The 71473-nt window shown below is 33.7% G+C and overlaps 7 protein-coding genes across 7 annotated transcripts; all 7 read right to left on the bottom strand.

Moving 5' to 3' along the window:
* Positions 1 to 7515: 7515 nt before the first annotated feature.
* On the bottom strand, positions 7516 to 9772 carry LOC21404536 (cytochrome P450 710A11). The gene has a single exon (XM_010112690.2). The coding sequence runs from the start codon at positions 9544 to 9546 to the stop codon at positions 7996 to 7998; it is 1551 nt and encodes a 516-aa protein (XP_010110992.1). The 5' UTR covers positions 9547 to 9772; the 3' UTR covers positions 7516 to 7995.
* A 7936-nt stretch (positions 9773 to 17708) lies between these two features.
* LOC112094408 lies at positions 17709 to 18634 on the bottom strand. The gene is made up of 2 exons (XM_024175175.1): positions 18189 to 18634; positions 17709 to 18099 (listed from the first exon to the last, which is right to left on the bottom strand). The coding sequence occupies exons 1-2, from the start codon at positions 18632 to 18634 to the stop codon at positions 17709 to 17711; spliced, it is 837 nt and encodes a 278-aa protein (XP_024030943.1).
* Positions 18635 to 22991: 4357 nt separating this feature from the next.
* LOC21404535 (40S ribosomal protein S14-3) lies at positions 22992 to 26701 on the bottom strand. Its single transcript, XM_024175181.1, has 6 exons — positions 26608 to 26701; positions 25019 to 25141; positions 24856 to 24901; positions 24467 to 24552; positions 24116 to 24245; positions 22992 to 23406 (listed from the first exon to the last, which is right to left on the bottom strand). Exons 1-6 carry the CDS (start codon positions 26608 to 26610, stop codon positions 23339 to 23341), a joined length of 456 nt encoding a protein of 151 aa, XP_024030949.1. The 5' UTR covers positions 26611 to 26701; the 3' UTR covers positions 22992 to 23338.
* A 2479-nt stretch (positions 26702 to 29180) lies between these two features.
* Positions 29181 to 32204, bottom strand: LOC21404533 (40S ribosomal protein S14-3). Its single transcript, XM_024175153.1, has 6 exons — positions 32048 to 32204; positions 30878 to 31000; positions 30711 to 30756; positions 30320 to 30405; positions 29988 to 30117; positions 29181 to 29570 (listed from the first exon to the last, which is right to left on the bottom strand). Exons 1-6 carry the CDS (start codon positions 32048 to 32050, stop codon positions 29503 to 29505), a joined length of 456 nt encoding a protein of 151 aa, XP_024030921.1. The 5' UTR covers positions 32051 to 32204; the 3' UTR covers positions 29181 to 29502.
* Positions 32205 to 34440: 2236 nt separating this feature from the next.
* LOC21404532 (phospho-N-acetylmuramoyl-pentapeptide-transferase homolog) lies at positions 34441 to 38318 on the bottom strand. The gene is made up of 8 exons (XM_024175166.1): positions 38058 to 38318; positions 37847 to 37921; positions 37440 to 37660; positions 36309 to 36759; positions 36144 to 36208; positions 35715 to 35908; positions 34909 to 35117; positions 34441 to 34739 (listed from the first exon to the last, which is right to left on the bottom strand). The coding sequence occupies exons 1-8, from the start codon at positions 38220 to 38222 to the stop codon at positions 34557 to 34559; spliced, it is 1563 nt and encodes a 520-aa protein (XP_024030934.1). The 5' UTR covers positions 38223 to 38318; the 3' UTR covers positions 34441 to 34556.
* Positions 38319 to 42124: 3806 nt separating this feature from the next.
* Positions 42125 to 47050, bottom strand: LOC21404531 (la-related protein 6A). Its single transcript, XM_024175160.1, has 11 exons — positions 46725 to 47050; positions 45667 to 45748; positions 43874 to 43968; positions 43705 to 43776; positions 43559 to 43638; positions 43383 to 43467; positions 43237 to 43284; positions 43078 to 43143; positions 42864 to 43001; positions 42663 to 42756; positions 42125 to 42566 (listed from the first exon to the last, which is right to left on the bottom strand). Exons 1-11 carry the CDS (start codon positions 46968 to 46970, stop codon positions 42439 to 42441), a joined length of 1134 nt encoding a protein of 377 aa, XP_024030928.1. The 5' UTR covers positions 46971 to 47050; the 3' UTR covers positions 42125 to 42438.
* An 8526-nt stretch (positions 47051 to 55576) lies between these two features.
* LOC21404529 lies at positions 55577 to 63150 on the bottom strand. Its single transcript, XM_024175165.1, has 3 exons — positions 62905 to 63150; positions 58363 to 58863; positions 55577 to 56364 (listed from the first exon to the last, which is right to left on the bottom strand). Exons 1-3 carry the CDS (start codon positions 62996 to 62998, stop codon positions 55769 to 55771), a joined length of 1191 nt encoding a protein of 396 aa, XP_024030933.1. The 5' UTR covers positions 62999 to 63150; the 3' UTR covers positions 55577 to 55768.
* Between the last annotated feature and the right edge of the window lie 8323 nt (positions 63151 to 71473).

Below are 71473 nucleotides of genomic sequence, written 5' to 3'. Positions count from 1 at the left end.
TTCCCTACATTAATTAAACTTGTTAACGTAATACAAGGATTAAGACCCCTATTGATCAGGAAATGGCAGCACATAAATTGTTCAGAAAAATTGGCACTCTGACTCTAATCGCGGGTTGCCGATAAAATCAACAGAGAGCGAATAGTGTTGGTTTGGTGACATGTCAGAACTGACACCGAAACAACTTTATCGGTCGATTAATTAAATAACCAATCAACGGTGTGATAGTTCGGGTGTTAATATAAGGTTCCTACCCTAATTTAGTGGGAATGGACCATTTGAATTTATATATGGTGTTGTCAATTTCTATTAGGAGTTGAATAACTTTATTTATATTTTATATTTATTGAAATGGTGACTGCAATAAAACGGCTAACACCAGCAGCTTGCATTGGGTGCGACGAGGCTTGGGGGCGACGCGGTACTTCTCTCTCTTCTCCTTCCATGTTTGTATGCTTTTTTTCTTCCTTTGGTCTGAGGTTGCCCTCACTCGAAAGATGGGGTATTTTAGTCTTTTGGTAGCATATTGAGCATTAGTCAGGATCACACTTGAAAAACTATCCAAAAATTTGATGTGAGTTAATAGTTTTCCTTCAATTGAAAACCCTTTCAATTAATAGTTTGAGGATACAATTTATAAAATTTAAAGAGTGAGGATCAAGTTACACCTAATTATGGTCACTAATTCTAAAGAATAAACAATCGGCGGCCAAGCGTGACAGCTAGTCGTAGAAGTGCATGTGGTACCAATTTCAAGAGGGTACGTATACCACAAAACAATCGGTTAGGTAATAAGTTATAAGTGACCATTCATTTCATATATTTAAGTTTAGAATTTGAATTTTGTTACAATAAAAAACTCTTAAAAACAGTCACATTTAACTTTTGTGATACAGTAAAAAGTTCTCATAAAAAGTTACATCTCAACTCGAATTAAAAATTTGAATCGGCAAACTAGACGGACCCAAAATAGTCTAATTCGTTTACCAAGAAAAAAAAGGGATATCGTCAAATCGAACACAAATTAATTTGATATATATGCTAATTACATCACAAGTGACACATGCACCCTTGGAATTTATAAAATAAATATGTTTTCTATCCTTTCATAAAAAGATTAATATTTCTTGAAAGATCTTCAATCATCAGCTTCGATAACGTTTTCAACTTTTTTGAAATTATTAGATGAAAATGAAAGACGTCTAGTCAAACATATACCGGCAAGCATTAATCGGTGACCGAGCTTGCCCCAGAATTGTTGAATATCCTAAAAATATTGAATAATTTGGGGTGTATTAATAGTGTCATTTACTATTCTTTTTACAGATGGACTTGTTTTATACACAAACTTCACCTTCAACAAATAAATTTATTTTAATAATCGTTTTCTTTTGATCCCGAATAACACAATAATAAGTGTCTTTCTACAAAGATGACTAAGAGTGGTAAAAATTATAAATAAACTAAATTACTAAATACTTTTAAAATTACTAATTACTAAATTAAATTTAAAATTTTAAAATAAATAAATTAAAAATATAAGAAAAATACTAACATCACTATTTTATAGATATATATATATATATCAACTTATATACACGAGACTCTACTATCTCATTTATAGTTTAACTAATAATATACATGCTAATAGAGAGTTTATGTGCTAAATAATGATATAAAAAATGATAAAAAATAATGATGTTAGTATTTCTCAAAATATAACAAATGACGTCGTACCATCTCTGGAAGAGGGCAGACAAGCATAAGTTAACTATTCTGAAATATTTAACTAACACCTTATCCATTCATTACTGGCCGGAGGCGGAAGCTGCTATATATCCCTAATGCCTTGCCCTCCTCAAAATTGTTGAATAACGGAATAGTTTGAGGTGTAACAGCGTCATTCAATCTTCTTTTTAATGAATACGACATAAGATCTATATTTTACTGCCAAAAAAAAAAAAACCATACTTTTTGATCCTTACTCTCTTAGCTAGTTATTCAATAGGATCAACGCATTGCCTTTGTTGAAGTTGAAACCAACTTTTCAAAATATGCTTTTCTGCTTTTAATTAGTTCAGATTAAGAGATAACTGCACGTAATTGAAATACGTTTTCCTAATTCACAAATTGTAATAATATATCTATTTTTCTTTTTTCTTTTTTTAAAAGTATTATCTTTCACGCAGATCCACAAGCACGATATATTTTGTTATCTTCTTCGCAACCTTTGCAATTGTTTGTTGCATTTGGATGGGAATAATATATTTTGTTTCACTCTCACGTTGTATTATCTGCCCGTCCTTTACTTTTTGCGAATTGAAAGAATGATATACTAAGCGAATCTATTATATAGTTCCTTTCCGACCTTTGGTTTCTTTTTCATATTCACACATATTGAAGGAGTAATTCCAAGTAAAACGACATAATCCAAATAGCAGCTTCACTATTAGATCAAAACGACTTGCCGTTTTGCAAGAGAAAGAGATATAGTGTACAGCCAATCACAGATGCACACGTGTATGGCTTGATGAGTCGGTGCATGCTATTTCTACTTCTGATATAAGGACATTTTGGCTTCTTCGAGACCATTCTATTCACTTCTAGAGAGAGAGAGACTTGAAAGTACCTTGTAGAGAGAGATAGAGAGGATTTGAGTGTTTTGGGTGCTGAGAGAAAATCGTAGAGTTTTCTAGGGTTTCTGGTTTCTTTCTTGTAAACGTTCTTGGGATTCTTTCTTGTAATCGGTTGTTTGTCTCTCTGAGATTGTGAGTTGTGAGGGTGTAATCTTTGATCTAATAGTGGAAGAGCTTCTTGTGAGAGAGCTCAACGGGGACGTAGGGTAAATCATTTTGTCCGAACCTCAGTAAAATTCTCTTGTGTTGATTGTTATCTTTTTTATTCCGATTCTAGAGTCTTGTGTTGGTTTCGACCCAACACATATCACATGCATAATTAACAAATAAATTTGAAGCTCGTTTTCAATGACGTCATATCCATAATGTTGGTTAAGACACATAATAATCAGGTATGTTTTGTTATTCATTTTTAATTAACACGAGTTTCATCTTAACCGGATAATAATCAGGTATGTTTTTCTAATTCATTTTTAATTAACACGAGTTTCAGATGTAAAGTTTGTGCATTAACTCTTTTATTGAAAAACATTTCAAGAAAAAAGAAAAAGAAGAAAGAAAAAAGAAAAACAAACCTTGATAGTAAGGGGTTCTACGCAAACATCTATTTATATATCCCCTAATGCCCATCTCACAATTAAAACAGTTTTTCTCATTATTATTATATTTATTGTTCTTTATAAATAATCCAAAACTCGTTCTAACTCACCTAGTTGTCCATATACATGAAGTTTAACAATGTTAATTTATTATTTACGTACATAGTTTCCAGAGGACTAATAATAATGAAAATAAAATAAAGAAGAGAAGACATGGATTTAACATGTTTCTACGTATTCCTATTTGAGTAACATGGCATTATTAGATGTTTATAATTCTAACGTATATAATATGGATGTAGGCTTATCTCCGACCTCGACATAAGGAACGAACGTACATGTGTAGTAAACGGCCCCCAGATACAAGATCCCTGAAAGTAAATCTAACTAGAATATGGAAAGAAAATTACTCTACACGTATGTTTATTTATCATACCATATGAATATTTGCTCATATTTAGGTATAACAATATATACCTCATGACCACGCATATATATATATATATATATATGGCTAGAGAGCTGCCTCAAAGCTTAAAAGTAGCTCATCACCAGTTCCATGAAAAGATCTAGTATTCTTTAAAAAAAAAAATGAAAAGAAACCTAATGTGAATGGACATCGCAACATGGTCAAAACCAAGAGGATATTTCAATCGAGATTTGGTGGTTGCGGCCGTTTTTATAGGTGTTGATTGAAAAGTTGCATCAAGTATTCAACAATAGATAATTGCTCAATTTGTCAAAATTCAAAATTTTAGATATTTTAATAATTACAACTTTAGACCCTTCAACTTTAAATATTATTCAATTTCAAACACAAGTTAGAAGCCAACACTACATAACTCTTAGAATAAAGTGAGCCAAATTATCGAATGTTGGATAATCGCTAGATCCAATCCAATCCACTATAGTTTGGATTGGATATTCAATTCTCGTAAACGATCGAAATTGACTAAAAATTTTGAAATTCAATTAGAATAGATGGGATTCTATTCAATTTTTTTATTATTAGAATCCAGTCCAACATATAAATTATAATTTATATAATATTATTGAGAAAAGTGCATGTGTGTTATCTCACATGGAAAGTAGATGATAATGTGAAGTGGTTTATATGCATCAAATTACCCAAGACTCAATAGGTTAACATTTTAGGTCAAGTTTAACTCTTAAAGTGTATTAGGCCAGTTTTACATATAGTATCTCATCAACAAATATATAAACACAATCTATTAATACGAATTATCACCTCTAATTCAAACACAAGTTAGAAGCCAACACTACATAACTCTTAGAAATAGAGTGAGCTAAATTGTCGAATGTAATTAAAAAATCGGTAGATCCAATCCAATCCACTGCAATTTGGATTGGATATTCAATTCTCATAAACAATCGAATTTGACAACCAATTTTTGAATTTCAATTAGATTAGATGGAACTCTATTCGGTTTTTTTTTTTTTTTATTGTCTGAATCCAGTCCAACATATAATTATAATTTACATGATCTATAAAAATTTGTAATTACATTCTTTTTTCTTTGTTAGTTTTAGTCAATGTGAATGATGAAAATATCAATATTGGTGAAAATATGGTAATCTAAATTTAAAAAAAAAAATCAAACAAAATATCGATATTTGTAAAATATTGAAAAAGTTATGGAAGCTAGAAATATTTGTTTTAACACTTAGTGTCTCTTTTTGATATCTTATAATATGATAAATATAAAAAAAATTATTTAATAAGTTTGTACAAAACATATACTAGGACCTTTACAATGTTGTATTTTTACCGATATATTTCGATATTTACATAAATTTTCTCTTAAGTTTGTGGAATTTATCCGATATTTACATCCCAAAATATCTTTTGAATGTAAAAAAAAAAATAATAATAAAAAAAATAAAAAATATCCCAAAAGTTTTGATAAATTTCGATAAAATCATAAATTCTTTTGCACCAAAAAATATTTCAGGACCTTAAATTTCTGAAATTTTTGGTGGATATTTTTAAAATATCAAAGAAATTCGTCCATAGCTATAGTTATCTTTAAAATCGTTAATATTAAATATCAGTCTAAAATAAAAAATAAAATAAAATGAACAAACCTCTAAATTCTCAATCATTTTTGAATCAAGTGCACAAGATTTATATGATATTTTATTTTTATTGTAACTATATGTCATTTAGTTAGGAAAAATCTAAGTCCCGCGACCATACGCTGTGATAAATATAGGCCTTGTTTGATTCGTCGCTCGAATTATGTGATTTGATTTGAATTATAGTAATTTGAACTGCGATTCAAATCAGTATTTGGATATGATTGAAATTTAAATTAGGAATAAAATTCTAACTGTATTTGGATAAATTATTGAAAATTGTCATTAGAGTTTGTAACAAATCTTAGAAAACCTCATTGTAAATGATATTAAGAAATATTCAATATGGATGCTGATTTGTTCCTTTCTTCCTTATGAACACATTGAAGAAATACTCGTTCGAAACTGAAACGAAAATGTTATGACATTTTTAAGCTTGAAGTTAAGGATAGAGGAAAAGAAAAATCTGATAGTCTATTTGGAAGGTTACTCAAACCATGATTCTTGATTCTAACATTTGAAATTTAATTTTTTTGGGGGAGAAAAACACTGTAGCCAAATAAATGATTTCAGTTTGAGTATATGAAATAAAAAGACCATGAATTATTTTCATTGTAAAAAAATAATTCAGATTGTGTGAATTTAAGGGAAGGTCAACTTTAAAATCAAGGGTTTGAACCATTGTGAATTGTTTCAATTATTCTCATTTAGTTCTCTACAAAATATCAATTTGAATCTTGAACTATGACTTGAATTTAATAATTAGGTTTAGATTGTTGAAACAAACAAGTGGATAGTATTTTTCTTAAAAAAATTGTAATCTTTTAGCATCACATGGTAATACTGAAATGGTAAACTATATATTATTGAATGTTACAATTAAAAAAACTGAGTTTTACATAAAAATATGAATAATCTAATGATGATCAAGTCCATTTGGTTCAGTGATTCATATTGCTGATTTGATTTGAGCTGTGGTGATTTAAATTGTGGTGAATTAAATTGTGATTCGAACCGGTATTTAGATACGCAAATAAATTGTATTTAAATTGAGAACTGTATTTAGATAAAGTGTTGAAAATTGCTATTAGAGTTTTGCAGCAAATCTTCTAAAAATCCCATTGTAAATGACATTAGAAAATATGCAATATGGATAGAGATTTGTTTCTCTCTTCATTATGAATACATTAAAAAAAATCATCCCAATCGAAATTAAAATAAAGAAGTTATGACATTTTTAAGTTTAAAGTTCAAGTGAAAAGAAAAAGTAGATTTTTTAGGGTGTGTTCGACAGCCTCAAAAATTCAAAAAAGGCAACTCGAGTTACAACTTTATTCAAGTTCATATTCTTTTAAGTTTGAACTTGAGTTTGGGACTAAAACTCGAATTCAAGTTTCCCCTTCAACTCGAGTTCAGAAACTCGAACTCAAATTAATAAATAGTATTTTTTCTATTCTTAAAAATGCTATAACTTTTTCGCTTTAATCCTGATTGAGATGATTTTTTTTCTATTCGTTGACAACGAAAAGACGAATAAAATCCCACCCATATACCTTATTAAAATTTTTCATCACTATTGAGTTTTTATTAAAATACTATCTAAATACAAATTCAAGTTTTGACTCACTCAAACACAAATTCAAAAAGATTCTTTTCTCAAACTATAACTCAAATGTATACAACCAAACACAAACTCAAGTTATAACTTCAACTCAAGTTATAATTCAAACTGAACTCAAGATCTTCACTCAAAAATGCCTAACTCAAAAGAACAACCTCTTAATATTTTGAGTTGTTTTTCCCTGTAGCTCTACTATTATGATTGTCGAAAGGGGGTTGTTAAATTGTGAATTGCGCCTTCTGAGTTGTGCTAGGTGGTTAGGATTACCCCTTTTAATTCCCCAATTAAATATGATTTTAGACCATTAGGCTTCATTTGAATTGAACTCTAAGGTTTGAGTTGCTCAAACAAATAGGGATGAAAATATTACATTTATAAAACTATTACGAGTTATGGTAGAAAATGGATTAATGTATAGTTTTTGCCCATCTGAACCTAAAAATTCAATTCGAATTTATGTTTATTAGAGAACTGAATGAGAAAATTTAAACCATAATGGACCCTAAATTCAAGAATCAAATTGTTATTCTCGTTTTTAATTGTGAATGAAACGGGACAAGTTTTGTAAGATTTCTGAATCTCCAATAATTGCACTTTGCCCTTTTTGTTGCTGCCACCTGTAACCGACAACGTATGCATATACAGCCCGTTAATTGACGCCACGAGGACGTCAACCGTAAAAAGCAAAATTCAAATAATATTTTTTTCAAAAGAAAAAAGTGACACCACAAAAAAAAAAAACCACACACACACACACATTACACAATTTTTTTTAATATATCCAATTTATTTGGTTCCACCACAGCACACCCATCATAAATCATCCGCCAAAACAATGAGCCAACACAAACTCCCCAAAGAATCCTAGCTGTGTATTATGCACACCTTTTGAATAAAAAACGCGAACAGAACGAAATGACCATTTTACCCTTCACAAGCTCGGGAAACTACAACCCCTACCCCTCCTCATTTTTCTTCTATGCACTTTTTTTTGCCGTCTTTACAGAGAGAGTGTGGTAAGAACGTTAACTTTCGACTCCGATCATGGCGAAGAGAGCTCCGGCCACCGGCTGCACCGCCGGCGGAGGAAAACCTTGCAATCGTCCTTTGGACAGATGGTGGGGACATAGACGATATCATCGCAGCCGTTCGTTCTGTGCCTCTCGAAATCCAGAAGCGTCGTGAACATCGCGATGAACAGTACGAGGTGGTTGAGAGCGTACCTCTGTCCGACGCACTGGTGAGCACCAGCGCCGAACGCCAGGTAATTCCTCTTGTAAACCCGGTCTTCCCGCCTCTCGTCCGAGAATCGGTCTGGATCGAACCGGTCCGGCTCACTGAACCCTTGCAGGCACGACTCGTAGGTCGAGGGGAACACAATGGCGCCCTTGGGAACCGTGTAAGATTCGGTGAGAGGAAAATCGACCGCCGCGATGTGTGGAACCAGAGTCGCCGGCGCGCGGTACCGGATCACCTCACGCGCTACCGCCTGCGTGTACTTCATGCTCGCCAGCATCTCCGCCGTGATCAGCGAATCCGATTCCGGCGACCAAACGGAGGCGACCTCTTCCCGAACTTTCCGGAGCACCTCGGGGTGCGAGTCGAGCAGAGCCACCGCCCACAGCAGAGACGAAGTGGAAGCGTCCTGAGCCGCGAAGAGGAAGTCGAAGAGGTACGAGCCGATGTGAAAGTCGGTCACGTTAGCGGGCTTCGGGAGTCCGGCTTCAGCAGCTGCCGATTCCTCCCTCACCGTCTCCTGCATCCAGAAGTCAACGAGGCATGTCGGCTCGTGGCCGCCGCCCTCCATTCGCTCCCGGCTCCGCTCGGCGCAGCAGGTTAGAGTTTCAATTAGCCGGCTAACGGCGAGCCGCGCGTTTCGGAAGGCAGTGCCGGGGAGATCAATCGGGAGCTTCATCAGCCCAACGTTGAAGAAGTTGTAGTCGGACTTGAACTTCTCGCGGGCCTCCTGGCCCAAGTACGGCCCAACAAATACCGTCTGCGAAGTCTCCAGATTCATATCGCGAACCAGCAAACGGAGAGAAATCGGAGAAGGAGAAGAAGACGACGAAGTTTCGGCCGACAGTCTCTCCCATTTCTTGAGGTGGTCAAGGATTATAATCTGCTGCAACGCGGTGTAGGTGGAGAGCGCTCTAGGAGTAAAGTTTGGGGCGATCCTACGGCGGAGATCCTTGTGTTCTTGTCCGGTCATGTAGATGAGATTGTGATCACCAAAAAGCTTCTTCCCGAAGGGATGTCCGATAAGGGCAAAAGCATCCGGTCGGACATTGGCGAAGATCTTGTGGCAGAGCTCGGTGTCTCTGATGAAGACGATGAACCTTCCGATAACATAGTCTGCGCAGAACCCGAGGCCGGATGACTTGGCGGCCGCTGATTGGCGGTCCCAGAAGGCTGTGGGGTCACGAACCAATGCGACGGCGTTTCCGATGAAAGGAAGTACCAAAGTGGGACCGGGAATGAGACGTTTTTTCTTCAGGTAAGAGATCTGCTCCAGGAATAGAAAGAAAATAACAAAAGTGACAAAGTAAGGGAAAAGTGGGGAGAGATGGGAAAGGAGGGAATTGTTGGTAGTCATTATCGTTAGGGGGTGTTTGGATTGGAGAGATGAATGGGGAGGATTGGGTGTATTTATAGGAGGATTTTGGGGGAGAAGTCAGAATATTGGATTTGGATTTTGGACTCGTCAAAGAAAGGAAGAAGAGAGTCAAAAATTGAATTGTGAAATGAAGGAATGAGGGAATTGATGGCGTGTTGGAAGAGGAAAACTGAGTGGAGATTCTTGGAAACGGAGGGAAAGGTCTGCTGATTTCGGCAGGCTAGAAGAGACCGCAGACGAACAGCATTTCTGAATGGCTGTTTTGTCTTCGGTTGCGAGTCTTTTAATAACATTTAATTGATTGATTCAAATTTTTAAGGAAAATAGTAGAAAATAGGCAAAGTTTAAGAAAGTATATATGTCATTTTTTAGTTATAGAAATTAATAGGTTATAACTTGTTAAGTTATGGTTTATAATCAGATAAATTATGGATAAATTTGTCAAGTTATGGTTCATAATCAGATAAGTTATGGATAATAACTTGTCAAGTTATGGTTCATAACCGGACAAGTTATTGACGAAAATAATAATTTGGCTTATTTATTAATTTATGTAAACTATTGGCCTATTAATTTTAATTCATCTCAAGTCTTGGCCTATTTTTCTCTTTCTCCTAATTTTTAATTCGAGTTTAAATGTGACTTTATATGAGAGTTTTTTACTGTAATAAAAAAATTAAATGTGACTATTGCTGAGAGCTTTTTAGGTCTCATTTATTTCACCAATTCAAATTTAAAATTTGAGTTTTACTATAGTAAAAAGCTTTTAGAAACAGTTACATCTAACTTTTTTGTTACAGTAAAAAACTCTCACATAAAATCACATATCAACTCAAATCAGCGAACTAAACAGGCCTTTACTGTAACAAAACTCAAATTTTAAACTCAAATCGGTGAAATGAACGGGATCTAAGTCTTGACTCAAATTAGTAGCAGGTAACAGAGAGATGAAAAATGGGCCCACGGGTGGGGTTGAGATCCAGACCCAGTTGGATAAAGAGTAAGGTTGTACATGAGTTGAGTTGGTACGGAGTATAACTTTTTCTTATCTCATTTTAAAAGGTGCGGGTTGTACATATTTAGCCTTAATAATGTTAGAAAAATTTCACAACCCAATGATGTTTGAGTTGGGTTGAGGTGGATTGGGTGGTCGGATTCATTATTCAAAAAATCAAAGTTCATCATTAAATAAAAATAATAACTTCAACATAAGTCCGTTCGGTTCGCTAATTTGAGTTTTTAATTCGAGTTGAGATGTGATGTTGTATGAGAGCTTTTTACTATAGTAAAAAAGTTAGATGTGACTATTTCTGAGAGCTTTTTACGGTAGCAAAACTCGAATTCTAAACTCGAATCAGCGAAAAGAACGGGGCCAAAGTTCATTATCAAATAATACTGATCATCAAAGAGAAATAATAATGATAATCAAATATAACTCCAACATTCAAAGTTCATCATCAAATAGAAATAATACTGATTAGTCTATCATCAAATAGATAGCAATTCAAAGTTCAATCCAACATCAAATATGAAGCAATGTAGTCCATCAAACATCAAACATAAAGAAAACATAAATTATAGACTTAATTCAAATTCATTCAAAGTAAGCACTATAACAACAACTATCTTTATAAAAAATAAAGCTATAAGTTATCTTTTTTGAGTTACGTTAGAGCGGAATAAGTTGAGTTTGTGAGTTATTCGAATTTACGTGCAGCCCTAATAAAGGGGGATCATGACGTGGTCGCTATGCATTTGCTTGTTATATGTACTTGGCTTTACTACCAAATGATTGCTCTGTGTGTCACGTTGATTATTTATTTTCTGGTTAGTATTTTTCTTTTCGGATATGACCTTATATGTGGGACTCTTTTGTAGGCTCACATTTATTAAATAGGCGATTATGGTGTAAATTAAGCTCAAATATTTCCATTGAAGTAGTACACAATAAAATTCTTATAAATTAATAGTCTTGGGATCAAAGAAGTGCCCTTTCCTTTGGTTCTTGTCTAAACTCAGTATCCACTTTATTAGAGGTGTTTGCGGATTAGATTATACGGATTAGTAGTTAATTCGTAATTCAATCAGTTACTTACTGTGAATTAGAAAAATCTCAATTCATTATCAATCCGTTAAATTCTCAATCCAATTCAATCTGCAATAGATTTTGCTAATTGGGTTATGCATATTCGTGAATTAGCCTATGTTTTGGACCTTGACTTTTGTAGTCCATCTCTTTTTTCAATATTTCATAAAGTTAATAATGAAATTAAACACATAAATAACATAGCACAAAATTAAAATAGTATTGAGATTCCATACATAATTACATATATACTTAAATTATATATATGTATAATATAATTGAAAAAAAAAATTTATGTTACATATGTTCTTTAAACATATATAAAAAATGTAATATATAGTTCGGATTGGTGGATTATGTGGATTAAGAAATGCTCAATTAGTAATCTTAATCCGTTATCAATCTAAAATTATTTCAATCTAATCCAATTCACAATAACGAATTGAATTATGCAGATTGGTCAGATTGACGAATACAATGAACACCCCTACGCTTTACAATTCATGTTTAGTTGCTAAAATTTTGAACTTAAAATGTGGTTGAGAACTTGTACGAACCTAAAATTATGAGTTTTGGAGAACTTAACCCCCTTTTAATTTCCTCGTGGATTTGAACTTATTTGCTCTAGTAGTTATAGTTTAATATCATGGTTCTGTTTCTAATTTACTCACAATTCTCACACTAATCAAACACTATTTCATACTTTTATTTTCTGATGTAATGTTTTATTTATTGTTCAAACTTTACTATTACAAACACCAATTTAAACCGGAGTAATTGGTTTAAAACTTTTCATTCAAAGTCAAAAGATTCAGAACCACACAATTTAAGTAGGCGAAACGATACCGAAATCTATTAAAATGGTTATAAGTTATGTTTGCATCCAAGCATTTATATGTCTCCAATAATTAATACTCCTATAACAAAGATTTAAAAGATCTATCCATTTATAAATATTATTGCCTTTTTCTAGTTTATTGACAGTTTTTATCGTAACCATTTTTTGTTTAAGGAAATTGTATTTAAACAAAAACTAATAAACATACAACTTGATACAATGCTAATAACCCCTTGAACAGACAAACGCACGCCTGAAGATGATTTTTCTCTCCTGTGGATGACTTTTTTTTTTTTTTTTTTTTGGTTACTTAAGGTCATTTCTCTTAATTATATTCTATTGAAACATTTTTTTTTCATGTATTACCTACTGCTTTTAATATGTGATGCCCAATTAATTTCATGTCTAATTTGCCTACTAACATAATTTTATACAATATGTTCTACTTTTTTATACATATTTAACTGAAATCCATGTTTTGATTGAAATGTCTATATGTATCTATATAAAATATATATTATATCACTAGATAATAAAAGAGCCATGAAGAGCTCTCATTGTAGCATTTTCCCAGTCCAAATCGTACCGTTTTGGTACTTCTTTTTCTTTTCTTTTCTTTTACTTTCCTTCACCTTTTTTTTTTTTTACTCTTTTTTCTCCTTCCTTCTTTTGTTTTACTTTTCTCTTCTTCTTCTTTTTCTTTTTCTCCAATATCTCTTACCCTAAAAACCGTTTGGATGTTTTTTTTTTTAACTCTAATGTTCTCCTGCCCTTTTCCTTTCTTTTCCTCTTTTATTTTCGCTCCATTTGAACTTTATTACTCTGTCATAAATTTCTTAAACCTCTAATCTCAATTTCTCATTGAGATAATTAAATTGTAATCAATTATGATTTCAATTGCGCTTATTTTGTTTCATTCTTTTCACGGTCAAGTCAATCAATAAACCGTATATTTCATAAATATCAGGATATTTAGATCCATATAAAAGTATTTTTCAGCAGACCAAAGTAAAAGAAATGCACATATTCATAAACTATTTGTGCAAATAATTTTTTTAAAATCTCTAAGTAAAATTTTTCTTGTATTTATTCTTTCTATTCATAATTTAATCTTTTCATAATCTAATAATTTATGTTATAAAAAACTTCAATTAAAACTTCATACGTATCTAAAATCTTAAATTTCATTCTAATTCTAAATCCTAAATCCTAAACATTAAAATAGTGGATATGTAGCTACTGTTCATGAACTGTGACTTTTATGTGCTTTATTTTTTCTCTCTCCCTTTTAATTTTCAACTCATTTATTTTTTATATTTTGTCATGGCTACTGGTCGTCATTACATGACAGTTTTAAATTATGAGTTCAAGTTTTTTTTTTTACTTTCTTCCTATTCCTTTTTAAGTTTTGACTCCATTTTTTTTTTATTAATGTGATTACTATTCATTCTATGGTAGCGATTTTTCTACTTTTCAACTCCTTTATTTTTTATTATATTATTGTATAATTCAAGGTGTTTCATGTATTTAATCATAGAAGTTTTCCATTTAGACTACTATTTATACATATATTTTTAAATTTATTAGATTTTCCTTTTTTTCTACATATTGATGTTTGTATTCTACGTTATAAAAATTGAAATCACAACTTAATACGCCTAAACTGTTATATAAAAAGAGCCAAATTCTGTTTTGTCCCTCTCCACTTTCGTTCATTCTCTCTTCATAAACTATTCAAAACTATTTGAAAATTCATAAACTAGGCGTGATCTAGTAGTCTAAACTCTGTCTTCATAAACTATTTGTGCATGAAGATTTATTGATCAAAATTATATCAAAATAAAAAAGAATACAGAACTAATAGGATTTTATATAGATTTGAAAATTAAAAATAGAACACTACTAGTAGAGATCTTTTACTCCCTAACGTAGAATTACATAATATTCTTAACTAGTTAGAACTTGATACACAAGTGTTGGATAAAAATCTACACAAGATCACCCCAACTACTATTGCGCTTGATTCTCAATCTCATGTTTGAAACTCCGAGATTAGGAGAAATGGGGTTCTTTAACGTTTAAATTAGAAAACAACTCAAAGAAATTCAGGAAATAAAGGGAAAAAAAAAAAAAAAAAAAAACAGTTTCAATTCTCGATCAATAAAATCATACATTTTTCTCACATTCACCCCTATTTATAAAATACACTTCTCTCTGTGTATCTAAGTCGTTTCGCTTTTATTTATCGAACAGTTTAATCATAAGCTATGCACTAAGGCCTTATGCATTTTTTTCTTTTATATATCTTCACATTCTGCAATAAGACAACTCGGATTATGCATAAAAGTGTATTACGAGAACAGAGCAAAATGGAGAAGAAAAGATAAACTTCTCATTAGATTTCTGAACTAACTAAAATACATTGATTGTCCACTATTTATATATATACAAGCTAACCGACTTAACAAAACTGATAAATAATTACAATTAAGCCAGCTAAGCTGACTATTATAACAGAAATAACCAATAGAAAAAACTTCACTAACTCTAAAACTCCCCCTCAAGATGGACTGTAAATGTTCTTAACAGCCATCTTGGATAAAAGCGAGGACAACATTACAGAAGGTAGCGGTTTGGTAAACATATCTGCAAGTTGGTGTTGAGAACGAATAGGCATGAGTTTGATAAATCCAGCAACAATTTTATCATGAACAAAGTGACAATCAATCTCAATGTGCTTAGTACGTTCATGGAATGTAGGATTAGTAGCAATGTGGATTGCTGCTTGATTATCACAGAACAGAGGAGTTGGTAGAGACAGCTTCACAGCAAAACATTGCAATAACTGTGTCAGCCAAGTTAATTCACTAGTGATAGTAGCTAAGGCGAGATATTCAACCTCAGTAGAAGACCGAGAGATGGTAGTCTGTTTCTTGGGTTTCCAGGACACTACAGACTCCTCTAAAAACACACAGAACCCAGTGACAGACTTCCTAGTATCTGGACAAGAACCCCAATCTGCATCAGATAAAGCCTTGAGCTGGAGGGAAGAGGAAGCAGAGAAGAACAACCCTTGACCAAGAGTGGACTCGAAATACCGAAGAAGATGATGAGCAGCAGCCAAATGTGGAACTCTTGGTTGTGCCAGAAATTGACTAAGTTTGTGTACAACAAAAGAAATATCAGGTCGAGATAAAGTAAAATACAGAAGTTGACCAATAAGTCCCCTATACTGAGACACATCAGAGATGGGCTCACCATCAGTAGCACTGAGTTGGACTTTTGGATCCATAGGAACAACATACGGTTTGCTGGCCAGAAAACCAGTGTCTTCTAACAACTGTAGAGTATAGTGCCGTTGGGAAAGGATAATTCCTTTGCAAGACCTTGCTATTTCAAGACCAAGGAAATATTTCAAATGATACATACTGCTAGAAGAAAGAGAATCAGCTTGACGATTGAGAGACAATAAATTGCAGTGAAAATTCCGTAGATAGGAAGGAGGCTTATGAATCCGTGAAGACTTCCGAAGAGTAACAATGCCCGGTGAAGATGAAGGCTTATGGGAAGAAGAAGATCTTGTAGATGAAGGGGAGGAAACACCCGAAGGATGAACTGGAAGTGGATCTTCAAAAGGAACCCCAACTAGCGGCTTTGGCATAACAAGATCAGAAAATGTATCAGTTAAAAAGTCCGCAACAATAATAGAATGAAAAGGAAAGATTTCTTCATGAAACACAACATCCCTAGAGACAAATATCTACTTTTGCGCGATATCATACAATTTATAACTTTTCATACCAGGGGGATAACCTAAGAACACACAAACTCGTGCTCGCAGATGAAACTTTGCTCGGTGGACAAGTAAGGTGGAGGCAAAAGCAAGACAACCAAACACCCTTAAAAATGAGTAATCAATAGGACGCCCATATAAGAGTTCATATGGAGTCTTATTTGTAAGCCAAGGAAAAGGCATTCTATTGACCAAGAATATTGCTGTTAAAATACATTCACTCTAAAACTGAATAAGAACCCGTGACTGAAAATATAACGCTCGAGCAACATTTAATAAGTGATGATGTTTCCTTTCAACCACGGATTTTTGCTGCGGTCTATCCACACAGGAGAATTGATGTAAGACTCCATGTTCATGAAAAAAATATGTGAAAGCCAACTCTTTCGCATTATTAGACCTGAATTCCTTGATTTTCTTGTTGAACTGAGTAGCAACCATGTGAAAAAATCTTGGAATTGTAGTGGACACATCAGACTTATGTTTAAGAAGAAAAACCCAAGTAAAACGAGTGCAATCATCAACTATGGTTAAAAAATATCTATGACCAGAATGAGCAGTCACATGATATGGACCCCAGATGTCACAATGAATCAAGTCAAAAGGAAATTAAGACCTATGATTATGAGAAATCTAAGGTAATCTCCTTTGTTTAGCTAAAGGACAAATGTAGAAAGGATCAATTTTATTAAACTTGGTAACATCACAAGGTAATTGACTTTTCAAGGTATCCAATCTCTTGTAAGATGGATGACTAAGTCGATTATGCCAAACATGAACAGAAATACTATTAACATAAGAATCTACACTCAATTTGTCTGTGTTAAGAACATAAAGATCTTCCAGCATTTCACCCTTGCCAATCATCCTCCTGGTGCTGATTTCTTGAATGATAAAATGATCATAAAAGAAACTGACAGTAAGATGCGCATCTGTTATGAGAGCACTCATAGAAAGCAAGTTAACTTGAATTCTGGAATAAACAAGAAATCTCTTAATAACAAATGGGAGTTTAGTCGGACATCACCATAGAAATGGACAACCACATGTGTATGATTTGGCAAGGTAACAACAGAATTCTTTATAGGCCTAAAAGAGAGAAAAGCATTTGCATTTGAACAAATATGCCTAGAAGCTCCGGAGTCCAATATCCAATAGTTTGAAGAAGACAACTTAGATATCACAGAAACAGAGAAACATGTACTTGTGAAAGAAGTACTAGGACCATCTTGTTGTTCACTGGCCGTAGCAAAGGAAGACAGGTGGCTAGCAAACATGGCCATCAACTGGTGATACTGATTCTTGTCAAGGCTCTGGAAGAAATTCTGAGTTCCTCTGATGTCTTTATCACTTTTCTCAGGCAGATTGGGTTGGTTAGAAAGTTGATTGATAGCCACCATCTAGTTATTAGATTGACTTTTCGGTCATTGCTTGAAACCAAGTGGATAGCCATGTAACTTGTAGCACTTTTCAATAGTGTGGCCATGATCATTACAGTGAGTGTAAAAAGGTCTGTCGTTCTTTTGACCTCTATTGCTTCTAGTATTTCGAGTGTCAGCATTAGCAACAGAGCCTTTGAAACCATCATTTTTAACAACAAACACCATTCCATTAGTAGAACTAGTGCCTGGATTTTGTTGTCCAATTGTTCTTTGACGTTCTTCTTGAGAACTCAGGGAGAAAACCTTATTGATAGGTGGAAGAGAATCCATCAAAAGCAATTGACCTCTTACTTGTGCAAAAGAATCATTAAGGCCCATGAGGAATGACATAATGTACTCTATCTGGTAATAAGAATTTAGCTCCTTAACTCCTCTACATGTGCACTTTCCACAATTACAAATAGGCCTATAATTACAGAGTTCTTCCTATAAAGCTTTCAGCTTTGTAAAGTACATACTTACAGAGTTTTGATCCTGGTTATGGTCACCAATTCACGACGTAATTGAAAAATCCTAGGTCCATTACTTTGTTGAAAGCGATCCTCAAGATCGAGCCAGATTTCATAACCAGATTCGGAAAAAATAATACTAGCAGAAATCTCCTTCGACACTGAGTTCAGAATCCATGAAATCGCCATATTATTGTTCCTAATCCATGAATTAAGAAGATTCAAATCATTACCTCCAGGTTTAGAAATGGAGCCATCGATGAACCCTAACTTGTTCTTCACCGAAAGAGCAATTAGCATCGCTCTACTCTCGGAGGCGTAGTTATCTCCTGTCAGCAGCTGTGAAACGAGAACAAGGCATGTGCTATCAGAATGATGAAGATAGTATGGATTAAAAGGATCATCAATGGCGGATTTACTGATTAACGTAGAAGAATTTCCAAATCTTAGAGTATCCATGGAAATCAAAAAGGAATATCAAAGATTTTCAAACTACTCAGTCAGAATCGAAAGAAAAAACAATGATTCGAGATGAATCAAGAATATTACGAGAACATAGCAAAATGGAGAAGAAAAGATAAACTTCTCATTAGATTTTTGAACTAACTAAAATACACTGATTGTCCACTATATATATAAGCTAACTGACTTAACAAAGCTGATAAATAATTACAGCTAAGCCTTGACTATTATAACAGAAATAACCAATCGAACAAATTTCACTAACTCTAAAAAAGTGAAAAGTAGTCATTTTCTTTACAAACCCCTAAAACCGGTTTGCATTATCGTTTTTGTTAGTATTAACATTAATTGTGGTTGTTTGATGAAGGATCTATTTCCACAGCCACAATAAGGTTATGTGAGAATCTATATGTTAACATCAACAAAATGTTACGTGAATTCTTTATTTGTTGAAAAAGTGTGGCGTCACTCGACCTTTTACAAACATGTCAGTTAAATTGATATGACAAGTTCAAATTTAGGAAAAAAAATTAATCAAGTATATTTAATTTGAGTTTTTTATAAAACTTTCCTTATCAATCTTTTTTATTAGTGCGAAATTCATTTATTTTTTTATAATTTCTTTTGGATGATTTAGAGTGTATTTAATTAATGTATTTATATCATAATTTAAATTATAATTTATTGTTTGTTGGTCAAACTGTCATGTGTACTGAACTTCAGCTGTGATCTCTGTCCTTTTTCTATTCGGCACAATTCCGAATCGTCAAACTTCGTTAAATTGTCTTATTATTATTTGTTTTTTAAACTGATATCATTCTAGTATGATTTCGCGGTTTAAAACTGTAGTTTACATGCATCCTACCGATGTAATTTTATGCGATGTTTGGAAAAGAGATTTAGGTCATAATTTGAATCATAATTCATAATTCATTATAATATTTTTTTTTATAAAAAATATAAATAAATTAAAAATAATTTTAAATTATAATTTTAAATTTATAAACCAAACGTTAACTAATTTACGGCCGTCTTAGAACATATCAATTAACTTATTAGTCTTTTAATCAAGTTTTTCAATAATAATAAAAAAATTGGTCGTATTCCAATCAAGTCATCTTATGAGTTGTCACAACCCCAATTGCCGCCCTTGTACTTCTTTTAAGAAATTCATCATGTCTAAACACAACTGATGGTGATGATTTTGGTCAAGTCCACTGTCTTTATTACTTATTAGTACATTTTACTTTATTTTATTTTATTGTTTTTGGGTGGAAAAGCTTTCCTTATTAGTACATTTTATGACACTTGGGAACTTTCTTACATAGACCTTTACACGTATGCAAGATCCTTCTTACCACAAAAACAAAACAAAAAAACATAATTTTTTTTAATTATTAACTCCCTAGTCCAATTAACAATTTTCTGTTCCTAAAATTCTTACTATCTTTCATTACAATCTGCCTAATAATCTTTATAAAATAAAAATCTCTTCATGAACCGTCTTTATCTCCCAAACGCTTTAACTTATAATCTTAAAAGACAATTATAAAATAACCATTGTTTTTTGTCATCTTATTATTTTTTGTCATCTAATTATTTTATGTCATAAAAAAAATATTCTAGTAAAATATAAGATATCATGATACAATACAAAAAATATCTTATTAAAAAAATATTCTGATAGAATATGAAAAATATCCTACTAAAATATTAAAGGCATAAATAATAAATTTAAAATTAATAACAGGAATAAAATAGTGTTAACCTTTCTATGCCATTCTTCAAAATTTCCCCTTAACAAAATAAAAAATTAAGCAGTACTTAAAAATAAAAAAATAAAAACCGCAGACTTCACACTAAATATCCTAACTACTCAAAAATGAAAGTACAAAAATATACACAACTGTACGTAGCATAATTGCAATAATGATGGTTGCGTTTAGAATTAGTTCTAAAATGATTTTATTTTCTGTATAAAAAAAAATGAAAACGTTTTCATTTTTATTTTAAAATTATTTTTGAAAATGCGTTTAGTAATTTTATTTAGAGATTGATTTCAATTTTAAGAAAAACTGAAACTGTATTTAGTAGTTTAATTTTTTATTTTAATTTTTTTAAATTGTCAAAGTTAGAATTTAGTTACAACACTTGTCATCAAGCTAGAAAAATGCCAAACCACCTACATATTAACTAATGACTCAGCCACCAACCACCGTTTAACACCACCAATTTTTTTACTCCTCAGCAGCTTATGACCAGAAAAAAAAAAATCTCTACTCAAAACTTCTTCTCCTCTCTCCAAAGTAGAAGACATAAGAGTAAGGGTTTGAGCTAGAAAATTCGGACCTAAGAGGAACCTCCTAGATAACCATGATTTTTCTTGACAAATTCTAAGTATAAACCCAAATTTAAGAGGCCAACTTGTACAGCAGTCAAGGTAAGGTGTTCTTCTTGTATTAGAAGGGTTTTTTCATGCTTTTGATGAATTTTTTATGGGTTATGTGTTTATGGGCTGATTAGGGATATCTTTATAAAAATGCGACAACCTTAGAACGGAAAAGATGGGGGTCGTCTCAGATCGGAGAAGAGCGGGGTCGAGGGAGATCGGAGACTTCGGAGAAGAGAGAGGGTCGAGGAAACAGAAGAAGAATGGGAAGAGGAAAATGAAGGACACAGCAGAAAATGAGAAACGACGGGGAAAGAGGTGGAGGCCGGCGAAAGAGGCGGAGTGAGAGGCGATGAGAGATTGGGGAAGGTTCTGAGAACTTTTAGAAGAATGGGAAGAGGAAGAGGACACGGTAGAAAATGGGAAGGAAAACAAAAACGGAAGAGAAAATGAAAATGACTTTTTTGCATTTTCAGATTCTTCAAAAAACGACAAAAACGTTTTTGTTTTTGTTTTTTCAAACATTTTGCACCAAACGCGTTTTTCACCCACTTTTTTAATTTTTAACCTCGAAAAACGTAAAAAATAAAAACGAAAACAGAAACAAACAGTGCCGATAATTCTCATTAATTAGATTCGTAGATAGAACAATACTTAGTATAGTTTTCATCCAAAAAAAAAAAGGCTCGTATAGTCTTACAATTAACAACTATTTAATCACATCTACAACTAACAAACACACATCTCCTGATCAGTTTAACCGTGTTATGCAACTAACTCATTCTAATTTTTAGGGGAAATTTGGTTGAGTGGCTACTCGAAAAAATATGGCTTCAGTTTTATAATTTTTTTACTCTCATCTTTAAAAACACACGTTCTTCTTCCATTCACTTCTTTCATCTTCAGATTTTCCGATTCACTTTACCTCCTCCTCTTTCTTCCTTTTTTTTTTTTTTTTTTTTTTTTTGAATTCCAGTTCCAGACTTGATTAGGATCTCATCTCCGATTTTGCAATTGTGAAGGTATTTTCTCATCTCATTTCTTCTATTTTCTTTTTTTTTTTTTTTTGCTTCTTCTATCTCAATTTCAGATTATGGAGCAATTTTTTCTGGATGATTTTTTATAGAGCAATTGAAATTTTGATAAACTTTTGTGGAGAGAGAATCGCGTTTGGAAGCTTGGAACTGTGAGGGAGAAAGAGAGAAGAGACATGAAGGGGGACGGAGAGTCTTGATGGCTGCTCTTAGGTTTGGAAGGAGGGCTTTTTTGTCTTTTCATCACATAAGAAATAAGGCAGCCATTTGGTTAATTTATAGGGGAGAACTGCTATGTACTCTAAGTGGCTATGTTTGATGCTATCCCATTTTTAACACAGATCAAATTTATATACAATTTTAACCATCTAATCAAATTAAAAAAAAAAAATCAAGATGAAATTAAGAATTGTGCACTAGCTCTACCTTAAGGAATGATACTGTGTATCTTTCTCGGACGGTTTGAGACTTCAACTATTTTTTAGTGAGTTTGTAGATAGTAGGGGCAAGAGTCTTTACTGTGCCAGCCCCCACATCTCTATTGTAATTTTTACAACTTAAAACGTTTGAAGATTTCAAATTTCAACATAAAAGTCTAAAATTATCGTATTTATTTAAAATTCACAAATCTATCATAACTCACTTTACTCTAATATTTAAAATTTATAAATTTTAAAATAAAATTCACAATTTATCATATTTTCGACCAAATGAAAATGTTCTGTGGACGCCATAAAGTTCCCAGTTTACTACGATTATTGATTAGAAAACTTTTTTGACTTCGAGATTTCGTAAATTATGCCCTTTGACACGTGTGTTTCCTTTAAAAGGGGAAAAACATGTGCACTACGCAGTCGTGTAAAACATGCAAGTATACCGCACCAGAAAAGCTTTCCTTTTCAAGATATCCTCTAAAATTAGAGATCAAACAAGTCAAAAATAGTGCATTGATTTCATATACTTGGTCTCCTATCACTAGCAACTTGAGGCCAAGTGTAGAGATAAGAACCGACGGGCAAGAAATTCGTTCAAAAAGCATACGACTGCCGATGCAACTTTGATACGAATAGATAGAAGAATCCCGAATATCTCAAAATCCCACAAACTCTTTCTACAACTTCAAATAAATCTTTGACAAAGTCTCAGTCGAGAGAAACTACATATCAGCTCAAAATTGGAAATAACATCAACCTAACTTTAGCAAAGTCTCTCATCCCACTGCAAAGTGAATGCGCAACAATTGCCACGGCATAACTCCCTCGGAAGAAAAAAACAGGCTTACAACCTTCTACCTCTTCTACCACCCTTTCTGCGGGTGCTATCAGTAGGAATTGGTGTAACGTCCTCTGAAACATAACAGGACACGGATCAAAAACTTTTCAAACATCATTACAAATATTTAGGCCTCATTATTTGAATTTTTAATTCGAACTAAGATATGATTTATGTGTGAGCTTTTAACTGTAGCAAAAAGAGTTAGATGTGACTTTTTATGGAGCTTTTAACTGTAGTAAAAATAGAATTGAAAACTCAAAGCGATAAAATGAACGAGGCCTTAAAGCGTCAAAGGAAAAAACAGGTATTCTTAAAGTCTCAATTGTAACATCCTGCATTACGTATCATTTGCCAAAAGAGAGGATGAAAGAAAGGGAGGGAAGAGGATAAAGATCAGAGTTTATTTGACCATATATATAGCCTTTTGTACTCGAGAAACAAACGGGCGTAAATGAGGACGGGGGGCACAAAAAGAAATTTATGAGGGGCACAAACAGCAAAATTTAGGAGGGGCACAAACAGCAAAATTTAGGAGGGGCATATCATTAACAAGCTATATAAGTAAAATACGTTTCCAACTTTTCAGTGGAGGCCGGAGCCACTGGTCATTGTGTAGTGGCTCTGTGCCAGGGTGGGGCTAAGGTAGTTAGAAAAGATGGTAAAAAGAAGACAGCAGCAATCAAAAGTTACTTAGCATTCATAACATACTGTTCTCCCCCTTCCAAACAGACAGCTATCGCAACTTAAAAAAAAATAGAAATCGACAAAACAGCGCCTTACCAATACGACCAATTCTCATTCCAGAACGAGCAAGAGCTCGGAGGGCAGACTGAGCACCGGGACCAGGGGTTTTTGTTTTGTTCCCTCCAGTAGCACGGAGCTTAATATGAAGAGCAGTAATGCCCAGCTCCTGCATAAACAAACTTAGAGCTTAGCCAGTATTATAAGAAGAACACGCTCAATCCAATGCAACTGAATAATGTAAAATCACTAGTCCAACTCCCAAAAATATGTTTACTTGATTACCCCAAAAAAAAAAAAAAAAAAAAAAAAAAACTTTGATTAAAATTACAGAAATAAATAAAACATGACAAGCTAGAAAATTGATGAGACTGATGAGCGGCCCTCAACCTTGCATCTCTGTGCAACATCCTGTGCTGCAAGCATAGCAGCATATGGAGAAGACTCATCTCTATCAGCTTTCACCTTCATACCACCTGTATTGGGAGGGACATAAACATTTAAGCATATATCAAATTGTAAAACTTTTATATTGAAACAGATGTCTCAAAACATTAATTGTGAAAAGACATCCTGCTAGTGATAATAAACTATTTACAGCACTCTTAACATCTTAATACGTCAAAGTGTAGATAATAGGTTACACATTATGCTGCCAACTTTGAACATAAATTACAAGGAAGTAAATTACGTAAACTTAAACAACCAATAAAACAGATTCAACACCAATCTAAGGTTCAGTGCATATAATGCTCCCCAATAAGAAATATTTTCCCTACCAGTGATGCGAACAAGGGTTTCTCTTCCAGACAGATCAGTAACATGCTGCATTCAAGAAACAAATGAGTATTAGCACCAGATAATTACACATACATAGATATATTTAAAGAAAGAACTAGAAAATTATACATAATAATCACACAACAAAAAAACTAGACTTACAATGAAGGTGTCATTGAATGATGCAAAAATGTGTGCAACACCAAAGACGTGCTCTCCTTCTCTGACAGCAGGTCCAAGCGTAACATTTTCTTCTTTTGGCTCCCTGTTCTTCCTCTTAGACGCCTGTAAAAGAATATCACACCATTTAAGACAAAAACTAGGAAGTCGAACAAAATTACTATGATCTTTGGATAACAAATTATTAGTAGTCAAAGATGTAATGGTGAAAGAACAAATGTACATGTCAAAGCAGTGTCAAAGATAACATGATAGCTGGTCCGGGTTGGTTCTCAATGCCAACCGAATCCAAGAGATGATGAAGGGGAGGGCTGAGACGGAAGCCCAAGATGAGGCCAACAAGGGAGTCCATCGGGATGAAGAAGTCAAGACCCAAGGCCCAAGTTCACAGGCTGAAACGACAAGGGCACGGTTGCGTTTTGAAGAGGAGCTGAACAAAGAAGCTCTGAGGCTGAGAAGGTTCCAGCGAGGGAGACAGTTCAGGCGCGTGAGGACAGAGAACGTCGAAGGCCAAAGTGGCTTAACGGTTTTGAGCTCAATGGAGGATGCTGAGGCATCGCGAGAATTGCGGGACACCCGAATTGCTATCCTGTTATTTTTCGTTCTTCTATTTCATTTTATTTTCGTTTGCTACTGGGAAGGGAGAGGATATAAGGGAAACACTTGTATTTGGGGAGGGTACGCTGAGAGAAGAATTGTTTGTTAAGGAGATTGGCACTGTCTCGAAGAGTGCATTATCAGTAAAATTTACCATTTCCACAGTATCATAACATATGTTGTTAATCTTGTTAACCGTCCATAAAACTTGGATCAAATAAAAAGGAAACCTCCAAAGATGTTCTAAAAGTAACGCATGAATGCATTTACCGTGTCATCCTACTACATCTTCTAAAAGAAATTTCCAATATGCAAATTTTTAATAAGCCATTTTTTAATAATTGCAGGGTTTTGTGAAGAGAAATGCAGGTCTCACAACAACTACTTCTATACCCGAATTGATTTCAAACTTTCCATTACACGGGCAAAAGGCCTAGTTCCAAGTATATAGGCATCATAAGCCCATAAAATCATGCTTCAAAGGAATTCAAAAGCAGGAAAAGGAAAAACTTGAATATCTGTAATTTCATAATTAGCTAGACAATACTTTCTTCCCCCATTTTTACTTAAAAGAACTACTTTATGCATTATTCTACCTATATTCCGAATGTAACACTATCTAAAATCTATCCGAAATTGGAAGAAAAAGTATCTCAAAGTTATACAAGAAAATCAAAATCTAAAAATTCTTACAAAAATCTACAAAAGCTAACACCATAAAATAAACTCAGCTTAAAATGTAAATGCCCCCGAAATGCAATTACTTTATCCCAAAACTAAAATCTAAAATCTTTCTTCAGGAAAAAAAAATGAAAAACAGCATTCTAAATCTGCGAAGAAAGAAATCAAACTATAATCCTAGGTTTTTATCCACATAAACATGTATTTTCAAGCTAAACGGAGTAAGCAGATACAGATCGGTGAGTGAGAAAATCTATGGAGGAGAAGAAAATAAAGTTGTTCGATTGGCTTACCATGTTGACGAAACGACGAGATTGAGAAACTAGGGTTTTTAGGAGACTTTCACTGTCGTCGCCTGCAGAGACTCTGTGGAAGAAGATAGTGAGGCTTTTGTTGTGATTGTCTTCGCTTCGATTTTATATGACAGACAAAGTCTAGGGTTTTGCGAGGACATCCTCAAAATTCGATTTTACAGAATTGGCCAACTTTTTGTGATGTATTATGAAAGGCAACATAATCTTTTTATATTTTCATTTTTGTCCCCAGGTAATAAGTAATAGTAAGTAATAAAAATTATCCAGTGTGAAAAGGGGCTCTTATTTAATAAAAAAGTAATTAAACTAAAAAATGTGTTAGGAAAATTAAAACTAAAAACTTTTCTTCTCTTCCTCTCTCTTTCATAGAAGCGGCTAGGGTTTCTCTCTTTGATTTTCTTCTTAGAGTCGGAGTTTGGATGCCTCCTCTAGATGGTTTTGGACTCTCAACCCCTTGAGATGGTAGCCTGGGTCTCGTGAGTAGTTCTTGCGGCTGATGGGTGCGGTGTGGTAGCGGTCGTGGTGGACGGATCTAGGAGGCGTGATGTGTGGAGCGTTCGCTACCAACCAAAGATGGAAGCTTTAGAGTTTTCGACAATGTGAGAAGCAGGATGTTTCTGGTGGGCCTGTGGCATGGAGGTTGATCCCGATGGTACAATGCTTCGTTTAGGAAACTTTGTATCTAGTTTTGTGGTCGGCAGTTATGCTTCTTTCGTGGCGGCTCTTCTCATATTTGATTGCCTAACCCGTGGCGCGATGGTAAGCTTGTTGTCGTTGAGTCCTCCCTATTGGCTATGGCTATTTGTTTTTTTCCTTGCTTTTCTTGTTTTGTAATAAAGGCGTTGATACTTCCGCCTTGTTGGTGTTGGTTTATGTTGTTTGGTTTGTGTTAGTTTTATAATAATGGAGGTGGTTTTCCCGCCTTCCGATTATGTCAATGTATCCCACCCATTTATCGATATCTTGGGTAATGGTATCCAACTAGATTTGATTCTATGTCGTGTCGCTTGTGTCCCTATTATTTGGGATTTAGTCTTAGTCGACTGAGTTAAGCCGTCGATTGTAGTGGTTCTGTTTAACGAGCATTGGTCGCGCTCAATCTTTATGTGCCAAGTGAGTCTTTCCCCGTCAAGTCTCGGCAATTGTCTTTCCCCCTTGTGCTTCATCCGTCTTTACTGGTGAATCCAGTCAATGTTTGGGGTCGAATTCCATTTTAGCTGGTGCTCACTTGCGACTAGTTTGAGCATGTAATTTTGTCTTAATGAAATGAAATTTTTTCCCTAAAAAAAAGTATTAGGAATTAATTATTTATGTGATTGAAAAATAATATATTAGACATTGTTGTAAGTCTATGATAATTAATCAATAATTTATCAAAAATCAATTAACGATTTATGAAAGAAGTTTTTTTAAAATAAAATAAAAAGTGAGGACATTCACTTAAAGTACGAAATTTCTAAGGAAAAAGAAAAACATTATCGAATTAAATTTCTTGGGACTAAATTATATACATAATAAATATAACTACTAAATATGAAAAAGAATTATTGTTTACTCGTTTTATTTCCCAATGTTATTTGTGTTCCTAAGTGTCCATAAAATTTTCTTCGCATAATTGTTTGTTTGATTTGAGTAGTTAGTCTAAAATGATTTAGTGTTGGACTAGATTTTACTCTAAAATTTTAATGTTAGAGAGGAGGAGCTATTAACATCCTCGAGCTCCCACCAGATTGAACTTTTACTTTTCTTTTGCAAGTTATCATTCAATATGATAAGTGAGAACAACTCAAGCACAAATCGAGCTAATACTTTAAGGACCCTAGTGAGAGGAGCTGGCGCCAGTCGGGGGGGGGAGGACTCCAAGAGCACCACACAATCATGTGCGAATAGGCCCGAGGCACGTTGCACATGTGTATGCGTTGGCGAGCCTAATGATCGAGCTTATCACCACTTTGAACAGAGCTCATCAGTCTACCGACCAACTGCCAACAAGACACGCCAACAATCTTGCAAAATGCAAGGAATGTTGAGAGGAATGTTGAGAGGGGTCAGCAAAGGAGCTCACTGATACAGTAGCAACCACACCAAGCACACAAGCACCCGAATGCCTTACCTCAGAGTGAGTGCCCCATTGCGCTCAGATTAAAAGGACAAAGACGTCTTCGACAGGGTAGGAACCAATGTAGACGACAACAACAATGACCCGAGGGTCAAAGATACATACTACTACTGATCTACACATGACCCGAGGGTCAAAGATGCATACTACCACTGATCTACACAATCGGCTCAATGCACGGGGCAACGTGCCATGCCGTGCCATGCACCCGAGACAACCGGAAGTCACACAAAGTAGGGGAGGAATCCAATCTGATTAGAGTTATTCAAATTGAGCACACAAAAGACTGCATGTTTGTTTTTCTTTACCCTAACAGTGGAAAGGGAGTGATTTATCGCTAGGTATATAACTTCAACCCCAAAACACTGCATTTACAATGTAACGAATAGTTGCCATTGCCAACTAATTGGTGGAAGGAAAAAAAAATCATGGAGAACGGAAAAGAGAGAGAGAGTGCAATTAAAAAAAAATCCATACATAAAAAGGACTTGCTCATGATGCCGAGCGTAAATACGAACCAACGGGCAAGAAATTTTTCAAAAAGTTTCCAAGTGCCAATGCAACTCAGTATCGCACACTCTTTCTACATCTTGAAATGAATCTTTGACAAAGTCTAACTAAGTTGAGAAAACTACATATCATTTCAAACTGGAAAATAACATCAACCTAACTTTTAGCAAAGTCTCTCATCCCATGCAAAGTGAAACCGCAACAGTTGCCACTGCATAACTCGGCCACGTAAAAAAAAAACAAGCCTACAGCCTTCTACCTCTTCTACCACCCTTTCTGCGAGTGCTATCAGTAGGAATTGGTGTGACGTCCTCTGAAAAATAAAAGGACATGAATCAACAACTTCTCAAACATGATTATTGATTATTTAAAGCGTCAAAAAAATGGCATCATGGAAATATCCATTAAGCGTCCCGTATTTCATGTCATTGCCACGCAACCTAATAAAACGCTTGCAAATACATTCTACTAAATAGGTTTTGAAAAACAGAGATAATTAGAGTATGGGAGGGGAGGGGTAAAGAAGAAAGATCAGAGTTTGTTTGAACATATATGGCGCAAACAAATAATCCATTGCAGTCAAGAAACAAATGGGTGTGGCTGAGTTAGTTAAAAAATATGGTGAAAAGAAGACAGCAATACTCAAAAGTTCATAATCATTCAATGGGTTTTCCGCCTCCAAATAGGTAGATATCTTATGGGAAGGAGCTTCAAGAAAATAGTGCCTTACCAATACGACCAATTCGCATTCCAGAACGAGCAAGAGCACGGAGTGCAGACTGAGCACCCGGACCAGGGGTTTTTGTTTTGTTCCCTCCAGTAGCACGGAGCTTAATATGAAGAGCAGTAATGCCCAGTTCCTGCATGAACAAACTTAGAGCTTAGCCAGTATTATAGGAAGCAACACGCTCAATCCAATACAACTGCATAATGTAAAATCACTAGTCCAACTCCCAAAAATATGTTTACTTGATTACCAAAATAAACTTTGATTAAAATTTCAGAAATAAATAAATGATACAAGCTAGAAAATTGGTGAGACTATGATGAGGGGCTCTCAACCTTGCATCTCTGTGCAACATCCTGCGCTGCAAGCATGGCAGCATATGGAGAAGATTCATCTCTATCAGCTTTCACCTTCATACCACCTGTATTGGGAGGGACATAAACATTTAAGCATATATCAAATTGTAGAAATTCTATATTGAAACAGACGTCTCAAAACATTGATTGCACAAACAAATCCTGCTACAGATAATAAACTATTTATAGCACTCTTTAACTTCTTAATATGTCAAGGTGTAGATAATAGATTACACATTATGCTGCTAACATTGAACAGAAATGACAAGAAAGTAAACTACGCTAAACCAAAACAACCAATAAAACAGATTCAACTCCAATTTAGGTTCAGCGCATATAAAGCTTCCCCAATAAGAAATATTGTCCCTACCAGTGATGCGAACAAGGGTTTCTCTTCCAGACAGATCAGTTACATGCTGCATTCAATAAAGAAATGAATTAGCACCAGATAATTACACATATATAGATATATTTAAAAGTTAAGAAACAACAAGAAAATTATACATGATAATCACACAACAAACGAACTAGACTTACGATGAAGGTGTCATTGAATGATGCAAAAATGTGTGCGACACCGAAGACGTGCTCTCCTTCTCTGACAGCAGGTCCAAGGGTAATATTTTCTTCTTTTGGCTCCCTGTTCTTCCTCTTAGATGCCTGAAAAGAATATCACACCATTTAAGACAAAAACTAGGAAGTCGAAAAAAATTACTAGATCATTGGATAACAAATTATTAGTAGTCAGAGATATAATGGTGAAAGAACAAATGTAATGTCAAAGCAGTGTCCCTCCATGAAAAGACACCAAGAGTGAATATATATATATGTATATATATATATATTTGTGTGTGTTTTTACTCTTGTTAACCGTCCATAAAACTTACATCAAATAAAAATGAGACCTCCAACGATGTTCTAAAAATACCGCACAAATGCGTTTAACATGACATCCCACTACATCTTTTAAAAGAAATTTCCAATACGCAAATTTAATAAGCCATTTTTTATTAATTGCAGGATTTTGTGAAGAGAAATGCAGGTCTCACAACAACAACTGCTATACTCGAATCGATTCAATCTTTCAATTACAAGGACAAAAGGCCTAGTTCTTTTCAACACAAAAAAAAAAAAAAAAAAAAAAAAAAAAAAAAAAAAAAAACCCCAAGTGTATCGGCATCATAAGCCCACAAAATCAGGCTTCGAAGGAATTCAAAAGTAGGAAAAGGAAAAACTTGAATATCTGTAACAACATAAATAGCTACGGACAATACTTTCTTCCCCCTTTTTCACTTAAAAGAATTACTTTCTGCATTATTCTACCTATACTCTGAATGTAAAACTGACTAAAATCGTTCCAAACTTGGAACAAAAAGTATCTCAAAGTTATACAAGAAAATCAAAATCTAAAAATTCTTACAAAAATTTACAAAAGCTAGCACCATACGATAAACTCTGCTTAAAATGTAAATGCCCCAAAAACGCAATTACTTTATCCCAAAATTAATTAAAATCTAAAATCTTTCTTCAGATAAAAAAAAATGAAAAACAGCATTCTAGATCCGCGAAGAAAGAAAACCAATCTATAATCCTAGGTTTCTATCCACATAAACGTGTATTTTAAAGCTAAACGGAGTAAGCAGATACAGATCGGTGAGTAAGAAAATATATGGAGAAGAAGAAACTAAAGTTGTTCAATTGGCTTACCATGTTGACGAAGCGACGAGATTAAGAAACTAGGGTTATGAGGCGACTCAGTAAGTTTCGTCGCCTTAACAAACCCTACGGAAGAAATAGTGAGGCTTTCGTGATTGTGTTCATTTCGATTCTATATGATAGACCAATTTAGGGTTTTGCGACGAGATCCTCAAAATTCAATTTTACAGAATTGACCGAGTTTTTATGATATTTATGGGAAGGCGTCAATACCTTTCATATTTTCATTTTTGGCCTCAAATATTAACTAATTGTAAAGTGTCCACTTTTTTTGTTGACTTATTATTATTGGTGTAATCATCATTATTAATATATTATTTTATTATTATTGTTTGGTAAAAATTACATTAGATAGCATATGTTTTAGCACATTTGTCCTTTAAATTTATCGTGGTTTAGTAAATTATCCCCTAAAATTTTAATTTTGATAAGTTGCCCTCCTCAACTTGTAAAATTAATACAATATGTCTCATTTTGACCACGATTGTGTTAAATTAGTGTTAAAAACACGTTCAGCTAAAAATTTTAACATTCTAATTCAAATATAACACAAATCTTTCAATATCTCAACTTTTAATCCCTTAAATACGATTGTGTTAAATTAGTGTTAAAAAACACGTTCAGCTAAAAATTTCAACATTCTAATTCAAATATAACACAAATCTTTCAATATCTCAACTTTCAATCCCTTAAATCTTGTAAAAAAAATTGAGCAAATTTAGTTAAATGGGGCACATTGCAATAAATTTATAAGTTCAGGAGGCAGCTTACCAAAATTAAAAGTTTAGGGGGCCATTTGCTAAATCACGATAAGTTTGAAGTACAATTGTGGCAAAAACTAAAAAAAGGAGCAGTTTTTTTTTGGAAATATTTTTACATAAATAAAAGATAATCAAACGTGTTTTGAAAAAAAAATTTATTTAAAAAACAAAAAATTGTTTAAGGTCTCGTTCAGTTCGCCGATTCAAGTTTTCAATTCGACCTGAGATGTGATTTTATGTGAGAGCTTTTAACTGTAGTAAAAAAGTTAGATGTAACTTTCTGTAAGAGTTTTTAACTATAGCAAAACTGGAATTGAAAACTCGAATCAGTGAAATGAATGAGGCCTAAATAGACATTACCAAATGAGCTCATAGATTGAAAACATTTAGTTTACAAAATAGCTCTTGATTAATTTACTAATGAGTTTTCACTACTATAAACTATTGGTTTCACAGCTATAAATACACTATAGTTTCTAGCAATTAAAAAATGTGGCATGAAAATCTCCGTTTTTTGGATTTTCATACCACGTCAACCGTCGCTCCTCCATTGCGAGGCGTTAGCTGTCGCTCCTTTCGAATTTTTTTGTGATTGCTTTTATTTTTTTTTAATTTCTTATCAACTTTTGCATGGATTTAAATTTTTGTGGTTTGATTACTTAATTTTTTTAGGTACATTGTATTTGTTTGTGGCTATAAACATATTTTTTAGTTCTTGAGATTGAATTACTTTATATTTTATGGTGATTTTTTTGTTAGTTCATTTTGTTTATGATGATGATAGTTTGGTTTTTGCTAATTAATTTACGTTGTTATCATGGGAAAATTATAGGATATGCTATCAATTATGGTTGAAGAAATTTATTAATTTTACGAATTTCTTATTTTATTAATATGTTAAATTAGTCAAGTATGCATTAGTTTATGTTGTTTTGTGACAATTATAATAAGATACATATGTGAGTAATTATGGTTTAAGAATAGGTGTCAAATATTTGAATTTGTTACTTTTTTAATATGTTCGACTTGTATTTCAAATATGTCTGTACCACAAAATTAGGACTTATTCAGTGTGCTTAATAATGTAAAATTAAGATTATTAGTGTGTCAAATTAAATATTCAATAACAAATATTGATATTTTAGTACCTGAAATTTAATTTACATTATTTTGCCATTTTTGGAAATTTTCATTTTAATCTATGAATTTTTCAAGAATTTCATTTTTGCCCTGTTTAAAAAAATTGCAAAGAGATTCTTCTGAAATATTTTGAGAAGCCACGTGATATTGAACTGTAGAACATATTAGGCCACCAAAAGATTTTGATGTTTTAATGTTTTATGTAATGTCACATGAATACAAAATATATATATTGAAGAAATATAATCGAAACATTTAAATTGATTTTACAACTTCTAATATGGAAGTGATTAATTGCTTTCATCTTACAAGCTCAAGATAACAAACATTAATCTTCTCGTCAAATTGGTGTAGAATTGACGTGCAAATCAGCTTCAAGAGCCCTATTGCTCCGCTTTTCCAATCAAGGTGTAAAATAGTAGGTTAAAGGAAAAACTTTTAACTCAAAAGAAAAAAAAAATTTGAATCAAAGAAAAAAATGAAAGAAACTAATCCTAGCTAAACCTCTTTCTTTCTTTCTTTCTTTCTTTCTTTTTCCCCCCCTTTTTCTGTCTTGGTCTAACTAACTACCAAGCTGTGTTAGGCAAATATTTCAATTCCTATGCAGAAATGAGGCCCAAATAACCTGCAAACAAAGCCAAAGCGGATGAAACAGCATATGCACCAGCAACGATCAATGGTTCTTTGATTCCACGTAGTTCAAGATGATGATGAATAGGTGCCATTTGGAACAGGCGATGACCGGCACCCTGAAAGTATTTGGTTGTCTTGAAGTAAAGAACCTGAAACACAATGCCAGAGTCAGAACTGTAAAATGCAGCATATAACCATACGTATAGCATAACCTGTCAATATCCAAACAACCGACAGAAGCGCAGACATGTAGAGAGGTAGTGAAAACATGGAAAAAGTATAGCATTAACAGATTAAATAGGGTGGGGGCTAATAAACCTGCATAATAACCGATGATGCTTCCACCACAAAGATACCAGATGAAATGAATAATGGAAAAAACATTCCCGTACAGGCAGCCATCGCGGCTAAAGCGCCACCTAGTGCCAAGGATCCAGTATCACCCATGAAAACAGATGCTCTGTATCGGTTGTGCAAAAGGAAACCAACACAGGCTCCTGCCATTGATGCCCCAAACATAGAAACATCTGGTACAGAAAGTAAAGAAAATGGTAATACTCTTTTTCCCCAGAAAGGCTAGACGGTTAAATGGCAATGTCATGTAGCAAATAATCTTCCTAACTAGCCATATTGGAATTAAAATTGCATGCAACTTTTAAGTAATGCAACTAGCATAAGAGAGTAACCAGTCTATAGTATTCTGAACTTTTTTTTTTTTTTTTTTTAAATTATAGTGTTCTGAACTTTGAATGTATTGTTTGAAGCTTCAATTGTATGCTTAACTTGGTTATTAAAATTACATCTAAATATGGCAAACACACAAACTGCCCTAAATTCATGGATGCATAGCGACATCGTTAGAACTTGTTGGGTATGTTACAAACAAATTAAACACCTTATCAGCAGCTGGCCTTGAACATAGCTAAGATTTATTTTTAGCATACAGGTGGGAAGCCAGATACGTGTTCAATCTCTGCTTACTTCTGACCATTTATTTGGTAACATTTAGACACAAAATGCAAAATATATGCTTAAACCATGAAACAGAAATAAAAAAGTCAAATGTTGAAATTTAGAGAAAACAGTGACTGTAATCAACTTGATTCAAAGAGATCTGTACTAACCAGGACATATTGGAAGAACAGCAATAGACATTCCTACAAAGGCCAATGCAGCAGTCCCCCCAGCCAATCCATCAAGACCATCTGTTAAGTTAACCCCGTTTCCCATGGAAACAAGACAAAATGAAGTCAACATTAGATACCATTTTCCCAGGTGAACAAGGCCCAGCGGCGCAGGCAGTGGAACCAACATTTTCCTGCATCATAAAATATAAACTGCAGTTATTCTTCCAGTAATTATATAAGATAATGTGAATGGGCATTGGCATTAATCTTACCCATAACTTTTCATGGTTTAGCAATCTATATAAAAAAGCAATATTTTCATTTGTTCTCTTCTTTTGCTATTTAATCCTCTTTAAGCTTGTTACCCCAACATACACATGCTATTTACCATCAGAAATTGATCAGATTAGTTACGAGAAAGTATACATGCCGTAGGGTGATACGATACTTGTGGTATTCAACCAAAATGAAAAGCAGGCCCCAACTGCAACCTGGCAAGCATTGCAACGTAATGGTGTCAACTGTCAACAAGTAAAACATGAAGCAAGGTACATTTAAAGTCCTAAAAGAAATAATGTGCAAAAGCTTCACCTCCAAGAGAAGTTTTAGACGCCCCGATAAACCACTACTGTGATTCTTGATTAAGATGAAGATATCGTCAAGTAGCCCGATTGCACCAAAGGCCAAAGTTGCCGCAGCTGCACCAGAAACTTCAGGACAAGAGGAACCAGCAATAAGCTTTGCAACAACTACACCTATTGGCACAAAAAACAATCCACCCATTGTTGGGGTTCTCTTTTTCATAGAATGCCTCGCAGGCCCTTCCTTCCTGATAATTTGATACATCTTCAAGCCATAGAGTAAAGGGACGCAAACATAGCCGGCGCAGGAGGCCAGTATGGCTGATATGAGAAAGGGGCGGGTCAAATGAAATGGTGCTAGAGGTAGTCTGACAATACGCCATGCACACCAATCCACATACACAAGTACCATGGACAAGAAGAGTATCAGCCCTGTATTCAGTAACACTCCATATTTAGTCCTGCAAGGATAGTGTGTAAAGGACTATAGTCAATTGATATTTTCATAGACTTATTGACTTGCCATCCAACAGACAAAAGGATAAAGGTCAGGAAAGGCATATGTGAAACTTGTTTAGAGCATTTATTGTAGCTACAAACTAAATGAAGTAGAACTAAAAAACATACAAGTATCCACCAATTGCAAACTAAGGCTAACTTTTAGGTTGTGTTAAGAAAATAGGAAGAAAAGAAAGGAATATAACCTACGTGAGGAAGAATAGAGAGAAACGAGAGAACCTTTCTGTTATTGCCTTCGATAGGATTCCCTCCTCTAATCCCTCCATATTGGAAGAGATATATTAAATCCCTCTCCAATCCATTCTATTCTCTTTTCCCTCCTACCAAACAACCATAGGTCCCAAAATCCTTCCACTAATACTCTCACCTCTATCCCTCCGCCCACTTTTCCCTCCTACCAAACAAGCTCTTAGCAACTAAGACAAACATCAAACACATATTGCAAAATTGTAAGTGGGAAAATTATAGATTTAATTCAGAATCCAGATTAAAAATAAAAAGATTCAATTCAGAATTATAACCAGCAATCCACAAAGTTGAAGATTGACCTTAAAGATTGGTCCACTTTATGCAATAACAAGTAATCCAAATTACAAACAAGCATTAAGGTAGCCATACTTGCCTGTGTTTCTTATGCCCTCTCCCAACCATTCCAAGCCGATGGGTCGCCACATTGAGAGCGTCATTATTACTCGACATAGTCGCAGTAGGCAAATCAACTTCAGTAACGGGAGTTACTATAAATTCAGTGTCACTATTTTCATCATCACTTGAAGAAACCACATACCCTTTTGTCTCATCATTGTCACCCCAATCATCAAGTAATGGTATATCAACCGAGTCCTAATAAGAAACAAAAATAAACCTCTCAAAATTGTTATTCACATTCTCTCCAAAATCAAAACGGGTCATACTCAGCAGGCATAAAGTGATCAAAACAGATCAAGTTCGAATCCCCCACTCCAAGTTCAAACAAAAACAACAACAACAATACTATTAATAGCATTGGAATTAAAGAGAATACTGCACCTCATCAAAAACCATGAATCGGACATGTCTCCGGCGCAATCGGCGGGCACGTCGCCGAGTTTTCGATCCGGAAAACTACAAAAACAGAACGTTATCATCAGAACGATGAGATGAATCAATAAATCAATAAACTGGAATTTGAACAGTTAATGATCATTCGAGAAAACGAAAAACACAAAGAAAGATTGAAATCGAAGACACGAAAACAAACCTTGGGAGTGAAAGAAGAATCGGAGGTTTGAAAGAGGAAAGCGGGCGGTGATTGAGGAAGCGCGGGAAGGAAGCGCAGTCGGGAGGAGCGAGAAAGGCCTGGAAGAGGAGGAGAGAGAAGGGGAAGATCCAGCAGAGGAGAATGGAAATGAGAGTGGAGCTTCATATCTTCAAGAAGAGAGAGAAGAAGAAGAAGAAGAGAGCGGAGATGTTGAGGAGGTTGGTGCAAGGAAGGAAGGAGGAGGAGGCCATGAACATTAATGGTGCGTTGGTGTGGGGTTGGGATTTATATTCGACTATTCTTATTCCTTTTTTTATTTGATTTTTGAATTAATTCATTCTCATTTCTTTCTTAAACTTTAAAAATTTTCATAAACAAAATATTAAAGTCATATTCATTTTGTCGATTCGAGTTTAGAATTCAAATTTTGTTACAGTAAAAAATTTTTAGAAACCATCACATCTAACTTTTTTATTACAGTAAAAAACTCTCAAGTCACATCTCAACTCGAATTAAAAACTCGAATTAACAAACTAAACGGACCATAAATGTAATTACGTAATTTTTATATATTTCTTTTTAATAAAAATTTAAATAAAAAAACCAGGTTATAGTATTATTTTCTTTTTTTATTTATTTTTAATAGAAATTGTAATATAAAAAGTTAAGCGTAAATAATTTAAAATTCAAAAAATAAAGTTAAAATTTTTAAAATTTAAGAATAAATTGAGAATAAGGGAGAATTAGTGATAATAATTTTGATTTAGTTATATTGTTTTTTAGTTAGATATGATCTGAGACTCCAAACAAAACTATGATTAAACAAGATTTAAAAAAAAAAAAAAAAAAAACTATCTATAAACAAACAAGTAAGAGAGGGAAAGAAAATGCCGAAAGACACGCGGGCAGCTTCGAAAATCCCGGAAATGTTTCTTCTGTTTCTGCCGTTCCTCCATTTTCAATTTTTTTCCCTCTTTTTAGAAACTTTTCCTTTTATTTTTATTTTTTTGTTTTTTTAACTAAATTAAAGAGATTCGAACTGTAATAATCCAATTAGATTTGCATTATCGTTTTTTAGAATAGAATCTCTTATTATAAATAATAATAAACGTATGATACAATACTAGATTCTATAAATATTAGAATTTCTTCTAACTAAATTAGTTTATCATCTATATTAAGAGTATAAGTAGTCAAAATGTGGTCAACTCTATTAGTTTTTCTGCACACATAACATAACTTAAATCCTAAAAAATAAGATAATAAGTTAGATACATCTCATAATAACAAACTAAACTCATTACAAAAGGAAGAAGAGTGCTTCCTGACTCGATAATTATTAGTATATCATACGCTGGCGGATGTACATATAGTTGAGTGGGGGCTACCGCTCCTACTCAATTTTTTTAAAAAAAAATATTACTCTTTAAAATTTTAAGATTTTACACATAAATCTCACTGAAATATAAATATATTTCTTTATATGCCCCTACACTTTTTTGACTTTTTATCTACCTAACCTTTCATACTTTTTCATCTCATTAATTTGTTAAAAAAAAATTAATTACGCCCCCACTAAGTAAAAAGCTAGCTCTGTCACTAATATAGAGAGAGAGAGATTGTTAACAGAGATTCTGTTATGCTCGCAACTGAGCGAGAAAGTTTTGCAGAGGGCAGTGAGAGTGATGTTGAGAGTGGGAGAGAGATTTAGGCCGTGTTTGGAATTGATCCCGTTTTTATTTTTCATGTTTTTTGAGAAGGAAAAAATGAAAACGTTTTCAAAACGGCGTTTGGCGCAATAAATACAAAAAACAGAAATGAAAATGATTTTTTAGTTTAGTGTAAAATGAGAGAGAAATGAAAAACAACTTTTAGTCATTTTTTATTTTTTATTTTTATTTTCTCCTCTCTCGCGCAGAAAGAGAGAAAAAGAGACATTAATGAGTTTTTTACACTGAAAATAATCTCTTAATAAAACTACCAAACGCATTTTCAAAAATAATTTTTGTCTGAGATTAAAAACGTTTTAATTTTTATTTTTATACAAAAAATAAAATTATTTTAGAACGAGTTTTAAAAGCGTCCATAATTTTGATCCGAGCCTTTAGTTTCTTTCCATTTCTCTTTCCTTCTTCTTTTCATTTCCAAAAATGCCCCCAACTCAAATGCAAATTTTATTCTGATTTAATCCATGTTACCGGGATTGAATGTTTATTAATTTGTCCTTTCAAAACAGGAAACTTGTTCACTTAAATTGTTTTATTTTTAGCTTGTCCAAAGAAGATTATAGTAACACATTAATGCATGTAACAAAAATTGGTTCTTGCTGGAATATTATGTTGGAGTTATTGTCCTTCATTATCTTCTACATGTTCGAACTTTTGGGTCCGTTCGGTTCACTAATTCGAGTTGAGATGTGATGTTGTGTGAGAGCTTTTTACTGTAGTAAAAAAGTTAGATATGACTGTTTCTGAGAGCTTTTTACTGTAGCAAAACTCGAATTCTAAACTTGAATCAGCGAAAAGAACGGGACCAATTTTAACTTTATTCTTTTGGGGTTTTTTTATATAAGTTCAAGTTGAGTTAATATCGCAATTTCTGAGCTTATTGTACTTGTTTATCACACGATTGAATTTATTTGACGTTTGAGTTTAAACAAAATGATAGTCTTCAGCAATTTTCCCGTTGTGTAATATATGGTTATTTCCAAAAAAAAAAAAAAAAAAACAAAAATTTGATATATTGTTAACTCTAACAATTGAATTAGACCTCGACACATTATGTTGACAAACAATGTATAAATCTAACCACAAAGTGGTTCCCTCAAAACAAAACAAGTTATAGCTTTACTTATACTAGTTCGTCTTAGTTTGGTCTAATTTCCCACTTAATTTCACTGAATTAGTTCGCCTGGTTCCAAATCCCAGTGCTGATAATAAGCTCTGCCACTTGGTGAGAAGGATTCCCCGATAAAAAAGATAATTATCAGGGTTGATTTGCATTATCGTTAGATTAGGCAAACAATCACTTTTCTTTGTTTTTTTCAATAGTTACTAGTTTTGTAACGTGCTCTACACGTATTATTGTGTTGGAAACGGCTGAAGAGTTTATTATTTACGGAATAATAAAATAGAAAAAAAACAAATATGTATATATTTTATTGAATATGACATTAATTTTAATATTTAAATTGGAGATTAGTCTTTATCTAAATTCTAAGGCAATTTCAAGCTTTGAGCATTTTGATATACCAGAAGAAAATTACACAACGTTTTTTTTTACTTATTTATTTATTTATTTGCGAGTAAAACCGCTTTTTTTAAATAGTACAATTACAATCAACATCTTCCCAAGTAAGATGCCCTACCACACAATTTCTTTATTTATACACAATTTCTAGGAAAAGATGCAACAATTATTGTAAATAAAATTCTCTTGATCTATCAATCATCTAAACATGGCGAAAAAGAGAAAGTAGATGAATATTTCTTAAGAGTATTGAGTTGAATTTTTACCTTTTATTATTAATTAATATCTTTTTTTAGTAAAATAATTATATCAATTAAAAAGTATTAATAAAAAAAGTGATAGAAATTTAAACCGAATAAGTTAAGCTTTCTCAAGAAAATAAATCAATAACTTATCTACTATTATTGGCCCTAAATAAATAAAAAAAAAAAAAAAAAAGCGCGTTGGCACTCATGCCACGTTTAAAATTTTGTCAATCGTGTTACTACACTGCACTGCTCATCTAACACCTGGAGCACAAAAGTTAGTTGAGAGAAAATTGTTTCGAACTGACTTGGGAAATGCCAGCCTATAGCATGTTGCGTGATTTGCTTTTTTCTAATCAGACCATTTTGCAGCAAAAACTTCTTTTTCATTGTTAAATAAGTTTTTGGTACAATACCATTTTTTTTTTTCCCACTTTTCACAACAAATAGACAACAATGTAAACATATAATTTGAGAAATTTTCACGAGCAATTATGAAAAGGAAAAGATAAATATTAAATACGTCTACACTCCACATTACTGAAAGAACTCAAATACACGTTCACGTATTCACTTTCAAAGGGGGAAAAAAGAAAAAGGAAAAAGTTTTCGATTGTCATACTTGTTTTCATGCCGTTTATGTCATCTAGAAAGCAATTCATACACACCATGAAAGACGAATTTTCATACAAATTATAATATTACAAAAGATAAATACGAAATACATGGGTTGTCCATTGCACACGCACTTTCAAACACTTCCAGATGCGTCCATTTCCAGCAACTTCCAAATTCCACGCTCACTGCAATGTGTGGAAAATGGATGCGTGGAAAATGGATAAATTCACAAGAATGTTTTAAACGTAAGATGATCAGCAGTGGCTATGCTAACTTTGATTGGAAATTGGAGGTCGACCACGCCCCATTGTGAATCCCCTAGTTCCGTCGGGCATTTTGGGGCCAGGCGGTGGCTTTGGTGGTTCGTGGGAATGACCAGACCAAGTAGTTCCATGACCTGAGGAGGCGCAGAATGTACGATGTTTAATTGAAATATAACATTTATGTAGAAGAAAAGGAACAAAAACAAAAAGGAGTGGTTTGTCTAAAGTACCATTAGGACCACGATGTTTTTGTCTGCCCGATCGTCCTCGATTTCTACCTCTATCTCTATGCTCGTTTTTCTCTTTGTGCAAATGTGGCCCAGCCTAAGATGATAGAGCAACATTAAATAAAATTAGATAACATAAGGCTCTGCGAAATAATGTAAATCCCTTTCTTCTATCTGTTGGGAAAAACATAAAAGACAACTTACCTCTTCATCAGGTGTATCATCATGATGCTCGCTTGAGTTATGATTGCCCTCATCTCCGGTCCGATCTGGCAAACGGCCAGCATGATTCTTCTCAGGCTCAGGCCCCCTCCAAGTTTGTTTTTTCTGCCCATGCCTTGCCTGAGGCATATAAAACAAACTTTAGTTCCACCTTATTGCCAAAGATTGAAAGATGAAAAATGCTTAGGAACACTACCATTCTCTTCAGAAGCTTGACATGCATGCCACTTCTCCAGTCCTGTTCATTATTCAAACTAGCCACCTGATAAAATTTCCAGCAGAAACTGAACCCTTAGTATCAATTGAAGCAACATAAATCAAATGCAGAAAATATTCAAGGCAGCTAGAAACACACAGCTTTCTCAGCAGCCTCTACAGTCTCATACTCCACAAGGGCATGTAACTGCATAAGAAAACCAGAATGAAATCATAAATAGTTACCAAAGAAAAAACTTCAATCACACAACATATAGGGAAGGTCCATATATTTTTGTTCCAAACCTTACTGCTGAGAAATTTCTCAGCCCTGTCACTTTTTGATGATTCTTCTGTTGCATGCGGGTCTCGTACGCATATGTGCTTTATGCTGAAAACAACATTAGAAAAAACAGTCACAATCATAAGCTGTTGAAAACACCAATATTGCAATGTGAAGAGAAAGAACAAAGAGCACATACTTTCCAGCTTCACCAAATATTCTCCGAAGATTCTCCACTGAATGATCCTCAGGTAAATTCTCTACCAAAACAGTATATAACTAGGGTGCGCAAATTAGATGGCTACAAAATTCAGAGAGTTATATAAACAAAGGATCAACAATTACCTTTGGATCCCTCACAGCAGCGAGTGGAAAAGGGTGAAGTCGCTTTACCTTCTTTTCATCTGAACTCACAACCTACAAAAATAGAAGTACGTCATTGGAACCTTAAAAAAAAGCAAGGCCAAGACATTATATGCACTAAAGACTCTTAAGAGAAAATAAGAAGTTGTACAACAAAGTTAGACTCCTTCAGTGCAGCGGCTACCAAAGCATTGTCTCTAATAAGCTTTTTCATTTTCCTAAAGGAAGCAATAACTCCAACAGGAACTGCAGAAAACATTTATGCCAAAAATTTGTAAATAAGATATGGATATAATTAATTAGATAGTAGTCTAAACAGTCTCCTTAGAAGATATGAGGCTAACGTGTAGAGTACTTGCAACAAATACGTGCTATCTTATCAGAAAAATAATATCAATTAAATGATAGCAACTAAGTCAGTAACATTTCAAGACTTGCGTTTTTCTTACTATGTCATTTATTCAAAATTGGTCGAACTTGTGACGTGCTAAAAGGCATCGTATATGCAAGTAGGTTTTTATGTTATAAAACTTGATTGCACTATGAGATCACACCCCCAAACTTCTCAGTTCAAAAGAAAGATACTTAATTAAGCATCCCATATGACATATTACAACCTAGAGTTCAGACTAACTAAACTGTTAACAAGCGCATGAGAATACATTGCCAGTTCCCCTAGTAACATGTGGATGTCATATGGAAATAATGGAAGTTAGAGAAAACTGAAATGAAACAAACAGAAGAAAAGAAAGTATAAATATGCGCAGACCGCAGCCAAAAATTTATCCTGCAGAAGGATCTATATGAATAGAGAAGGAATCAGTCAGCAGTAAGTTGATAGTCATTCGGCCCAGTCTCAGATGCACGGCACAGCCAAATCTGGTAGCGCCAGGAAAACATCTGGGCAATGAGACCTGTCAGAAGTACCTGCCTTAATTCATCACCTTCAGCATCTCTATTCTTGTCTTGATAGGTTGCTCAACAATATGATTGACATCAAAAGATTCAAGTTCTTCGAAAGCTAGGGAAAAATTAAATTGAACTCCATGTCTCGCATGATTAAAATGTCAAGAGTAAGACAAATAACCATAATCCAGGAGGCCAAGTACTTCAACTATTAGCTTTATCTTCGAATGAGAAATGAATTTAAACGGGGGGGGGGGGGGGGGGGGACTCAAAAGCAATTTCACAACATCTGCTACTAGAGCTTTGAAAAATTATTGCTGTCAATTTTCAAAATTTTGAGCAATTTAAGTATTTTCAGGATTTTGAATTTGCATATGAATGTCTCGTAAGGATTCACATTTCTTGTCAAGAAGTAAATTCTTATCGGAAATAGAGCAAGGACACTCAATAAAACATCGGTCTCAGATAGGAAAGCCATATAACCAGAACAAAATCTTTGAATAAAAAAAAAAAAAAAAAAACATCCAATCTACTTAAAGTATGCCAAAATAATTTTAAAAAAAAGGTACTCCAAAAACGTTCTCTAGCGTGAGTGTGCATATACAACAAAAGATAGGTAGCAAGGATTTAGAGCAAGCCTAATCTAAGCTTTTCTTTGAAGCACCCAACCAAGATGGTGGTAGTATCAGGATTTCTACTAAAATTAAACTTCCAACTCATGTGACACAAAAGTATAAAATTACATGTTTACAAGTTTACCCAATTAAGTATTAGATACTTCTGCTGAAATCTTTCTTTCAGCACTAGCTTATTATGTACATATCTGAGAGAAGACATGAAACCATAGATCAACAGGAACTCGCATGAACTTCTTACACAAATGGGATGAATATTGTCTGCCGACAAATCTGCTAGTTTCATCATTTCAAACAACATATAGCCACCGCAAGAGACTATTTCTACGAATACAAGTTCTTCCAAGAAGTGAAACCAGGATATTATAGTTATACCTTAATCTGAGTAGTGTAACGTACTTACCAAACCCTTCTTTGTTCTTTCTAATCCAACTGTTCATATGGTTGTCTGTGCGCAAATTTTCATCACTAAAATAATATTCCACCTGCAAGAACCACCAGAGAAAATATTAGTCATGCTAAAGAAATTTTGAAGGTACCAAATTTAGATCAGAATAACTTGCAAAGACATATTTCATGCTGTTATCAAGGTTCCCCATATCTTAGAAACGATTCATCATAGTTCTTAAAGCAAGATTTGGAAGAAGAAAACTATTTTCCTCCGCATTTGAACCTCTTTCTCAACTGGACTACTTCTATAGCATATAGATTTAGGGCCCCCTTCCCTTTTTCCCGCTTCGTGTAATTTTGAATTTCCTTTCTAGTATGGCATATTTCATCGCTTCAGATAATGGAATAAGCATTCAATCTAGTTCTACCAGAAGCTAAAATTCATTACTTAGATGCATCAGCGCATAACAATTCAATTGCATTTAGCCAAATTCCAAATCAATCAATGACATTTTGCACAAAAAAAAAATCAATTCCAGCACAATTGAGAAATTATATACTTATTAAGATATGAACTTGAGAAACTCGACAACTTTTCACCTAAATAAGCAAACTATTCAACAAAAATATATATCTGCAACTCGAGGCTAGCTCAAGTGGTTGAGTACGTGAGTGGTTTCATTTCCGAGCCCAGGCCCCACTCCGAATAAGTAAAAAACAAAAACAAACAAACAAATTTACATATCTAGGATTCAAGTCTAAAGTACAAGTCAAATCAAGCGTACACAACTACAGAATCACGGCCATTTATTATACTAAAACTTGACGCATCTGTGAGTATATATAAGATAAAACCATAAAGTTAGATCAAGCAAAACTTTGCAAAGGCTTCTCTTTTCTTCAAATTAGGCGTTTGCAATATCCAGTTTTTTCTATATTCCGCCATTTCTAAGGTACCAAGCACGGCAAGAAAACTCTTCTCATAGGGTTAAATGCAAGAACGCTCAACCAAACACTGAAAAAAAAAATAATAATAAAGTAAAAAAAAGGAAAGTCGTGGATAGGGCTTGCCTGCTTAATGATTTTGCGTTTGAGATCTTCAGTGAGGCCGCCGCCGGCTCCGGCCGCCGGCTCCTCTTCCTGAACGCCATCATCGCCATGGCCGAGATCGTGATCGTGATCGTCGTCGGACAGAAGCGCGTGAACATCGTCAAGCGCGTGATCGGGGGATCCCACGGGAGAGGCGTCGGGATGTGGCGGCGGCGGCGGGCTTGAGGAGGCGGCGGCGGCGGCGGCGGGCCCCTCTTCGGATTCCATGGGAATAGGCAGAGTGGGAGAGAGGAGGAAGATGAAACCCTTCAAATGTTGAAATGCGAAAATGGCTACCCGCTCATTCCTTCCCCTGCTCTCTCATTTGCTGCTTCCTTCGGACCCTTTTATATTACAGTGGGGGAAAGGTCATTTTTGGCGGGGTTATTTTGGTCATTTCGTTTCCCATTGAACCCTTTTATAAAGTTATTTTGTGCTTTTTTACTTGCGAACTGGAAAATTTTGAGATAAATTTGTGTTTGTCTCCATGATGTAGGATCTGACCTAACTTCAACGATCTTTTTTTTTTAATTTTTTTATTTCTTCGCTAATCAACTTCAACGATCTTTTGTTAAATGGACACCCTAATCAATGAAACTTGACATTGGGTTCATTTGACAGAATAACTAGAAAAAAAAAAAAAAAGTAATGCTATGTTCGGTAGGAAGGAAAGAAAATAGGATAGAAAGAAAATATGAAAGTGATGGAAAATAGCAATGATGGAAAGGAAATTAATTTTCTTTTATGTTGTTTGGTATGAGAAGATGGAAAGAAAATGAGCTTACTTTCATTTGTTTGGTATTGGAAGTTAAATTGGGAGGAAAAAAAAATATTACTCGTAAATTACTTTTATACCTTTAAATTTTTTGCTTGGATGTTGATGGAGAAAATGGTAGTTTAATAACTTTGCTCATTTTAATGAGTTATCCCCATTTTTCATCCCATTTTCTGTCCACTTGTGGAAAGAAAAAAAATGGTGGGGCCCACATGTATTATTTTTCACTCTATTTTCTCTTCTTTTCTCTTTTCTCTCATACCAAACAATCTACATTTTTATTTTTCCTCCCAAAATTCCTCCACCTTCTTCCTTCTTTCAACTTTTCTTTCCTACCAAACATACTCTAAAAGTTATAATTTTTTATTAAGTATTTGAAAATAAGAATTTAACGAGTTAAAATGATTTATAAATTTTTTAATAAATAATAAAATATTAAAATAAAGTTTATAATGTATTAATAAAATTCTAATACAAATTTTAAAGTGTATCAATAAAAACCTTAAAGAACATAATTGTCTTGTTTGGTTGAAAACGTCCTTGATTATGTAGCCATCACCGTGGAACTCATTTGTGGGAGCATTACCATTGTTTTTACACGAGATTTGAAATTCTGTGTATCCACACTCTTTATGCTCGTCATCATCGGTGTAGCATGGGAAACTTATTAATTGACCGCCACCAATTTTTGCAATATTGGTAAAGTAGGTTTTGTAGAGCCAACAAAATTAATTAATAATAAAAAGAGCGATAAGATAGTAATAGATATTATGAGTCTGTTTAATTTACTGATTTGAATTTTTAATTTGAGTTAAGATGTGATTTTATGTGAGAATTTTTTACTGTAATAAAAAAAAAATTAGATGTGACTGTTTTTTAAAATTTTTTACTGTAACAAAATTTAAATTAATGAAATGAACGGTTCTTATAAGTAGTGATAGGAGATGAAAGAAGAGGTTTGCCATTTGATTTGTGATGAATATTGTAAGTGATAATATTGTTGCGGAGACTAATTAGTGATGATATTGTTATGAATCAACTCTAATGCATCAGCAACTATTTATAATGGGTATGAAGGTAAGCAAAGACGCAAGTGATTATAAATTTGAGAGTTGATTCGAGGATGGAATGCTGTAAGCGATTACACATTCTACAAAGTGAGATAACCAAGACCATTTCAAAAACAAATATTTTTTAAAAAATAGCAAAAAAGGAAAAAATGACAAAGTGCTTACTAAAATGGGCTGCCCATCCATATCCCTAATTGGCCAACCTATCCTAACTCATAAATGAGTTCATATGGCCGATCTGATAACGACTAAAAAAAAATTGTCCCATTGGACTGATTGGGCATAGAATTGGTCTTTTTATAGGCCAGCCCAGCCCACAACTATTGTGGGATAAAAGATAATAGTTTAGACCGGGTCGGGTTGACCCATTTTTACATCTCTCTGAGATCATCAAGACCATTTTAGTAAGTATCAAAAAATGTTGAGACCTTCTTTAGGAACGAAACTATGGACCCATCAAATAAAAAGATATAGGGTTGTTTTTTTGGAGTGTAATTTGAGTGTAGTTTTTGAGTTGAATTTGAGTTATAACTTGAGTTTAAGTTGTGCTTGAACAAAGTTGAGTAAAGTTGAATAAAGTTGAAACTTAAAAGAATGTGAACTTGAATAAAATTAGAACTCGAGTTGTTTTTTTTTTTTTTAATTTTTTAAACAAAAGAACATGCTATACTTATTTGAATGTTAAGAAAATGACCAATTCCTCAACAGTAGAATTAGGCCGAGGAGGATTTGGTAGAATATACAAAGGGGAGTTAAATGATGGCACTCTTGCTGCAGTCAAGGTATTAGGAGTTTTTCCTTAATATTTCTTTTAGTCCGTTGTGATAAGAGCACAAAATGATCTACCTCCTATCAGTTGATAAAGAATGACATTAAACTTAATTATTTGGAATATGGTGAAAGGACATACGAGGAAAAGAGTGAAGAATTATTATCTTAAACCGCAATAGCTCTTCTTTAAGATGAGCAGATTATGGTGAAACTCTCTTTACTACAGGCTTGTTTGGTTCACACCTAGATGTCGGCAACTTCGTAGCAAGATGTAATAGATTATTACCTTTTTCATTTTCTTACAATTTTATAGAATTTTGAATTGACCCCATCTCATATTCTGTCTTGAAGATATGCTCATGACGCCTTTCAATGCTAATATAAAATATTTTATTTATTCTCATCTCTCTTTTTTTTTTTCTTTCCAAATCAGTTACAGAACCGAATTAACAACCTTGACTAAGAGCTCATAGTTTCCTAATTTTGTAGCTTCTGTCACAAAGTTATTTGATGGCCTTCAAACAATACCCAAGATATCATCGAAATTTCTTCTTGAAATTTGCTCTAGAAGTTGCTTTATAATAGAGTCAAAGCAGGTTGCTAGAGCTTGTAGGCCGAGCCTCCTCATTCTGCTATGCTCGGTGGTCTAAAGCACGGTTCAACTGCGGTGTGTAATGTGATGCTGAATTGCCCATTAAGGGCTGACTCCGCCAGGCAAGAGGACCACTACTGTGATGTAACTAATGATCAGTGGACTCTTCTTGCTCTATTACTGAGACTGACCCACCTGCTAAGAGGGTGGTAGAGGCATTTTAAAAGGATATTGGGGAACATACAACTTCACTCATGCATCCTTTGGTTGTGAGCCCCGCCTAGAGTGAGACACTAAGGGAAGGGCGTAGCGTTAAATCTGCATCGCAGCTTGTAGAGGACTTTTGGAATAAGAATCTGTGCCATGGTTCGTGACTCGCTACAGTGTTTTCTCTCACAAAAAAACACATAAACTGAGAATGATTCTAAATCATAATTCTGAATCTATAAACTAAACGTTTTCTGTGATCGCGCAATCACATTGTCTTATGTAGTGTTCCTGCAATCTTAGTCCACTTCAGTCTTCTCACATATAGCATGGGGGAAAAAGTTCATGAAAGGATACCTGTGCAAGGATGTTGTTCAACAACTTATTTCCCAATAACGCATTTAATTAATTTAAATAAAACATAAATTAATTTACTTTGCATATTTTAGTAGATATTTTATCATTTACCCATCTGCATATTTCAGTGGATACATAAGAAAAGGATCACCAACAATGATATTTGTCATCACTGACGTTTGTTTCTTATATTCGTCTATGATTTTGAATCATGATTCATAGTTCTCTACAGTGTTTTCTCTAAAAAAAATACACGTAAAACAAAAATAATTTTGAATCATGATTCTAAATACATAAACTAAACGTAAATCTACGTGTCATTAAAAATTTCTTGTCGCTAAAAGTGGAAAAGAAAAAACTTGTTGCTAAAAACAAAAAATTAACCAGAAACACTATTAGACCTAGGAAGCTAAAAAACAAGTTTTAAAAAGCTCTCCTAAATAGGGCCCATTGTAGGTGTAGAATCCAAAACAAAGTAAGTCCATGGTGAAGCTCTAATTTTTAGTAAAGCACGATGTCTCCATTAGGTAAATTCTCGCCCTCTAACTCGACTTTAACTAAAGCTCAAGATTCTCGGCCTCCATTGAGTGTCTTGTAATGGCCAAACTAGGTCGCCACAGGGTTAGATTTGACTAGGATTAAGACTAGTAGGCCTCATAGTGAATTGCAAAATCTCAACTGACGGTCAAAATTCTCAACCTTCCTCGAATGCCTTTGTTGTAGTCATCTTTTTTAATGGTGAGATCAAATCCGATAGAATACGGCTAGGCCAAAGGCCAATGAATCCTATGAATTGTACCTCACGTGAGGCTGGTGAACATCACGAATGACCATGAAGCCAAGCCTCATACGAGTTTGTCACAATCAATTCGTGTATTGTAAAAAAGTTAGGAAAATGAATTTATGTTTAACTTTTTACTCGGGAAATAATATACTTATAAAGAAAATGCTAATTATGATAAGTGGTGATGATTGTCATTAGTTGTTTTTAACTCATTAGATATGGACGTATAGGACTACTTGGGTTGCTACATCATAATTTGTTGGTTTTAAAGAGACGTACAAAATGTAAATTTATAATTGAATGAAAAGTATGTTCATAAAATCTAAATTTTCAAGTTGTTAATTGAGAAAATCTCTCAAAATAGAGTAGATGTAAGAAATATTGGATTTTGTCACCAAAAAACTCACTCCATTAGGGTAAAAATAAGATATATACACTGCTTGTTAACAAAATAATTTGTATAATAAATTTTAGGTTGTAATTGTTATATCGATAGACAAGTAGAATAGTTTCTTTTTCTTTTTCATAGGGATGTTCACGGATTGGAATCCGCGGATTAGAGGTGAATTCGTTTCCGATCCAAAATTTTTGGATTGAAAAAATCTCAATCCGTGTCCGATCCAAAACCTTTTTAAATTGGCGGATTGGATTCACATATTCTACGGATTTTATGGATTAGATTCATGGATTCCACGAATTATGACATTTAAAATTATAAATTGATAAACATTGATACAAAATAAACACAACATGAATTCTTCATCATTTATCACAACTCAAAGTCTCAAAATTTCAACATCCATAACTCAAATAAACATAGCATAACTATAACATAAACTTGTTCAACCAAGTCTAAATTGTTACAACCCAATTAAGGATGACAAAAAAAAAAAAAAAAGAGTTTATGTTATAATTATGATATGACTGAATCAAAAAATAATCATATGTATTACAGATTTTTTTTATAAAAAAAATAGAAAACTAAACTTAAAAATTAAAAGAAATATATATATATATATAAATACATATCAATTATATATATATACATATCAATTATATATATATATATAATAGGTTTCGGATTCGCGGATTTTACGGATTAAAAAGTGCTTAATCCGTAATCCGATTTAAAATTTTCAGATTGAGAAAATTTTAATTCGTGTCCAATTCAAAACCTTTTTCAATCCAATATAAAATTTCAGATTTGATTGGATTTTATGGATCAATTGAATTGACGGATTCCATAAACACTCCTAATTTTTCGTGTCACGTTTGGTGCTATGCTATGCTTGTTAATTAAAGGTTAAAATAAAAGTTAAATGTAACCATTTAGTTGAACGTGTGCTTATAAATTTCCTAAGAAAATTCCTCCATGTTAAAAAGGTTGACCATTTAATATGAGATTTGAGCCCACCTTTTTCTTATGATGTCCATTCCATTCTACCCGGAACTTAATTAATATAACTCTTTGGATTCGAGGCCGAAGTATTTTACCGTGCCAACTCACTTACTAATGTCTTCGAAGAACAAACATATTCATGTTACACTTTAAAAAAAATTGCGTCATCCATGTTTTAATCGATACATGACATACAAAAAGACGACAACATCCATAGGATTAATGAAGATATTATGGTGAATTAGAATAGTTAGTTCTAGAGTGGGGAGGGAATTTAAAAAAGAAATAATTGAAACTTGGGGTGAAGGCCCCGTTCATTTCGCTGATTCGAGTTTAGAATTCGAGTTTTGCTACAGTAAAAAGCTCTCACAAACAATCACATCTAACTTTTTTGTTACAGTAAAAAGCTCTCACATAAAATCACATCTCAACTCGAATTAAAAACTCGAATCAGTGAACTAAACGGGCCCATTTATAACCTTTTTCATATCAAATATATATATACATATAAATAGTGCTGAAACTTTGGACGGGCCGCCCGCGACCGCCCGAAAAGCCCGAATTTTTGCCCGAACCCGAGCCCAAGCCGCCTGAGAAATTTGGGCCACCCGCCCCAGCCCGAATTTCACCTTGAACGGGCCGCGGGCTTGTATTAGGCGGCCCGAGCCCACCCAAATTGTCCGAATTATTTAAACTTTTTTTTTTAATATTAAGTTATTTTGTGTTAAAATTTATATATATATATATATATATATTATAATTTGAAATTTGAAATGAACACACGAACTATATAAAAAAATTATTTCTTTATTAATTTTAAAATTTGTAATTCATGACTGCCTCGTTAAAAACCTTAACAAGAAAAACCCAATTGGGATAAAAACTTGGCAAGGAAAAAAGAGTGCAATCATTTTGTGACGAATTACAAATTTTACAAACTTACAAAGTTATACAATTACAGATCCCAATCCTTAATGCAAACCAAGGCTTCAATCAACATTGAGTGACTGGTCTTTTAAAATAGAGATCATCAAATAGCGATGAAGTTATTAAACCAAACCAATCATTGAGTGACTTTTGATAAATTATCAATTTACTTTGGTATGCAAGTAGAAAGTTATTTTGATATAGAGTCACAAAGAGAGTGAAGAAAGTTGAAGAAAAAAGAGGATAATTAAGAGGATGAGGAGAGATTGTGAACAGAAAAATAGATAAAGATAGAAAGAAGAGTGATATAGAATAGAAAAACACGAGTATCTATAAGAACAAAACCGGCATTATATAGAAACAACACTTTTTAAAAATAAAAAACAATAAAAACGTGATGGCAATGTGTTTCTTTCCTTGTGTATATTGTTTTTTGATGAATCATTTTATCATGTGATTGATTATAAAAAAGGGTCAAGAATGTGAAAACTGAAATATTAAACTGCTAAAATAGGAATTTGCTCTTTCTATTAAGGAATTGTGTGTTTACCTTAATTAAAAAGTTAAAAATTTAAATAACAAATATGGGCATTGGGTCTAGTGGTATGATTCTTGCTTTAGGTGTGAGAGGTCTCGAGTTCAATTCTCAGAATGCCCCAATTTGTAGCAACTAAAATTTTTGGGCGGTTTTGGGCAAATCGGGCAACTCTTCGGGCAAAATTTAAGTTTTCGGGCTTATTTTCGGGTCGGGCGGGTCGGGCATAGTTGGAAAATTCAAAAAAATTTTGGCCGACGGCAGTATAGGGCGGTTAGACGGCGGCGGGCAAGAGAGTTAGTGTCAAATTCGGGCTGCCCGAGTCTGAACCCGAAAATCTAGCTTGGGCGGGCGGAAAATGAGCTTGCCCACCCGAGCCCGAAAAAATTCGAGCTTCGGGCAGCCCGCCGACCCGAACTTCCAACACTGCATATAAATGTCATGTACTCTCCTCCCTCAGTGACGAAGCTCAAATGCCATCAATGCGAAAACGACGCCTAATTCAGTTTTCGTGACGACATAAGAACGTCAGCGAGGAATGAGATTGAAGCATCACCAAGATCAAGCCTCACTGCTGTGAGGTGTTGCAAACTTCATGACAACGACGACGACTTCGGTGGCTATTGGACTGCATAACATACGCACCCATGATTAAAAAACATAGAACGACAGGCCTCAACTTTGCAAATAGACACCCATTAACCCTCAAAGAAGGCAGCTGATCACCTCACGAACTTTGCCACCAAAACTTCGCGAAGCTTCAAGACAATAAGTCCTGGTTGCGATGTAATTTTAGAAATTTGATTTTCTTTATTTAAAGAAAGGTAATTTACAAAAAATCTTTTTAAATACGTCATTTCCCTGAATTATTATTATTATTATTATTTTTTATTATTATTTTTTTCAAAAAGGCCATTCACTACAATTGTTAAATATATTTGTGAGCTAAATCAAACTCATTTCAAGATTTGTTTCCTCTAAGACGGAGCCCACTTCAAAGGCCTCAAGGAAGGACAATCTTATCGTTGACCAAATTACTTCACTAAAGTGTAATACTCTAGAAATCAAATTGAACTCGATTACATTTGAGCTTTACAAGCAACATAATATGAAGATAGAAGGCTATCTTGGCGGTGAAAAAGGAAAAGTGAAAACTAAGTTTGACATATTCATCGCCTCTTATAGCTCAAATCGATCCAACTTTCACGTAAAACAAACTAAAAAATCACAACTCTCCATAAAGCGCCAAGTATGAAAAAGTTGGAAACTTTACACATAATAAAAAATAAGAGGAAATCTTTGCCTATGAGAAGCACAAAGAATTCCTTATCTTTAGGTTAATTCCCATTTCTTCTTCTCGCAAATCCCATTACCAATTAATCAATGTCTTAATCATCACGAAAAAATTGAAGCAAAGTTGGCAAAAACAAGATGCTGATCATATATTTCATTTCATAGCAAAGATTATAACATCAAAGATGACATACAACACGGAACTAAGGAAGGTGGTCTTATACCAACACTACCATTCCACCCCACAACTAACAAACAGTAGGCTATATATATTTATATAAACTTTCTAACCAGCAAAAAAAAAAAAAAAAAAATCTTAAACCAAAACCAAAACAAGCACCCAAATGGCAACCACTATTCTTAACCCCAAACCTCCAATCCCGTTCCTATGAGAGCTAGAGAACCACACTCTAACATCATCAATGACCGGGCCACACAACGAGCTCATGTCGTCGCTCCTCGTGTTGTAGTAAATGCTGTAGAACGCGACCCTAGTCCTCTCCGCCTTGGCGGTGAAATTGAGGCTAGTGGTGTGGAACGTGGAGTTGGAATCCGGCGTGTAATGGATGTTCTGTGCTTGGTCCCCTGCAAAGGCCATGACCGCGAGCGGCTGCTTGCACTTGTCACCCGCGTGGCCCAAATCAAAGGTTAGGGTGTAGAGCTTGTTCGGCGAGGTCTCGACCATTTGAGAGATAATGCCTTCCTTGCCAGAGAGCAACTCAATGGCTCGCTTGCCTTCGGGGACGCTGTAATGGTAGGAATCAATGTACCTCACGGCCCTGTTGGATTCTACATTCCAGCCTGGTAATGAGGATATTTCTTCGTCTAGGTTGGTGGGAAGCAATACGCCAAGCGACACGTTTTTGGGAACCCATGGACCTTCTTCAAAATTGCCATTAAGAACAGCATTGTCTGCATTAGGAAAAATGGAGAAAATTTTGTGGCGTTACTTGTGCACAATTCTATGGGAAAGTGCATACCACAAATTCTACCAATTAATTTCAACTAAAGTCAATATTTTCATTATGCAAATAAAACCCCCCATAAACCGCGCAAACATCAGACGAAAAAAAAAAAGGATAAAAAGATAAAAAGTCCAATTACTTTAGTGGGATTCGTGAGTAAACGATAGAAAGTCCAAATTGAGAAGACAAGGGTAGAAAATAAACAAGAGGCCAGGCAGCTGGTCAAGACCGTCCAACTATTTTATTATTTACTTTTCGGATTAAGAGCCTTGAAGTTGAGCCCACATAGGAAACATATCCTGATCTCTTCAGACGACAAAACTCACGCCGTGGATCCCTTAAAAAGATCAACAAGCATAGAAAAAAGAAAAAAAACTATGAACCCACTCCAAGAAAAAAAGAAAAAAAAGGGTATTACTCTGGTCCCGGTGTTTGAATAGCAGGAAAGTTAAGTGAAATTATGCAGGAAGAAACTGAAAGAAAATATTTTCAGTTTATGTAAAGATCCGTTCTTTTCACAATTCGACTTGAAAATTTTCAAAATTAACACATTTGTCTTCTTGGTACAATTTTAATTAAATCTAACATTTACAATAACCCATTATAGGCGGGGAGGGAGGCAATGAAGGATTATGGGGCTTAAAGCCTGCTCCCCTCAACTTTTCATTCTCTATATTTTTTTATATATATTTCTATTAAATTAAGATATAGCACCCACAAAAATATTAAAAAATTTTATTTTATGAGAGATTTTTTAATACGCTTGACGTACGAATAGGTCAAGTTAAAACTAATCATTAAATCTACTTATATGTTAACATATCAGAGAAGATCTCTACAAATAAAGAAACTTCACTTTGAACCAAACTCCAATTATATCTACAAGATCTTCTCCTAAGTAATAGCTTGAATTGTTTATTAAAGTAACTTTATTTATTTATTTTCTCTTATTTTTTTATTTATTTTTTTCTTTATTTTTTTCACTAGTGTACAAATGTGTATGCGAATGTTAAATTTCACATCATAAGAGTTTTACATAAGAAAAATATATCATCCTAATACAATATTAATTTGACATGATTGTAATATATTCATAATATTTATTCCTTTTATTTTGCCCATAATCCTATTTAGTTTGCTTTAACTTTTTATGCAAAAAAATTAAATTTTTATTGAATGTGTTATGTTTTAGTGAACAGTTTTGGCATCGAAAAGTATTGGATCTTTACGCAGAAAATGGTCGAGAAAAATAAAAAATGTAAATCAATCAATTTAAAAAATGTATATCAATCAATTTAAGAATGACTATAAAATTTAATGGGAGACGAACCGATGAATCACCATTTACTTTTTCTACATCGAGAAAGACATCTTTAATAGCCTCGATAATAAAATTATTATGCAACATTTTAAGAAATGATCAAAACACACAGAGAACAATAGAAGAATTTATAATTATTAATTTTTTCTAAATATTGTCACTCTGATTACAGTGTATCCTACCACAACACTTAAGGCCCATTTGTTTCATATATTAAACTCAAATTATTATTATGCTATATTGTTTTTTTTCTCAAAAAAAAATTGAACCTTAGAATTAAGAATCATAATTTGAATATACTTTTTAAATGGAGACTTCTATACAATTGGACATTGACGGATTGTTTTACATTGATTATTTTTAATTACGGATAATTTAAGCACAGAATTATAAAGCACTGTACAATGGTAATCAATAAAACACAAGATTTTAGTTATGTTATATCACATGCGCGCAATTTTTAAAATCTACAATTCATATTTAGTGGGACATTAAGAACTAAACCATGCAGTAAGTATACTCTAATCTATATATCACAAAAATCTTGTAGAAAAACAATAAACAAAAGCATTAAAAAAATATAAAATAAAATGAGAAGAAAGAGAAGAGCTTAAATTTTTTTACCTTTGGGTTGATCAGGAGAAAAGAGCTTCTTGATAGCAATATCATCAATGATGGGCCCACAGGTGGGGTCATCCTCCATGCCAGGATTCCTGAAGGCCAAAGTCACCTTGTCCGACTCGGCGTCGAAAGCAACGGCGTATGGGTCCCACCCTTGCACGTTGTACAGCGTCTGCAGGTCGATGGTCTGCGACGCGGCCCCCACCGACACGTTCAGCGACTCCAGCTGCGCGCACGTGCGGGCCGCGCTGAACGTCACGGAGTAGATTGACCCCTTCTCCACCGTCAGATCTTGGCTGATCTCTGCGTCGTTTCCCAATCTCACCGCGTGCCTACCCTGTGGTACGATGAGGATCATCCCACCCTGTTTCTGCCCCGATTCCACGAGCTCAACGGTGCCGTGTAGTTTCCAGTTTGGGATCGTCGTTGGCCCATCTGTTACGGCGTCCTCGCTTGGGAACCCGCCCAATGGGCTTGTCTCAAAGTCTCCGTTCGGTATTGGGCCTGCAACAGGGCCCAAAAAGAAAACATACTCCATATAAGTTGTACCGTATAATATGTAATGGAGCCAGCAAGAAAGAAACCATGTACTTACCACTACTTAAAGTACAGTTGAAAAATGGAACGATTATTTTATTTGTTTTTTCTTTGCCAAAGCATTTGTGCAAACAGGTACAACAAGCCATGTAAATTTCTCCAAATAAATAAATAAATAAGCCATGTAATCACAACAATTGTCCAAATGAAAGAATTGACAATAACAATTAATTACAAATAGTTTGAACGATTATTTTATTTGTTTTTTCTTTGCCAAAGCATTTGTGCAAACAGGTATAACAAGCCATGTAAATTTCTCCAAATAAATAAATAAATAAGCCATGTAATCACACCAATTGTCCAAATGAAAGAATTGACAATAACAATTAATTACAAATAGTTTGTTTTATTAGTGAACTAAAACTAAATGCAAGAATTTCACATCTTAACCTTATAGTAAAAGTGCTTCAATGCAATTACAAGAATTATAGAGCATGGCCGAACATTTTCTAAGAACTTTATTCTTAAAAAACTTTTTCTTAGTTATATGAATAGAAATTATTCATTTATTTATTGCTAGACTAGACATGAGAAAGAGTTTATTTATTGGTAGTAGAAGTGGTGGATACAATTCCCTATCAAAAGCAGTTTTCGTATGAAAAATATTTTGGGAATTGGGTTTACATGCATCGATTTTCTGTTAATTAAGTCGCCTATCAATACAGCGAATGAAAACCACCGTGCCAATCACGTGTACTGAAGTAATGACATGCATACTTTTGCATTAAAAAAAGGGTGTAGTGAAGTATTTATCAGAAAATCGGCACACATTTTCCATTCATTTAAGCATTTAATGCCTACACAAATGCTTTTTTTTTTTTTTTTTGGCAATGTAACTTAACAGCCTTCAACTGAATGTGTCTACTATTCATTCGTATTGGTGTGCACTGTGCAACTCGGAAAAAATACAAAATAAAAAGTTCATAAATTTGAACAGAAAGTATCAGAAATTTGAGAAAATATTATAATAAAAACGTTCAAACTACAAATAAATAGGCCACAGATGTTCAATATCACACGCGAGTTACATCATTATTATCAGTACTATTTTTAGAGTTTAGTCCAAGCTCATTAGTATTTTTACTGGTGATTAGCAGCAATACACCAATCACACAACTTTAATTTGGAGGAAAAAAAAACAAATAAATCAGCAATTATATTTCAGTCTTCCCAAAAATTGCAAGAAAATGTTTCACAACTCGTGTGGATAAACCTTATCCATCATGCATTGCCCTCAAAACATAGAAATAACGAAAATCACACACACAAAAAAAGGGCAATGGGAGAAATAGATAAATACGGTAGGAAAAAATTTCAGACCAGAGGAAAAAGTAAGCAGACAAATAAAGAAAGAGATTGACAGGGTTCATAATAAGAGATCATGTGGGTGACCACATTCTCGCATTCTTCGATCCTAAACGACAAAAGATAGCCAGATTTGTTCGAGAAATAAGACGCGTCTAATCCAACAAACATGAGCCCGATTGGACGGGTCTCCGCGTGGGCCCTACTTCACATGCTGACCCACATTTTTTAATTTTTTAATTTTTTTAATTTTAACTTTTCTTCTCTACTTTGACTAACAAGAGAAAAGTGGATTTTACAGTGTGTCCTTTACGGACACGGGCTAGCTGGAAATGGGTATAATAACCAACAAAAGGACAATAATAGAATATTTTAGGGGTTAGTGTCCTTTGCCGAAAGGACATTGGCCTTTCATCAAATTAGAGAGGAAATATATAAAGGAACTGTTGATCTGGCGGGAAATTTGTTACAGTCATAACGTCTCATCTTTACCTAAATCTTTGAATATGGCGAAAAAGTACTTTACCTAGGGGCCCAATACTTGGCTTTCTACCAAAAAGGAAAAGAAGAAAAGAAAAGAATAGCTATAATCGATGAGAGGGGATTGGGAAAAGCACTTTTTTCCTTTCATATTTGTTTGTTCTAAGACCTGTTCTTGGACCAAATACAATTTGATAGATGAAAATGAAAAACACATGTAAGAGTAAGACCACAAAACCAAAAGCCTGAAATGCCTAATAAGAGTTTGCTTGAAAAAAAAAAGGAAGAAAAAATTACTTTTCGAGTAAAAAGAACATCAAATGAACTGTCATGCAAGCAGAAGAAATTCACTCGAGGTTCAAATAGAACCACATACACTTTGGTCACAATTACTTGATCATGATTAAAAGTAAAGGCAATATTCAAAGAGAAAAAGAAAAACATAAGAAAAATCTAAGATACTTGCGATTTTTTTTTTTTTGAAGGTAAATAAATACTTGCGATTTGTGAGTTAAAAAAAAAAATGGTTTTTTTAAATAAAGTTTATACACAGAGCAAGTTTGGAGCTTTATACCTTACCTATATCAAAAATTTATGTTGTACCATGTACACTAAATAATGAATAAAAAACAACAATCTCAATCATTGAAAAATAAAATTTCAGTTATAATAATATATACAAGTATTTAACGCCTTAAAAAAAGTTATAGAACAGTTTAAGACTTACGTTTGATTGGAAGATTCAAACTATGTGATTCGAACTATTTTCGATTTACGTGAATTTTTTGTGAGAAAAAATATTGTAACGAACCATGAATCATGATTTAAATCAGGAAACGAATCCCTCTACCAAACATTCTCTGTTTAAGTACACCCACAGACCACAGTAGGAGTTTAAGAAACAAAACGGGCCGTCTGAAATTCTGAATAGAGTTGTTAATAAATGACGGATCAAGATTTCATAGACCCATCAGGGTTTTGTGGGCTCTCTTTGAACAACAAGACATTAATATTCACTATTTTTTTAGGACAGGAATTACTATTTACTATTTAATTATCTGAAAAGAAATATCACAATCCATCAAAAAGAAGAGAAAATTCAGTCCACAAGATTTTTTTTTTCTTTTCTAAAAAATAACAAAATCCAACTTGGCTCAACTAGAGTAAAGAATAAACAAGTTTACCATGAACCACATGATGGCAGTGGGCCTCATAGCCTTGAAGTTTTCGAGAAGTCAGAACTCATCGAAATACACTCACCAAATAGAGAATTTGATTCAAATTCGTTAATTTCACAAATTTAAATTTTTAATTTTAAATTTTTATAATTAAAATTTTTAAAAAAATATTATATTTAATTTTTATATTATAATTAAAAATTTTTAAAAAATATTACATATTAATTTAAATTAAAAATTTAAAAGACATGATTTTTTTTCTCCGCCATTATTGTGTTGGACAACAAGCTACAATTGAAAAAAAAAACAAAAAAAATAAAATAAAATATGCTTTTAAAGACACATTGAGACCGCATTTATTTCATAATTTATTTTACCAATTTAAATTTGATTATAGTAAAAAAATTTTAAAAATAATCACATTTAATTTTTTATTTTTAAAATTTTTTTATTAAAATAAAATTTTTTTATATAAAATTACATCTTAATTAAAATTAAAAATTTAAATTAACAAATTAAAAGTATCCTATAAACCATGATTTCTGTTTCTTGGGTTGCCAAATACAATGCAAAGAAATTAGTTTTAAACTTGCAAAGATTTTAATACATCTCGGAAGAAGCATAAAGTGGAAATCGCCGATGGAAGTGCGAAATCCCCTCTGAAAATGCCATTCCTTTATGCCATAATAACATAGCATTGCACAAAAAAACATGATACCAACAAAGATGATGAGATGACATAACATGAAAACAAAACAAAAAAAATCGGAAGTTTGCAATGCACATATTGTTCATCAGATCTCAAACATTCACCAAACAAAGAAAAAAAAAAAAAAAAGAAGCGCACCAAAAAGAGAAACAATTTTGAAGGGATAAATTGAAGCAAACTAGCAAAGAAACACTAATAAATGTTCTCAAACACAAAACAAGAAAATTGCAAAACCAGAAAATAATAAAGATGGAGAGAAAGCAAAGAGAGCTTTACCGTCTTCTAATAATGCAAGAGTATTAGTGGCCAAATGAGCAAACAAAAGCATAAAAAGCGAGAACCCCTTGGTATTTGTTGAGCTCCGAACCATCTTTGTAGCTCCTCTCTCTCTCTCTCTCTCTCTCTCCTCCCTTTCTCTCTCTAGCTCTGTTCTTCAAAGAGTTGCTGCGAGTAAAGAGTTTTATTGTGGACAGAGGAAAGAGGGCAGTGAGTGAGCAGCAAGAGTGTCCTTTTATCCAAAAGATTCCACTTCGCTCGTCTTTACTCGATTAACTTGTGAGTCGCAATTATTATATTCTAATCAAAGTTACTTTAATAAGATTAATTTGACAAAAAATAAAAGGGCCAAAAAAAAAAAGGCTCATGCTTGTGTTCCCACTTCTACCAAAGCGTTTCCATTAGTACAGCTATCTTTTTTTGAGCTTCTTTTCTTTTTTAGTTTCCGTTATTTAAGAACCATGGTCTCAAAGTGGGCCCTACCCACCGCCGTTTCATGATGTTGTGACCCCTTGTCAATTATAATTTTGCTCCTTCGGTGTATAATTGCATTACAGCAGGGACAAATAAATATTGAATAGATATTTTTCTTTTACCAAACAACAGTATATGCATTATTCTAATCTTTCTTTTTTTTGGTCGACTATGTACTAGAATCGTGTTTCATTCATTCCTGGAGGAAACTGCATATACAAAAACATTTTTAACCTAAACAAACGCTTCTTACCATTTCGCACATTTCACAACAAGACAGTGTCGAGTTTCAAGAGAAAAGAGAAGGCAGTAGTGAGAACACTGCAATAAGTCGGCACTGGGACAATGCAAATGTCGCTGCGCCGACCCGGATTTGATAATTGATTAAATTGAGATGTTGTCGCAGGTACCAATACACCATGGGAGCTCTGCGGCTAAGTACGCGCCTTCTAAGAAAGCTTGAGTTGGGGCTCATGGTTACACTTTGAACGCGCGTTCGGTTTCACGGTAGCCTGTGACATTGATACGTCTTTCTAGTTGTTAAATTTAATTAAAATCACGTTTAAAAATAATAATAAATAAAATTATAAAAAATAAGATAAATATTTTTTTAAATTATATAAGTATTAATTTTTTCTCATTATTATTCATTAATATCTTTTTAATTAATATTTTATTAATTAAAAGAGTATTAATTTAAAATAAATAATAAAAATTTAGATCTAATAAGTTGAGTGATTTTCTCATAGAACTGAACTGATCTTACTTAATGCATATTGAACATGTAGTAAGGCCCGAGTCCAATTAATGTCTTGTGATGTGGTCTAAAGCATGGTACAAAAGCCCAAATCACGTCAAAATTACAAAATTTATTGTTAAGTGTATAAATTTAAATTTTTACTCATTATTTTTCATTAATATATTTTATTAGTATAGTTATTTGACAAAAAAATGTTATTAATCAAAATTGGAGATGTAAATTCTGATAGATACATTTTAAAGGGTATTTATCTCTTTTTTTCCTTTTAAAATCTTTAGGTGGAACTATAATTGGAAAAGTCAAACAACGTAAGTGGTCTATTTTGTTCGATCCAATAGACTCTTGATCTACTTAGATCCCGTTTACTTCGCTGATTCGAGTTTAGAATTCGAGTTGAGATGTGACTTTATGTGAGAGTTTTTTACTGTAGCAAAAAAGTTAGATGTGATTGTTTGTGAGAGCTTTTTACTGTAAAAACACTCGAATTAGCGAATTGAACGGACCCATAGAAAACTTTAAGTGTACTAGAAATTAGAATAGTATCAATTGTGGATGAAAGTAAAGTAAAATTTTAAGTAAAAATTAAAGGGAGAAAGTGGAAAATAGGCCAAGATTTGAGATGAATTAAAATTAATAGGTTAATAGTTTACATAAGTTAATAAATAGGCTAAATTATTGTTTTTGTCCATAATTTGTCTGGTTATGAATCATAACTTGACAAGTTATTGTCCATAAATCACGGTTTTTATCCATAACTTGTCTGACTATGAACCATAACTTGACAAATTTATCCATAACTTATCTAGTTATGAACCATAACTTGACAAGTTATGACCTATTAATTTCTATAACTAAAATTTGACCTATATACTTTCTTAAACTTTTCATATTGACTTATTTTTTACTATTTCTGAAAATTAAATTGCATGGCAAATTTTCCAAGCCCAATTAGCCCAAAACAAAAGTATGTAAAATAGCTTCAGGATAAGTTTTTCACCCTTCAGAATTCAGACGGTAAAATTGTAAGTGATAGCTTCCGATCTAGAAAACTTACACGAAATGGAAAAGTCACACTCCTACTTCATAGTTATTCCCTCTGCAAACCACCGGAAAGTGGGAGCTTGAGGAAGCCCACTATTGGCAACTTCCCATGCGCAGCTTACCATGGAAACGGAGGTTGACTGCATTCAAACTCTTCAGGAAGAAATTTCTTCCGCATTTAGAGCGAGTCAAGCAACCACAATTGGAAGTCTCCCAATGAGGATCTTTAATAAGAAATCTCATCCACCAAACTAAAGTTGCATTCATTTTACTGATTCGAGTTTTCAATTTCAATTTTACTACAGTTAAAAGCTCTAATAAAAAGTCATATTTAATTTTTTTGTTACAGTTAAAAGCTCTCACATTAAATCATATCTCAATTGGCAAGCTGAATGAGGCATAAGTTTCTTATTGCTCCAAATCATACAACTACCACTAAACAAGTACCTCAATCTACACTTCAAAAATTATGGTCCCGTTCATTTCACCGATTTGAGTTTATAATTTGAGTTTTGCTAAAATAAAAGGCTCTCAGAAACAGTCACATCTAACTTTTTTGCTACAATAAAAAGTTTTCACATAAAATCACATATTAACTCGAATTAAAAACTCGACTTATCAAACTAAACGTGCCCTATGACTCTATCAACCCTATTAGGGAAACTCATCCCTTGTACTCCATAGCTTCTGACATTGTTTCTTTAGAAGGTATTTTGGGTGTTTTTCCCATTTGAAACAACAATGTTCTATAACCTTTATCATGTACCTATCCCAAGAAAAACACCAAGAAAGACTTAAAGCCATTTTCTGATTCAAAGTTAATCATTTGCGTTCCTCAGCAAGTTCCCTTATGAGAAGAATCTAGCCCATGAGGCTTCACCATCCGTACTACTCTACCATCAACTTGAATGTTCCTCTACAAAGCTAATTACGTTCATCTTCACTTCTTCTAGTTAAGGGGGTGTTTGGTAGATGGATCTAAAATCATGATTTTGGATCTTGATTTAGAATTAATGTTTATTTACAGTGATTCTGAATCATGATTCTAAATTATAATTCAGAATTAGTGTTTGGTTTGGATGATTTTGAATCATATTTTAAAATCTGATCTGATGTGATGTTTTAAATCAGAATCACTCATGATTCTAAAACCACTCCCCTTTGATTCAAGGTGTTTCAAACCCCTGATTTTGAATCATGGTTTTCAAATCATGATTTGAACCCAAAATTATGAATCATGATTAGAATCACTCTAATTTAAATTCTCGTACTAAACGGACCCTAAGTGAACGTTTGGTTCACGGATTTAGAATCATGATTCAGAACCATTCTCGGTTTACATGTGTTTTTTGTAAGAATAAACGTTGTAGCGAGCCACGAACCATGATTCGAATCATGACACGAAATCTCATACCAAACACTTCTTAAAAGATCCCTATTTACAAGAACTTATCCCTCTCAAGTCTCATGGAGTCAAAATTGCAATAGGTGTCCCTTTTGGAACTGCATTCCTCAGGGTCACCCCAGTGCGGTTTAGCCTGTCCCAATCGTGGCTAGCACAACCCTTTATGTCAGTAAACCCACCGTAGAATAGCCCTACCATAATTATTATAACAGTTTTAATTTTTACAATTAGTAAAATGTCCTAAATCTTTTTGTTATATATTTGAGGGCCAATCGCATAAATACCATTTCTTAATATCGTTTTCTTTATTTCACTTGAAACATCCACTTTTAGCATATAAAATACCCAAACTAACAGGAGAACATTAGCCCATTTTCTCTCATTTTCTTTTTCTTTTCTCTCTCTCTCTCTCTCCCGTAATTTCCAGCCCCTTCCATCATCTCTCTTTCCTAAGCATTGTTGTCTGCAATTTCTTTCCTTTTATGCATGCCGTCATCACCTTCCAATCCTTCACCACGCGTCATGCCGATCATCCTTGCCCACATGATGTCAATGATCATCCTTGTTACTGATCTCTTCCCGCTCCATTGCACCGATCGTCCTCCTCACTAGCATCACCATTCGTCCTCATTTGTTAAATTCACTGATCGTCCTCGTCACCGATTGTTAAATCTCCTCATTACTGATGTTTTTACCAGATCTCATCCGTTCTTGACGTCTTTAGCCAATCTCAGCACTGTCATTGCCACCACATTGTTGTTTGGCTTTTATGAACTTTCGATAGGAGATAGAGGAGCAGGAAAACAAACTAAGGGTAATATGGACATTAGAGCTACTGAAATGGTAAAAAAAAATAGGGCTAATTTCAATAATAACACTCCTGATTAAGTTATTATTAATTTTAACACAACTTTTGTGTACTTTTACAATTAACATTGTCATGTTAGTAGTGTGAGGTAAAATGATTTTTATGTTATTTAGGTTAAAATTATCATTTAAAAGCACTTTAAAGAGACTCCCAACTCTCTCCCGCTCATTCTCTCTCTCTACACCCCATTTCAGCTCTCTCTCTCACATTCTCTCAAGTTTGGTCTCTCTCTACTCGGCCTCTCTCTTCCCTATGCCCTCATTCCCTCGTCGTCAATACTCCGGTTGTGAACCAGATCGAGGTTGGTACACAATTTTTGTTTTTGTTTTTGTCTTTTTTAAATTTAATTTTTGGGAGACCTAGTATACAAAACTAAAAAAAAATGACTGAGTTGAACTTAATGTGATAGGAATTAAAAATATCCTTCGTCAATTTGAGATTTTAGATGGTTTATAATTGGTATGTAAACTGATTGTAACGACCAACACATCAAAGACATAGTTGACCTTAGGAGTCATAGTATTATGACTCATAGTGTTATATGTCTCGTCATAATACTATGACCAGTCAATCATAACTAGTGCTAGAACTTTAGACGGGCTGCCCGCGATAGTCTGAAAAGACTAAGGGTGTGTTCGGCAGCCTAAAAAACTCAAAAAAGGCAACTCGAGTTACAACTTTATTCAAGTTCATGTTCTTTTAAGTTTGAACTCGAGTTTGGGACTAATTTCCGAGTTCAAGTTTCCCCCTTCAACTCGAGTTCAGAAAATCGAACTTAAATTAATGAACATTATTTTTTCTATTCTTAAAAATGCTATAACTTTTTCGTTTTAATTCTGATTGAGATGATTTTTTTTTTCTATGCGTTGACAACGAAAAGACGAATAAAACATCACCCATATACCCTATTAAAATTTTCCATCACCATTGAGTTTTTATTAAAATACTATCTAAATACAAATTCAAGTTTTGACTCACTCAAACACAGATTTAAAAAGATTCTTATCTTAAATCATAACTCAAATGTATACAACTAAACACAAACTCAAGTTACAACTTCAACTCAAGTTATAACTCAAACTCAACTTAAGATCTTTACTCAAGAATGCCTAACTCAAAAATGTAAAAGAGCAACCCCTAAAGGGCTGTTCGGCAGGGTTAAAAACTCAAAAAAATGCAACTCGAGTTCCAACTTTATTCAAGTTCATGTTCTTTTAAGTTTAAACTCGAGTTTGAATTCGAGCTTGAACTCGAGTTTGAGACTAAAACTCGAGTTCAAGTTTCCCCTTCAACTCGAGTTCAGAAACTCGAACTCAAATTAATGAACATTATTTTTTCTATTCTTAAAAACGCTATAACTTTTTTGTTTTAATCTTGATTGAGATGATTTTTTTTCTATGCGTTGACAACGAAAAGATGAATAAAACCCCATCCATATAACCTATTAAAATTTTTCATCACCATTGAGTTTTTATTAAAATACTATCTAAATACAAATTCAAGTTTTGAGTCACTCAAACACAAACTAAAAAAAAAATTCTTATCTCAAACCATAACTCAAATGTACACAACCAAACACAAACTCAAGTTACAACTTCAACTCAAGTTATAACTCAAATTCAACTCAAGAGCTACACTCAAGTCACACTCCAAAAGAACAGGCCCTAAAGCCTTGTTCGGCAGCCTCAAAAACTCAAAAAAAGGCAACTCGAGTTCTAACTTTATTCAAGTTCATGTTCTTTTAAGTTTGAACTCGAGTTTGGGACTAAAACTCGAGTTCAAGTTTCTCCTTCAACTCGAGTTCAGAAACTCAAACTCAAATTAATGAACATTATTTTCTATTCTTAAAAATGCTATAATTTTTTCGTTTTAATCCTGATTGAGATGATTTTTTTTCTATGCGTTGATAACGAAAAGATGAATAAAACCCCACCCATATACCCTATTAAAATTTTTCATCACCATTGAGTTTTTATTAAAATATTATATAAATACAAATTCAAGTTTTGACTCAATCAAACACAAACTCAAAAAGATTCTTATCTCAAACCATAACTCAAATGTACACAACCAAACACAAACTCAAGTTACAACTTCAACTCAAGTTATAACTCAAATTCAACTAAAGAACTACACTCAAGTCACACTCCAAACGAACAGGCCCTAAGTTTTTGCCCGATGCCTGGGCCGGCTTGCCTGAAATTTTTGGGCCGCCCGCCCGAGCTTGAGATGGCCCGTGGACGGGCTGTGGGATGTATTTGGCTGCCCGAGCCAGCCCGAAATGCCCAAATTTTTTTTAATATTTTTTAATATTTATAATTATTAAGTTATTTTGTGTTAAAATTATATAAAACTAAAATGAATATTCAACACACATTATTAACACAATTTAATAAATTAATTTTGTATATTAATTTTTAAATTTGTAATTCATGATTGGCTCATTAAAAACCTTACCAAGAAAAAGCCGATTGGGATAGAAGCGTAGTAATGAAAGAAGAGTTCAATCAGTTTGTGACGAATTACAAATTTTACAAACTTACAAAGTTATACAATTACAATGTCAAAAGCAAATACATATTTACAAATTACAAATTTATAATTTAATTTGAAGCTGAAGGATCGTCTTCAAAATTAAATATTAAATCTATTAAATTCATTGATCCATTCTTAACTTGCCGGCAAAATTGTATCCTATAGACTAGGGCTTCAACAATGTCCCTTTGCAATGCGTTTCGGTATTCCTCAAGTATTCATCATGTCGTACTGAAAGTTTGTTCGGATGAAACAGTGGAGACTAGGATCGAAAATATATTCATTGTCAATCGAGTTAGGATTGACCAAGTTAATACTCGTGCCCTCCACCATTGAACTAAGTCAAATGATTCTCTAGTACCGTCGACTACTAAGCTCTCACTGAGGTACGCCATAAGCTCGTTGAAGCTGCCGCCGCCGCTGCCACCTGTTGACGAAGATCCACTCCTAGCTTCTGTTTGAGTTGTCTTCTTCTTCTTCTTCAACTCGAAAAAATTCACGAATAAATGTGGGTTTTCATCTTGTTGTTGCGGTTCCTGTACTCTAGAGTTTGTGCTTCTAAACATATTCTCATATTTACTATAGATCGAATATATTTTTGCCTTTATTGTTAGAAATTGGTTCGAACAATTGATGCCTAAAAATTCACTTAAGTTTTCTAAACCATCTAATTTTAATCTAGGATCAGAAATAGTACTTAAACCATACAACAAAGGCAACTTAGACCAATATTTTTTAAATTTCTTTTCCATAGAATGGATAGGAACTCCTAAGATTGAGTCATCCTTATATTCACTAAATAAAATACTAACACTACAACAATAAAGGCCATTTGGGATGACATTTTTTGCGACGATATTTGTTATCGCAAATAATGCAATATTTGTGACGACATGTTGTCGCAATTACTCACCGTTAAATGAAATAACCATGTCGTCGCTAATAACTTAAATGTTGTCGCAAATAATTTTGGAGCGCAAATTTCAATGGCGCGGATTTTTGGCGCCAAGGTAATCCATTTTTTGCGACTAAGTCATCGCAAATAGTAGGATATTTGCGACGACAAATGTTGTCACAAATAGTTTCAGGTTATTTGCGACGACATTATCTCTTTGTTGTCGCAAATAATCTTATTAAGATTTCACCAAAAAGTAAACGCGGGAAAAATGATCATTTGTGACGACTCAAAAATTATTTGCAACGAGATAATGTCGTCACAAATAATTGACAGATGTTTTGTATTTGCGACGACATTTTTAATTTATTTGCGACGACAATGTCATCGTAAATAAATCTGACCAAATATACCCTATCTTCTTCTTCTTCATTTTCCCCCGACGTTTTCTCTCTCTCTCATGCAAAATCTCTAACTCTGCCTCCTCTTCCCGTCGCCGCTGCCGCCGCCCCCACTGCCGGCCCTCCCTTTATCTCTCTTCCCTTCTCTCTCTCCCTTTCTCTCTCTTCCCTTTTCTCTCTCTTTCTTCCG

This window comes from Morus notabilis, unplaced genomic scaffold, assembly GCF_000414095.1.
Source record: "Morus notabilis unplaced genomic scaffold, ASM41409v2 Scaffold336, whole genome shotgun sequence".
Lineage (NCBI taxonomy): Eukaryota > Viridiplantae > Streptophyta > Magnoliopsida > Rosales > Moraceae > Morus > Morus notabilis.
Note: the sequence above shows the minus strand (reverse complement) of the source record. Positions and strands in the feature narration are given on the sequence as shown.

Excerpts from the sequence above, each read along its gene's own strand:
- LOC21404536 (XM_010112690.2), bottom strand. The coding sequence starts at position 9,546 with ATGACTACCAACAATTCCCTCCTTTCCCATCTCTCCCCACTTTTCCCT.
- LOC112094408 (XM_024175175.1), bottom strand. The coding sequence starts at position 18,634 with ATGGATACTCTAAGATTTGGAAATTCTTCTACGTTAATCAGTAAATCC. Across the intron at positions 18,100-18,188 it reads ATAACCAGGATCAAAACTCT|AGGAGTTAAGGAGCTAAATT; the intron begins GTAAGTATGTAC and ends GTGCACATGTAG.
- LOC21404535 (XM_024175181.1), bottom strand. Across the intron at positions 24,246-24,466 it reads ATGTTGCACAGAGATGCAAG|GAGCTGGGCATTACTGCTCT; the intron begins GTTGAGGGCCGC and ends TTGTTTATGCAG. Across the intron at positions 23,407-24,115 it reads AATGAGAATTGGTCGTATTG|AGGACGTTACACCAATTCCT; the intron begins GTAAGGCGCTGT and ends GTTATGTTTCAG.
- LOC21404533 (XM_024175153.1), bottom strand. Across the intron at positions 30,757-30,877 it reads CATTCAATGACACCTTCATC|CATGTAACTGATCTGTCTGG; the intron begins GTAAGTCTAGTT and ends TATTGAATGCAG. Across the intron at positions 30,406-30,710 it reads AACCCTTGTTCGCATCACTG|GTGGTATGAAGGTGAAAGCT; the intron begins GTAGGGACAATA and ends CTCCCAATACAG.
- LOC21404532 (XM_024175166.1), bottom strand. The coding sequence starts at position 38,222 with ATGAAGCTCCACTCTCATTTCCATTCTCCTCTGCTGGATCTTCCCCTT. Across the intron at positions 36,209-36,308 it reads GTCTAAAACTTCTCTTGGAG|GTTGCAGTTGGGGCCTGCTT; the intron begins GTGAAGCTTTTG and ends AATGCTTGCCAG. Across the intron at positions 35,118-35,714 it reads TGTTCTTCCAATATGTCCTG|ATGTTTCTATGTTTGGGGCA; the intron begins GTTAGTACAGAT and ends TTTCTGTACCAG.
- LOC21404531 (XM_024175160.1), bottom strand. The coding sequence starts at position 46,970 with ATGGAATCCGAAGAGGGGCCCGCCGCCGCCGCCGCCGCCTCCTCAAGC. Across the intron at positions 43,777-43,873 it reads TGAAGGAGTCTAACTTTGTT|GTTGTGAGTTCAGATGAAAA; the intron begins GTACAACTTCTT and ends CTATTTTTGTAG. Across the intron at positions 43,639-43,704 it reads CTGCTGTGAGGGATCCAAAG|TTATATACTGTTTTGGTAGA; the intron begins GTAATTGTTGAT and ends TGCGCACCCTAG.
- LOC21404529 (XM_024175165.1), bottom strand. The coding sequence starts at position 62,998 with ATGGTTCGGAGCTCAACAAATACCAAGGGGTTCTCGCTTTTTATGCTT. Across the intron at positions 58,864-62,904 it reads TCTTGCATTATTAGAAGACG|GCCCAATACCGAACGGAGAC; the intron begins GTAAAGCTCTCT and ends GCCCTGTTGCAG. Across the intron at positions 56,365-58,362 it reads TTCTCCTGATCAACCCAAAG|ACAATGCTGTTCTTAATGGC; the intron begins GTAAAAAAATTT and ends TTCCTAATGCAG.